The 60,948-nt window shown below is 42.2% G+C and overlaps 4 protein-coding genes across 6 annotated transcripts; 1 reads left to right on the top strand and 3 right to left on the bottom strand.

Annotated features, from left to right (window-relative positions):
- Positions 1-535: 535 nt before the first annotated feature.
- smg9 (SMG9 nonsense mediated mRNA decay factor) lies at positions 536-14,960 on the bottom strand. The gene is made up of 13 exons (XM_069656631.1): positions 14,561-14,960; positions 14,378-14,452; positions 13,468-13,702; positions 13,230-13,327; positions 12,986-13,098; positions 11,590-11,701; positions 11,326-11,421; positions 10,456-10,541; positions 7,415-7,521; positions 7,224-7,331; positions 6,898-7,023; positions 6,663-6,807; positions 536-1,082 (listed from the first exon to the last, which is right to left on the bottom strand). Exons 1-13 carry the CDS (start codon positions 14,705-14,707, stop codon positions 1,004-1,006), a joined length of 1,527 nt encoding a protein of 508 aa, XP_069512732.1. The 5' UTR covers positions 14,708-14,960; the 3' UTR covers positions 536-1,003.
- A 420-nt stretch (positions 14,961-15,380) lies between these two features.
- On the top strand, positions 15,381-19,073 carry LOC138584526 (zinc finger protein 27). Of its 2 annotated transcripts, none has more exons than XM_069656790.1 (2): positions 15,381-15,419; positions 16,520-19,073. In XM_069656790.1, exon 2 carries the CDS (start codon positions 16,551-16,553, stop codon positions 18,360-18,362), a length of 1,812 nt encoding a protein of 603 aa, XP_069512891.1. In that variant the 5' UTR covers positions 15,381-15,419; positions 16,520-16,550; the 3' UTR covers positions 18,363-19,073. The 2 variants fall into 2 exon arrangements, with proteins under 2 accessions (XP_069512891.1, XP_069512890.1); XM_069656789.1 differs by having other exon boundaries at positions 15,390-15,725.
- Positions 18,385-37,065, bottom strand: kcnn4 (potassium intermediate/small conductance calcium-activated channel, subfamily N, member 4). Of its 2 annotated transcripts, XM_069656791.1 has the most exons (9): positions 36,636-37,065; positions 31,442-31,543; positions 29,444-29,880; positions 26,126-26,261; positions 23,876-23,986; positions 21,779-21,900; positions 20,784-20,853; positions 19,887-20,053; positions 18,385-19,772 (listed from the first exon to the last, which is right to left on the bottom strand). In XM_069656791.1, the coding sequence occupies exons 1-9, from the start codon at positions 37,035-37,037 to the stop codon at positions 19,769-19,771; spliced, it is 1,551 nt and encodes a 516-aa protein (XP_069512892.1). In that variant the 5' UTR covers positions 37,038-37,065; the 3' UTR covers positions 18,385-19,768. The 2 variants fall into 2 exon arrangements, with proteins under 2 accessions (XP_069512892.1, XP_069512893.1); XM_069656792.1 differs by lacking the exon at positions 18,385-19,772 and having other exon boundaries at positions 19,883-20,053.
- A 1,030-nt stretch (positions 37,066-38,095) lies between these two features.
- On the bottom strand, positions 38,096-44,277 carry LOC138584812 (maternal B9.15 protein). Its single transcript, XM_069657125.1, has 5 exons — positions 44,151-44,277; positions 40,799-40,976; positions 40,568-40,705; positions 40,025-40,352; positions 38,096-39,336 (listed from the first exon to the last, which is right to left on the bottom strand). Exons 2-5 carry the CDS (start codon positions 40,969-40,971, stop codon positions 39,121-39,123), a joined length of 855 nt encoding a protein of 284 aa, XP_069513226.1. The 5' UTR covers positions 40,972-40,976; positions 44,151-44,277; the 3' UTR covers positions 38,096-39,120.
- Positions 44,278-60,948: the final 16,671 nt, after the last annotated feature.

Here is a 60,948-nt window from a genome sequence, read left to right as displayed (position 1 = left end):
AACAGAACAGAACAGAACAAACTTTGTGAGAAGCACACGATGAAGGATTTGGGTTTACTTTGTGGAGGGGCAGAGGTCACCCTGAGACAGTTCCCAGAGCTAAAGCTGACATTTGAATGTTAAATCCTATTTTCATTGTACTTTAAATATGCAAAATTCTTTAACCCCGTGAATGTCACGTGCACTTGCAAACACTCACTGTACAGGTAGTTGGGTAAGATGTTCGTACCTTATTCAGTCGGTTGGACTATTAAAAAAGCTGCAAATCTGAACATTGTGAATGTTTAACATTATGCAACTTTAATAAGTTAGTAATCTCTGTCCTGTTTTCCAAGTATTTGCTCAAGTATTATCCCATTGGCACCAGCACTTCAGTTTCACTTTTTTCTGCCTCAACAGGAAATAAGCTTCTTGAGAGGTTCCCAAGACACTAAACACATTATGACGCACTCTTGTCAGTCCCTGTATTGATAATGTAAGAACAAAGGTTGATGCAATGGTCTTTCACATCAAGCATCAAACAGAAACTCCTCACATAAGTTTCATTTTTATTGAAATTTTAAAGAAACAGAAACTTACAGAAGACTATAGTTTCATTTCTGTGTAAACCAAAACCTGTTTGAACCGGAACTGCCGTTAACGCCTGCAAATAAAAAACAATTATCACATCCTCCTTAAACATGCAGACACTTGCTTTCACTGTCTCAGCTCTGCTGTAGCGACACAGGGCAGCGTTGCACCCTGAAGGCAGGGATAGTCAACTCTATGACATGGATCACCAACAGTTCACGGGATCAATCCCACCACAGTCTGCAGAAGATGATATCATCTCGCACGATTGTCGACTCTTCACCACTGACCGGGCTTCCAGTTTTACCTGTTCCTCGAGCAGGTTGCATACGACGGTCTCCACTCTCAGAGCCACGATCTTCTTCATGTGACCAGATTATGGGACATCAGAGCTTGCACAGCCATTGTACGTATCAGCGGTTGAACCGAGGTTTTAGCTGAGCAGGCGGCTGTATTCAGAGAGGGCCGATGACTTTTTCACCCCATCCCAGATACGAGCTGCGTAGTGAAACCTGTGAAAACACAAAGGAGAAATTATAATCACCTTAGCAGTGCTTGAGTTGTGGTATTGATCTCTTCTCTGCCACTTTGTCTTTAAAGAAGGCTTCAGGGTGGAATTAAACCAGGGAGGTTGCCGTGTATGTAATGTATGTGTGATCAGCCATAACATTATGACCACCTGCCTATTATTGTGTAGGTCCACCTTTTGCCACCAAAATAGCCCTGACCCATCGAGGCATGGACTCCACTAGACCTCTGAAGTTGTGCTGTGGTATCTGGCAACAAGACGTTAGCAGCAGATCCTTTAAGTCCTGTAAGTTGTGAGGTGGGGCCTCCATGGATCGGACTTGTTTGTCCAGCACATCCCACAGACGCGCGATTGGACTGAGATCTGGGGAAATTGGAGGCCAAGTCAACACCTTGAACTCATTGTTGTGTTCCTCAAACAATTCCTGAAACATTTCTGCAGTGTGGCAGGGCGCATTATCCTGCTGAAAGAGGCCACTGCCATCAGGGAATACTGTTTTCATGAAGGGGTGCACTTGGTCTGCAGCAATGTTTAGGTAGGTGCTACGTGTCAAAGTAACATCGACATGAATGGCAGGACCGAACTATTCCCAGCAGAATGTTGCCTAAAGCGTCACACTGCCTCTGCCAGCTTGCCTTCTTCCCATAGAGCATCCTGGTGCCATGTCTTCCCATGGTAAGCAACACACACACACCTGACCATCCACATGACGATGAATGTGGTTCATCAGACCACCTTTCTACACCTTTCAGTACAGTAGCTCTTCTGTTGGATCGGACCACACGGGCTAGCCTTCACTCCCCATGCACATCAGTGAGCCCTGGCCGCACATGAACCTGTCGCCAGTTCACTGGTTTTCCTTCCTTTGACCACTTTTGGTAGGTCCTGACCGCTGCAGACCGAGGACACCCCACAAGAGCTGCAGTTTTGGAGATGCTCTGACTCATTTTTCCTGCTTCCAAAACATCAACATCGAGGACTTAATGTTCACTTGCAGCCTAACATATCCCACCCACTGACAGGTGCCATTGTAACCAGATAATCAATGTTATTTACTTGACCTGTTAGTGGTCATAATGTTGTGGCTGATGCAGATTTGTTCATTGTTTTAATGGTGTTTCTTCTGTTCTTTTTTTGTTCTTTATTTGTTTTAAAAATGTAAAGTGGGACTTCCGGTTGACAGCCACATGGAGTAGACGCAACAAAGTGGTGCTCCCGTTCACACATTTTAACTCGCCTGTGTAATTTCAACCTATATCCAACTCAATATGACGTCGAAGAGTGGTAAATCTGGAAAAAAAGAGGACTCGGCAGCTAGCTTAACGCTGAATGCCGTGTCTGACCTGCTGGACCAGCATCGAGAGGCGCTGGCAACCGATTTCAGAGCTTCTTTTAGCTCGCTGGAGAGCAAATTTGACCAAATTCAGTCCGTCGTGGAAGACCACGGTCAACGTCTCTCCTCTCTCGAACTCGCCGCTGAAGACCTGAGCCAATGGGTTGGTGAGCTGGAAAACGTCTGCACTGGGCTTAGCGAAAACAACTCCAAGCTAATGGCTAGGGTCGTTGACCTCGAGGGCCGGAGCAGACGGCAGAATCTTCGCATTCTTGGCCTGGTGGAGTCGACGGAAGGGGCACGCCCTACAGAATTTTTCTCCGGTCTGCTTTCCGAGGTGTTTGGCCGAGACACTCTCCCTTCCCCGCCTGAAATCGACCGTGCTCACCGCTCATTAGCAGCTAAGCCGCCCCCAGGACAGAGGCCGCGCCCGGTGATTCTGCGGCTTCACCGCTTCCAAGTGAAGGAGCTTCTGATCCGCGAGGCCAGACGAAGAGGGAAGCTGGAATACCAAGGCCAACAGATCCGCATCGTGGAGGACTACTGCCCGGAGGTTCTGAGCAAACGAGCCGAATACAGGGCGGTAATGACTGAACTCTATAACCGAGGGCTTAAGCCCTCTCTACTATACCCTGCCCGGCTCTGCATCACGCTTCCCACCGGAGACAAGAAGTGGCTACGCTCGCCCGACGAGGCGCGGAGCTATGTCAACAACCTGCCCGCTTCATCCCATCCACCATGATCGACTTAACTGACTGTGGCAGACTCAAACTTTCATGCTAGCGACCCAGGTTGGCGAGCTAGCTGCGTGGCAGCTGTGGCATTACAACCGTAAGTAACTGCTCTGAACTCAACAAGCCACTCTCAAGTGAGATTATTATGGAGTTTCTTTTGCTTACAGACTCTTATAAGAAGTTCTTAAATGGGTTTCTTTGTGCTTTTTCTTTTGACTGTGTTTCAACAGTGCTACACAATAATCCAGGGGTGTGATATGCACATAAAATAGCAGCCAGGGAGCTGAAGTGGATAACGAAGAGACAGTAAGATTTTTTTTTGGACACTGTGTGTTATAAAGAGCTTGCTGCTATGTTCTCTGGCAGCTGTCTTGTTATGGGGGTGGGGGGTGGGGGGTAATATTGTTCTGAGAGCCCTTGCAAACCTTTTACCTGGACCATTCTGCTACCTGTTAGACGTTCATATTTCGGGGCCGAGCCCTGGAGTTCTGACATCATGTTCTGCTATCTGTTTGCATTTACTACTGTTACAAAGAAATGAGTAGTACTTTAAATTTTCTAAGCTGGAATGTTAAGGGTATGAACCACCCAGTTAAAAGGAGAAGAGTGTTCTCTCACATCAAACAATTGAAAGCAGCAATTGCATTCTTGCAAGAGACACATATTCGTAACTCTGATAATAGCCGCCTCATGTCGGGGTGGGCGGGGCAGCATTTTCACTCTGCGTTCCAGGCCAAGGCCAGAGGTGTGTCTATTCTTATAAACTCAAACATAACCTTTGAACATCACAAAGTAATATCAGATCCCCATGGTCGTTACATCATTGTTATTGTCAATGATTATTGTCATTGTGCATTGTCGTTTGCTTCTCTTCTGGCCAGACGAGCAATACTTCTAAGATGGAGGGATGCTGCCCCGCCCACCCATGCTCAATGGCTGGGGGACATTATGTCCTGCTTGAGCCTGGAGAAAATCCGTTACTCAATCCATAATTCATACAAAATGTTTTTGAATGTGTGGGGTCCTTTCCTCAAACACTTTAAAAGTCTTTCTACACAATAGGGTATCATTCTTGCAATCCTATCTGCTCTTATATGCCATGTAAATCTCACTCATCTCGACAACTGATTACAGAAAAATTCTTTACTCTTAATCTATCCCTGCTTTCAACTATTCCCCCTCCTCCACTTTCAGTGTAAACATTACCCATTACTTCCAGCAAAGGTGTGTTAATCGGCTCCAGTGTGCTTGTGTTCTGATCTAATTAAACACATGTGTTTATATGTGTATATGTTTGTATATATGTGTATGTATGTATGTATGTATGTATGTATGTATGTATGTATGTATGTATGTATGTATATATATATGTATATGTGTGTGTATGTGTATATGTATATATATGTATATTCTTTACCTTTGTGTATTCATATACACAAGAATGTATGAGTGTGACAATGTATGTATGGTCTCAGTATGTGGGAAATAAGGGCTTGACAGGGTGGAAGGGGTCCGAGTTCATATTGTGCTTCCACTGTTAATATTGTATACAAATGAAAAGATGTATTATGTTTAAAGGAAAAAAACAATAAAAAGATGAGAAAGAAAAAAAAAAGTAAAGTGTCTTTGAGTATCATGAAAAGCGCTATATAAATAAAATATATTATTATTATTATTATTATTATTATAATAAGAGAGTACGACAGTGATAGAGTCGTCATCCCCTGCTGCTGCAGTCTACATGTCACCTGAAGGCAAAGCCACTGGTGTGTGTGAATGTGCGTGAACGGTTATAGTTCCTGATCTGAGATACTAGGTAATTTTCAGCCACAACTATTTTAATAAGCTTTAAAGAATATACAATTGATATAAATCCTAAGTTTACCTCTGCATGATGGTTATTTAACAAATTCTACTTAAAGTTAAGTTAAATTCTGTGATAAATATAATGATGAAGTTGTTTATTCTAACTAGAAAAGCATGCAAAGGAAGTGGCTGCTAGGGGTTTGAACACCGTTGGTATTTGGTAGATGACATCCCCTTAAAAATAACAGAACTGCAGCCCACAAGTCTGTATGTATTTCATAGGAAAGGTGTTGCTTCACTTGTACTTGCTCTACTTTCTCATGGGAGTGTCAGAGTTGTCATAACAGTCATAATAGTAGGACAGGGTTTTTTTTGTTAGCGGAAAACCAACATAAAAGGAAAATAGACATAAAAGCCCCAAATAATAAAAAGTACATTATGCAAGTATATATGTTCATAAAAACACACTGCATTTACCTGGTATAATAATCATGGTTTACATAAGCAAACCAAAGCTCTGAAAGTGGAGCAGAACGTGTGACACATTCTAAAAGGGAAACTGAGTCTGAATGTCTAAATCTGTGTTAGTGAGCACTTCTCCTGCCGAGATAATCCATCCACCTCACAGGTGTGGCATATCAAGATGCTGATTAGACAGCATGATTATTGCAAAGGTGTGCCTTAGGCTGGCCACAATAAAAGGCCACACTAAAATGTGCAGTTTTATCACACAGCACAATGCCGCAGATGTCGCAAGTTTTGAGGGAGCGTGCAATTGGCATGCTGACTGCAGGAATGTCCACCAGAGCTGTTGCACATGAATTGAATGATCATTTCTCTACCATAAGCCGTCTCCAAAGGCGTTTCAGAGAATTTGGCAGTACATCCAACCGTCCTCACAACCACAGACCACGTGTAACCACACCAGCCCAGGTTTGCATAACCAAAGAATTTCTGCACAAACTGTCAGAAAAAAAGAAGCTCAGGGAAGCTCATCTGCATGCTTGTCGTCCTCATCTGGGTCTCGACCTGACTGCAGTTTGTCGTCGTAACCGACTTGAGTGGGCAAATGCTCACATTCGATGAGAGGTGTTCTCTTCACGGATGAATCCCGGTTTTCACTGTACGTGGCAGATGGCAGACAGCGTGGCGCCGTGTGGGTGAGCGGTTGGCTGATGTCAACGTTGTGAATCGAGTGGCCCATGGTGGCGGTGGGGTTATGGTATGGGCAGGCGTATGTTATGGACAACGAACACAGGTACATTTTATTGATGGCATTTTGAATGCACAGAGATACCGTGACGAGATCCTGAGGCCCATAGTTGTGCCATTCATCCACGACCATCACCTCATGTTGCAGCATGATAATGCACGGCCCCATGTTGCAAGGATCTGTACACAATTCCTGGAAGCTGAAAACAATCATGCTGCCTAATCAGCATCTTGATATGCCACACCTGTGAGGTGGATGGATTATCTTGGCAAAGGAGAAGTGCTCACTAACACAGATTTAGACAAATTTGTGAGCAATATTTGAGAGAAATAGGCCTTTTGTGTTTATAGAAAAAGTCTTAGATCTTTGAGCTCAGCTCATGAAAAATGGGGTGTTTTTATATTTTTGTTCAGTGTATGAACCTCCATTTTCAGCGTGAATGAATGGAGTGATGGCAGAGTACAAAGTGATGTTTACCAGTTCTTCTCAGTGAGGATGGTGTGCGACAGCTGACAGCGTGGCATTGCCAGTATTTGGCTGCGAAGTTTTGAAACCATGGTGGAGAAGGTCGGGTGTCCCCTGTAGCCCGGGAGCAGGGAGAAGAGCGGGTACGTCCCCGACCCTAAACAGGATACAAGGGGTGAATTCCAGTTTACACAATATAGAGAAGGACAGATGAGTTTTGACTTGCGTGAAGACAATTCTCTATAACCTGCTTTAGTCAGATTCTCCTCCCCATCACTCTCCTGCACAGGAAGAAGGAACATGTTGACTTCAGGTGCCAGATAGTCCTGCCTCAAGCCAGGGAAGATATTGCTGTCTAGCATGGACAAAGTACCTAAAAACAAACCACATGTTAAAGGATGATGAAATGGAGCAAACTTGAGCAGTTATTTGGTTAGTCAAATCCCTCAACCAAATACTATATATCTTATGAAAACTACTTCTACTGGTTTTCTCACTCTAGACAAAACAAACCATTTCCCCTTAAAAAGAGCCATTTAATATGTATGAAGAGAATTTTCTTGTTGTTTTAACCTTTGTATTTGAGATGAGAGTGGGCCATTAGTTTGTCCACCACCATATGCATGTTCTTCAGATTCCTGGGGCAGAAATCGTCCCGTCTTGACTTATTCTGGAGAAACACTGGATGAGGGATGAATTAAAAAAAGACACTTCATTACTGATATCATTAAACCCGCTTGGTTTGTGAGATTGCGTGTCCTCACCTATATGAGGATAGTACTCGGCTCCATCGTCATTGCCTGAAGATCCGGTGCTGTCATGGCTTGCAGATGGAGTGGAAGGTTTTAACATCTCAGCAGTCTGAAGGAATCTATGAACAAACACTACATTTAAGTTTCTATGAGATAACAACACCTGCATTCATGAAGCTAAAAAGATAAATATCCTTGTTTTCAGGTGATGCAACTAGGGGACCTTTCAGTCAGTCTGTAGGTAGAACTGAATGTGTTTACGGGCTGTTACATCATTACTGCATACTGTAAATCCTCAGTTTAAAGGAACAAACTGGTAGTGTTATTGTAACATCTTTCAAGTGAGCTGAAAACAGCAAAAGGAACTCATTAGATACTTGTGAGACGATGAAATGAACCCCTGAAGTCCATTTCAATTTTACAGATTAACCTATTATATTTCATTGTTTATCAGATCTCAAAATAATTCAAATGATGTGATTAATGAGACTTAATATTTCTGCACTTATTTTACCTTTGGCTGCAATGATAACAACTAAACGGTAGAAAAAAATCACATTAAAAAGGTAATGAAAATGTGCACTTTATTCATATGATTGGCCAAATTAGTGCCTTGGCTTGTTAGGTGACATCATGTAACATTTTTAAAGGAGTACATTTTTGTCTTTTTATCAGAACCCTCTTTGTTGACCCCCTAATGTATCATAATGTGAGTAACAAAAGCTAGGTTAGCTCATTTTAATGTAACAACAGCTAGGTTAGCTCTTTTTAATGTGAGTACAACAGCTAGGTTAGCTCATTTTAATGTAACAACAGCTAGGTTATCTCATTTTAATGTGAGTACAACAGCTAGGTTAGCTCATTTAATGTGAGAACAGCTAGGTTAGCTAATTTTAATGTGGGTAACAACAGCTAGGTTAGCTTATTTTAATGTGAGAACAACAGCTAGGTTAGCTCATTTAATGTGAGAACAGTTAGGTTAGCTTTTTTTAATGCGAGAACAACAGCTAGGTTAGCTTATTTTAATGTGAGAACAACAGCTAGGTTAGCTTATTTTAATGCGAGAACAACAGCTAGGTTAGCTTATTTTAATGCGAGAACAACAGCTAGGTTAGCTTATTTTAATGCGAGTACAACAGTTAGGTTAGCTTATTTTAATGCGAGAACAACAGCTAGGTTAGCTTATTTTAATGCGAGAACAACAGCTAGGTTAGCTTATTTTAATGCGAGAACAACAGCTAGGTTAGCTTATTTTAATGCGAGAACAACAGCTAGGTTAGCTTATTTTAATGTGAGAACAACAGTTAGGTTAGCTCATTTTCATATGAGTTACAACAGCTAGGTTAGCTCATTTTAATATGACTTACAACAGCTAGCTTAGCTCATTTTAATGTAACAACAGCTAGGTTAGCTCATTTTAATGTGGGTTAAAACAGGGAGGTTAGCTAATTTTAATGTGAGTACAACAGCTAGGTTAGCTCATTTTAATGTGGGTTAAAACAGCGAGGTTAGCTCATTGTAAGAAGGCTACAGAGTTAACCGTTGCCATGGACGCAGCTCTCACTGTGAGTGTAACGTACTATTTTAAAACTGAACAAAGAAATATAATAATTTTTAAATTATTAAAATAATTTCCAAATTAATATTTTGAGTCAAATAATTGATTTCGTAAGTAAAAAGCTGTGTAACAAGCAGGATAATATATAGTGAGCAGATTGTTCTGTGATAACAACCTGCTCAATATATATTATCCCTTACATAGTTTTGTGAAGAAGGAAACACATTAAACTAATTTGTTTGGCATTGCTGTTACTTACCATGAATTTTGGCGTAAAGCAATGAATGTGAACAAGTTTGCTTGTCCTTTTCAAGAGACAGAAAATAAACTACAGGGCACCTTTCTCAAATTTAGCTCCAGCTCAAACTCTTTTCATCAGATATGTGATGTTGGCCAAGTGGGGGATATGAATAAAACCCTCTGTTATGGTGTGTCTAATATTACAGCCCAATATCTATATGTGTCATGATTGTATGTATAAATTATTATTAATATCAATTGAGATATAGTTTATGAAATAAGCAGCTAGATAACCAAAATATATGACCATCTGTGTTTTGTTAATATAGCAAGTTAAATAACAAACAAATCGAGGTACTCCAACACATGGAAGCAAAAATAACACAGAATTCTAATGTGTCCCCATAAAGCAGATCTGCTTACTGGTTTGCAACATAGCAGAGAGAAATTAATTAGATAGATAGCACAGTACAAATAGTGAGCTTATAGTAAAATCTGTAAAAGTTGGTATGTCCAACTAAAATCTGCTCTTTTTCATCATTTGGATCCACATGAGAAATGTATGACATTTTAATTAATAGATTGTCTTTCATATGATATTTACTAATTGTGTTTGGCCAGTTAAATCAAGCAAGGGATCTTCTGAAGTTACAGACTTTGTAGTACACAATTGACCCTATTGCTTCCCCAGACACTGTTCCCATTCTTTATAATGGCACTTATGTACTCCCCAGGCCAGTGTGACTCACCCTATACCTTATTTAATCTACCTGATTGATAGTCTTAATTGTCAAAGTGAAAGTTAAGGAAAAACTAACCTTTGATGATGTTATGTTGTTAGCTTTAGGTATTTGTAATGTTCAACAACATTAAGTGATTATTCTCAAAGAGAGAGTCATGATGCTAGAACTAATTATTTGAATTGGTTTGCCTTGATGTGTGCATCCCGCACAAATACCAGTGAAGATGAATGTGTCCACACATGTCAGGCAAATACACAGCCAGTCACTCTCAACTGGTCTGGCTTTGTCCGCATTTGTTGTCTTGCAAGACCAACTGAAAGAATAGCATTATTGAGCTAATGAAAAAGCAGAAGACAAATATCCTCTCAAGATACAAGATGAAATGCTTAACATTCCTGTGGGAGGAGGGACCTTAGAGTGATTGTCAGACTGACAGGTACACTCTTCATGTATCCTGTGAACATAGGCAGTAACGGTGCACAGAAACCCTTTGCAAGTAAGCAAGTACCTACCTGTAGAGATTTAAGTCAGTGAACCAGTCTTGGACCACTAAGACCACATGACACACGGTAAACAGGAAGGCAGCAATCTGAAGAGACTGTTGACAGATCAAACAAAGCACTGATGTTCTTTCGTGTGATTGTTAAACACTGAATCAATGTATTAAAGGTACGTTTCATACCCATCATAGACTGTATATAGGAAGTGGAGGTAGCCACTTATTATACAGGTACACTAATGGTTTTGGTTTGGTCTTTTAGTACAAGCAAACGCTAACCTATGCTAAAGACATTTTTCGGGTTGCTGTGATAGAGACCTGTCAATCACAAGGCAGCTGCGCCCTAACGCCTTATCCTAACATACAAGAATCTTGTGACCCATCAGCTATCGTCTCATAAACGATATAGCCTCAGAAAGTGATGGCCAATACTTATAGCATTACTGCTTTTGCACTGCAATACTACGAGCATCGCGGTGCAAAAGCAGTTCCGCCCACAACTTCCTTTTCAGTGCGCTGCATTGCACTGCAAAAGCCCCTCAGTGTGCTGCACTGAGGGGCTTTTGCTCTCCACAGACCGTTGCAACCAAAGGCTGCTGGTACGTGATTGGTCGATACTACTCAGACTACAAACTCACTAAGAACAGAAACCAGAAGATCCGATGTTCACTTGCTTACTTATTCGCATTGCTTCCAGTTAGAAATTGATGTAAAGCATAAGCGGTTTTATCCTCTATTTTACTATAATGGGACCATCGTTTTAGAATTTAAGACTAACCATTGCCCCTTGTGTAGTCGCCCCAGGCTACATCCACTTGTGCAGTTTATGCTCCCAAGACAAAATGCACATTTACAGATAATAGCATAGAGGCAAACAACTGACCTGCATCTCCACATATGTGTGAGGGAGGTTGTACTCCGGGGGCAACTTGCGATCATTGTTGATGAGGTGGTCCAGAATCGACGGGCTGAGCATTGGCTAAAGAAACAAATGAGGCAATATGCAGTGAAATCGAGACCTCTTTCTATTCAAAGGTGAAATTAGAATTAAACACACTTCCTGTTACTTACATCCTGAATGCAATTTGAAAATACTACAGAAAAAGATAGAGAAGGTGTCACCGTGTCAACACTACTTCAATCTCACCTGTGTATCCAAGAAGATGACTCTCTCCTGTGTGATGAAGAAATCGATGCCTGTGCTCTGGTTTCCTCCTCGTTCTTTGATTTCTGGAGTCTGGGCTCTGAATACATAACCCCTGTAAAAAAAGGACGAGCATGTTTTTCCAAACAAGGGAGTGAAAGTTATAAATGTTTAGAGAAGCTAAAAGTATTACAACGTAACTGAGCAAGTGCATGGATAGAGTGTACAGTTCTAAACCTGTATTTTAACTGTGGTGCTAATTTTATCTAAACAAACAGCATTTAATTAAATGTTTTTCTAGTGTGTGAGTCCGTTGAGCAGTATCACACGTGTGTAAGAACCTTATCAAAGCAAACTAATGAACTGAAACAATCAGACCTCACAGAGGCAGATGGTTGTACAATACTGCCCCCATGTGTTCAGAAAGAGTTTGCACTCTCTAAATGCAGCTTTCAAATAAAACAGGGATGAGAAACATAAATGTATATATAAGCTAACTTTTGTTTTGTGTTATTTAAATTTGAAATGTGTGAGCACAGATTTGCAACCCTGCTTCTATTTCAACAGAGCAATATAAATACAAAATGTAGATAAAGACCAATTAGTTGATAGAACACCTCAAAGTAACTGTGGAACTTTTATTGTGCGATACGTCTCATCTCTTCGCTGATCCTGTCCTGTACATGCACGCGGAAGAAAAACTTCCTTCTTCCTTCCTTTTAAAAATCTAGCATGCTACACACTGGAAACCTTTGCAGGGGAAAATGTAAACAAAGGCTCATTTGGTCTGCGTGCTGTTATCTGCACACATGAAGTATAAGTTTGGTAGAGGTTTGTAGTTGTTTGTTGTGTATTTTGGTATGATTCTGATATAACAAGTGATTTTTTTTTTAAGATTATTTCATTGTTGTTGTTATATTAGAGGGATTTCTGTGGGGATGTTTTTAAGTCTGCTGAGTATGAAGTTATTTCCAGAACACCTCGGTTGGCTTACTGTTACACCTCTCACCACTACCAGTGTTGTGCCTCATGTGATTCAGCGGTTGCAGTGGTCCATGTTGCAGTTGCCATAATGTTACATGTACTAGTTTAGCCCTAACCCATGGATTTATGTAATTTTCTTATTTATATAATGTCAACGTATTTTCTATTTATTATCACACAGGGGTTGCGCAATATTTTAAATATCCCTTTCTAGCATGAAGTATATGCAGCACTATTGACCAAGTCTAATTCCCCTCTGGGACACTGTGTATCTTATCCTATTTTCCTTAACACTTTCCCAAGTTTAATGTTACATTTTATAAGTTTCATAAATAACTGAAATTAAAATGTCATTAACACATAACTGAGCAGATTACAAGCTTGATTTCATTGATGTTGTTATGACCACCTTTACCTTTGATCTTCCTCTGGAGTGTTTGCAGACAACAGAGACATGACCGTAGATTTCCCAGTTCCCTGCAGACCGATGACTCCAACTACCAACATATCTGTTTGGTCTCGCAGATACTGCAACACATCACAACACAACACATGTAGATATTGATTGAGGTTGATTGAGGAGTAGTACAGTGCAGTGTGTGATAAACATTATTAAATCCATTAATACAATCATCTCAATTCTTTAAACATAAACTCACCTCCATGGCACTGTCACACCAATTCATCTGATCGTCCACTAGCTTGATGCTGTGCTTCATCTTCTCTGGAGGGAGGAGTTTAGACTGGCCAACCATGGCTGAAAGTCATAAAAAAGATTCAAGGGTGACTTTTCTTTTCCCTGCACGTTAATGAAGACATCCAAGTAGAGTATATATCAGCATCACTGCAACTAACATTTACAGTGAAAAAATATTTGTGAAATCTACAGTTACTCACGGTCCACAGCGCTACTCGATGCAGAAGCCCCCATCCCTCTGTTTTGGATCTGGTATACAGGCTGGGTGGGTCGCTGCCCTTCCTTCTCCATCTTGGAGGATCCTGGACCAGAGGGCTGAGCTGCTGCCTCCGGAGGGGTCCCTGGCTTCCCTGCATCATCCCTGGCTTTCATTAGCATGATGGGCTTCTCCAGGACTGGCGCTCCACTGACAGGTGCATTCTGTGATGGCTTGGCCTTGAAAATTCCCAACAACAGTACAAGTCACTAGAAACATTAGCTGAGAGCTACGGGAGCAAACCAGATTTGACCTGTCGTTTCTTTCTCACTTATTAACTGCAACACATTTGTTTTGGCATAGTAAAAGAAATCTTTAATAGCAAGAAATATATTAATAATATGTACCTTCTAAGCTTAATCCAAAAGGCAACTGGACTTTGTTGAAGTTCTTGAAGGCGTTTCACCTCTCATCCGAAAGGCTTCATCAGTTCGTATGTATGCTAATATGCTATATAATAATTTATTAGCACACTAATGACCTACAGAAGCTTATATTTCTGGCTCTGTCCACCAGTCAGTTAGAACTGAAGAAGCCTTTCAGATGAGAGGTGAAACGTCTTCAAGAACTTCAACCAAGTCCAGTTGCCTTTTGGATTAAGCTTAGAAATACCATGACCTGGATGACTGAGAACCTTCACAGAAATATGTACCTTACATCACCTTAAACAAAACGGCTGTTGAATTTGAGACAGTGTTTCACAACTGCAATCACACTTAGGTATGTTCCAACAAGCAAAGTATCACCAAAACGATACAAATGTTCAACAAATGTGTAACAATTTTACTGTTTTATTACTTTTGTTGAATACAGAGAATTACAACACAGCTTAATGTCCGAGACAAGTAACATACCCTTTCCCCAGGGGGTTTTGCAAGAATGATAGGGGTCTTCTGAATGAGGGGGCCTGGTGGATCCTCGCTACCATCCTAAGCAGACAAATTAAAGGTAAGTGACTTGATTGAAAAGTTAAACCACCAGTAAACAGACAAAAACCCCAGAATATGTGTGTGTTAATTAGAGTGTGTTTAGATTACCCTTCGTTCTCTCGGTTGGTATTCTCGATCCCGACTGGGACCGGACAGATTTTGCCCCGGAGGTCCAGCATCTCTGTCTCCCCGGCGCCTTCTCCTTCTGCGTCCCTGCCCGTACATCCCGGGCTGACTGTGGCCGGACTCAGACATGTCGCTTCTTACCCGATTCACTACAACAGCAGTGCAAATGTCAACAGAAAGCTAGCTAACGATGGGGCGCCAATCCAGGGAGAGGCTCGTAAAAAATAATGTAACTCCAACTGGAATATTTTTTTCAACTAGAAATTCGTCTTAAGCGAGAAAGTTTTTCACCACTGTTCTTGTTGACGTTAAACAGTATTTAATTGTAACAGCTTTACATTCAAGCTTAAGAACTTGTCGATGGATAACATTGGCTAACGCTTTTCCCTATGGCGCTTGTTTCGTAACTCGGCGTTAACCGTTATGCCACGACGCTGGTTATGTTCGATATCAACGTACTGGAAAAAGCTCCACCCGTCTAGAATTCCGTTTGATACAAATCTAACATCTCTCGTTCGTCTGGTAAATGAAGCCGTTATGATACACCATTATGAGATAAGTAGTTCCGCCAAAGAATGTTGGAAATCCAAGGCCGGGCTATTTAAAAAAGCAACAACAATGTTATCCCAAAAAATGAATACAATTATAATGGAAACACATATATATATTGGCTAAACCTCTGTAATTTGCGTTGCAGTGTATTAAACAAGAGTTTGGAAAAATGTTAAACTTCCTCTTGAGAGGGGAACTGTGATGTATTCTGGGAGATGTAGGCGATTCTTTTCCGGTGTAAAACGGATATGGAGGAGCTCGGTGTTTGGACGCCATCATCAACATGACGGTATCCTTAATTTTGAAATTTCATGGGTTTTTCTTTTATACATTGTCCTGAATCGTATCCATATGTTCGCCAACTGTGAAGATGTGTGTGCTTTAGACACAGATACAGAAAAGAGGCCTTTATTTCTTCCCAACACCCAAATGATGAACGTTACATACAAGTTAACGTTAACGCTAGCTTTGTATGTTTTCAAGTAACGTACAGTAACTGACTTGAGGAAATTATCAGCTTCTAGTTTGGAGGCAGCAATCTTTTTTAGTCTCTACATCAGGCAGCAGTTCTTTGGCCCTGTATTTGAAGACAGAGGTAAGTACAGTTGTGTAATGGAGTTGAATTGTAATATATTACCGTACTTCTCGTTACATGGCTCAAACACACTGTCTTCTCACACAAAAGAATTACTCGTTGAAATTCGTGCGTTTTCTATAAGCAATTAGATTACTAAAAAAACAATTGACATGTATGTTTAAAGTATCCTCCCACGTTTTGAGTCAAATAAGCGTATTAATGAACCTACTATTTGACCCGACTGTCCCTTTAGTCTTTACAAGAGTAGGACTCTTAATTTTTAATAAATAAGCAACATATTCAGAGAGGAATAATAACCTTACCTTCCTTGATCGTCTGGGAGATACTGAAAGCCTCTCTACCAGGAAGCTGAGAGACAAATAAGTGGGTTTTTTGTTTTAAAAATTGATTGAAAATTATAAACATTTTTCAAAGATACGACAAGGCTAAATAAAATCCCAGTGAAAAGTACTCTTCATAAATGTCTAATTTACATCAACCACATATTTCTTCAAAAAGTAAGTAAGTAAGTTATTTAGAAGTTAACCTTTTTAAGATAAAATATTTGCATCTTCACTCCCTTTGTTAGCATGTATAACAGTTGCTAATAAGCATAAAACACAAAGGTATTTAGTCATAAACCAAAGCATTAGATAAATGATCACATTCGACAGTTCCTGTTCAGACCTCTGTGCCAGCTTGTGAACTAGTTTTCAGGTTTTCATACATTATTGCAATATGTAGCATTCAGTTGTTACAGCTGATTTAATTCCCAAGCTACTTTCTTTAATTGATTCTGTCCATGTTTGCAGATCATCCAGATGTTGGCTTGACAAGTTCCTTATGTCTGAAGATTCAAGCAGCGATGAAGAATGGTGTGTTTCCTCAATAGGGCAGATCAATGATCTAGACCCAAAGGCCAAATGTTGGGAATGTGGCGAAACATTCAGCAAAATAACAACCTTGATGTCACACTATAAAAGCCACAATATTAACGCCACCTGCCACATCTGTGAAGTTACTTTCCGACGCCTGACGTCCCTCTCCACACACCTGGACAATGCACACTCACCCCCGTTCTGCAAAAAGTGCCACCAGTCTTTCAGTAACGTGTGGGACCTGAACAAGCATGCTGAGAAGCATTGCATGGTTTCAGCAGCTCCCTCTTTGATTTCCGCACTCAAATATCAGAGTCAGAACAGTGACAACTTCTCGACTGAGGTGCGGGTTTCCGTGTCAGAGATGAGACGTCGACAAAGAATCGAGATGAAGCCTGAGACATCTGGAAACAGTGTGGAGTACATAGTGGGTGAGGATGATAAAGAGATTGACATGGAAAGTGATTTTGAGATGGCTGAGGATTCAGATAGCTCAGTATCTGACGATGAGGAGAAGACACACTCTAAACCTGCAGATGATCCAGAATCAGATGGTGGCTCAAGTTCCACTGATGATTCTAGTGAGTGTTCTAATAGCCCGCCCTCTAAACCCCCCAATGCAGTCCTTCCTAATACCAATAAAAACTCAATATGTACAACATGTGGTAGAGGGCCTTTCAGGTCACTCAAGCTCCATTTACTGCACTGCAGTGGTGTAAGAGTGAAATATCAGTGTTTTCTGTGCAAGGAGCTCTTTCAGACTGAGACGCTTCTTAATGAACATTACATGTCTTTGTATTCCTGCGACGTCTGTGGACAAGTTTTCTCCAACGAGATCATGTACCGTCAGCACCCGTGTCCCAAAAAGAGCAAATCACCTCTGGCCCTCTTTTGCGCCGAGACGATGCCGCAAGTTTGTAACATATGCAAATCCTTTTTCACCTCTGAGAAAACCCTGTTTAACCATGTCACCAGAGTTCACACATCAGTGGTGAGCACAAAGGTGTGCATTATAACCAATCCATCAGCGCTGACTGATAAAAAGGTTGCATCAGCAGCCCAGGCTGCCACCAGTATTCCAAATGTGCTCAACCAGGTCGTTAATGGGAAGCTCCATGACGGCCAGAGCTATGCATCCTCTCTCTCGACATCGTTATCCACAGCGCCCTCGGCTGCGTCTGCCAGATCGGGGAAAGACAGCGCCCAGGATCAGCCTCCCATAGCACTCCCACCTGACACAACTCCAGCCACCAGCCAGACCTCTGACCCTGACTCCACACAAATGCCCACTATAATGGCCATGTTTGAGAACGACAGTCAGGATGTGGCTTTGATGAAACGTATGAACACAGGCTGGCGCTCAAAGACTCCTTACGTTTGCAGGCAGTGTGGCGCCGTCTTCCGGCAGCCCTCCCTCATCATCAGCCACCGATACCTCCACCGAGGCCCCCGCGTGCACCAGTGCCAGTGCGGCAGAGCATTCAAGCATCGGCTGCACCTCCTGCGACATTGTGTCCAGCACGCGGAAAGCATGAACTACATCTGTGTCAGCTGCGGGGAGACTTTCACAGGAGCCAAAGTGTTAGCTGAGCACATTAAAGGCAAGTCCAGGAAAAAATCCAGTTCTGGACGAACATGGAAACGTAAAGTAAAGAGGAAATGCAGAATGCCCTTTTCATGTGACTGTGGACAACTGTTTTTTAGGCCTTCAGCTTTCATATGGCACCAACTTAAGAACAGGACAAAAACTAAACATTTGAAGAAGCCCTCGAAATAACAAATTACCAACACATCTCTGGTTTATTCATAGTTTTTAGGCTCTGCTCTTCTGCTGTGTGCAACTCACTTTAAAACAAAGTAACAAACTCAAAGCAATCACATACACATTCATTCTTAATGGCTTTTAATTATAAGCATGTCCAGGATGGTTGCTGAAGTATTTTTAACAATGTGCAAATGATACACAGCAAACAAGGTTACAACAAGTTCCTCTTTTGACAACATACCCTGCGTGTAAATTAACCCAATGATTTTTCTTTTAAGTTTTCAGTTATGGATTAAAACACATGAAAAACTCCAGTTTACCCTTAAGAGAAAGCGTTAGTCCAGTTCTCCACTTTGTTTTCTCACAAAGTGCTTTTTTTAACAGTGCCGTTTGTATGGGAGTTTCTGAGTCTGCTTGTTTTTGGTTTTCCAGCTGATTCAAATGTTTTCATCCTGAAACATTGAAGACGCCTTCTGGTTGAAAATAACCTAGGACTTTTGTAGTGGTTGTAATAAAGTCCTTATGTTCTTAATATTATGAAGCCTACTTAACTTATGTCCACCAGATGGGGCTGTTTGGTTGCTTAAAGACAAGTTTACAAGGCATCTTGCACTAAAGTTTATTCTCTAAACAGGTGTAAACTGTTAGCTGTTATAATCACATGTAGACCTGAATCTTGTTGATATGCAATAAAAGAATAAGAACTTGAAATAAAGTTTTCTTCCACAATACTTGAACTGTATTGAACTTTCATTCACGATTTCATTCGTTATTCCATTTGTGGGTTAAAGTGAAAACCGTTCGAAGAGGAATTGTTAAAAAAAGAAAAGGAAAAATTCACAAATCCTGTTTGCAAACTTCAACTTGGTAACCATTAAACTGTCTGATACTGAAAATGAGGATTTGCGAGAGGCTTTTTTAAAACTGCTTTGGCTAACGCTGTAAAATATTTAAAATAAAATTAACATGTAAAAATATGTATCTTATTCCACGGGAATAAGGCAGCGACAGAATCCATCAGAGATACGTTACATAGAGCAAATATAAGAGCGCAAGCCCTGAAGACACTGACAGGAGGCTCTCCACAGTCCCTGTTTGAGATTCATTCAGTTCTTTGTCCATCCTCACAAATATATCAGATTTCCTAAAATGCATTGTGATTCTCCCACAGAGAAAAAGACTGGAAGGCTTATTTTGTCTGTATAGTTTTACAGCTATGAGTCATTGTGCAGTGCAGTCAGCACAGGGCCAGAAGATGAGATCTTTAGTAGGTATGCCAGTCCTCCAAGTGGTTCAGCATGTTAACAGTCTGCAGCAGCGCTGGGTGGAGAGCATGTGCCATCTCCCCTTCATGAAGACCGTATCCGAAAAACACCAAAGAAGAGTATTTGTCCCCGTGATACGTCTCTGAAGCCATGTCACCTGCAAAAAATCAACAAAGAAACAACTAATTTCCCTGAGCAGGCACATTCCGACACCACATCCTGCACTGTGTTGTCAGCAGATCCGTCCCTGGCAGCTGTAGGCGTTGTTTACCTGATTTCTGGGTTTCGGTGACGTAGGACGTGAAACAGCAGCTCAGAGGTTTGCTGGAAGCAGCGACTCAGCTCGTCCAGCTTCTGCTCCATGGAGAGGATTCGCTGCTCCAGCTCCCGATAAGAGTTATTCCAATTGGCACTGAGGTCGCACATGATCATCTGCATCTGTTGGAATCAGTCGCACAATGCACTTGGATAAACAAGGGGAAAATAAAGTGGGGTCCAAATACAGCCATTAACCTGTCTAGTTTAACTGGAATCATTGCAGACACATTTAAATATATGCAGCAGATTTATACGAAAGATGTGGAAAATCTGTGTCTCTTACTGACGGACTGAGTGGGTGAAATACTGCTTTATTGTACATGCGACAGTTTGGAGCTAACTTATTGGGACAGATGGGAAAAGCACCCAATTATTGCCAACTTAGAAATTGAATTACTTCCTGTTTTTGGCCGCTTAGGCAACGTGATCCAACAAAGACAACAAATCAACATTACTTCTAAGCAGTCAGACTGTAACTAACTGAATAGAAAGTGACCTTTGCGTGGTGTTCATTCAACATCTTACCAAGGGTCTACACTTGCAGTCAGGAGGCTCATTTGTATACAAAACAATCAACAAATAGACTAGAAATACCTGAATTACATATTAGTTCCTTTATATTGCAGGTTTATTCCAAATGGCAAACTTGTCAGGGCCTAAGAATTCCTGACACAGATGAATAATGAGACATTTCTAGAGCCTTTCAAGTGTCTGAACACCTTGCACTTAATGGCAGCCTGTAAAGTGCTGTGTAATATTCTTTTTATGATGAAAGTGTGATTAGGGAGCTTTGACATGTTACTTGGCATTCGTAAAATATATTATGGTGACAGCTGTTTTTTATTTTTACCTTCGGGAGGTCGACCATCTCACTGACGTAATCTCTCAGTTTTCTTTGCTTGAGGCGTAAATGTCGAAATCTGTGCAGGGAAAAAAGGTATGATGGGTCTCAGTCATGTGGAAGTACTTTAAATATTATCACATACATTTTAACTACATCCAAAGGTTACTCTGAGACAAAGGAAGGGAAAGAGTTTGAATTATTTCCATGTTGTAGCACAAGATCATTTATTAGTTTTTTTTAAAAAAAGGAAGGAAAAAGTTATTTTTTGTTGCATCCAGTGTTTAAATGGGTCAATAAGCAACGTGTAAACTAGTCTCTAAAGACATTAAAGAGAAGGTCTCTTATGCTGCGGCCCAAAGTGTGGAGGTGCCTCCCGCTCGTACTTTCCGCAGTTTGTTTATTTATAGAAGTTTTGCCCGGTGTAAAACAGGAAGTACAACCCTTCCACCAAGCGTACACACACACACACACATATTCCTGTTGTCAGGATAATGAACCATACAGTCACACTTCTGGACTTCCTGTCTTGTGCAATCCACTTGTTGGACTCAATAACAAGAAGACAAAACTTTACCACCAAAAGAGAAAAATAACTCCTTATTCTAACAGTTTTCTTGTTTTTTTTTAAAGTCTTCTTTTTTAAAGAAATGTGTCCAATATTCAGTGTGCTACTGTCACAGCTGTAACAGTAATAAAAATGTATTTTAATCGGATATTTGCCAGCATGTCTATAAACATCACCTGAATTATATACAAAAGGGTGGACCCTGTCCACACATGCCCGCCGATAATAAGGAAGCTAACAAATCTAATTAGTAATCTAAATTGGCCGTTTAAAACTGTAACTGTGTGGTTAAGTATGTTGACACTGAAGTTAATGACCTGTAAAATACAAATGTAAGGCACACAAACCAACACCCACTTACATCCTTCACCCAAACACACACGCATACACACACACGTCCTGCTTGAAGGTGTCATGCTGCGTTACAGTAACCCACACTCTGATGGCTTCCAGTAGGCCTCTCTGGTGTCTCCGGTGCTCGCCGCGGTTGCCCTTGGTCAGGTTTGTGCGGTGCAGTAGCCAGCATTCCCTTAGCACGTTAGCAGCAGCGTGGCGGATCTGGTGAAGAGACGGACACGTGAAAAATATTGATGATCAAACATGGATTTACCAGGCGCAGAAATGTGGTGTTAAGGCCTTACACGCTTGACTGATGGAAGCATGCATGTTATTTGTCGTAGGATCTGGTTCACGTCAATCTTTTTAACACAGGAAATAAAACTGTGAGTCAACCAAGGCAGCAGATTTAATCAACATAGTCTTCCGTGTTCAATCAGTGGACGATTTCAGATACATAGAACTATTAAGGTCTTTAAATTTAATTTAAAGAACAGAGAACTGATGGTACAAACATCGCAGGTTCTTCTGAATCACCTTTGTGCACTTTTCTCTTTGATCCTATTCATGTCTGTTTGTCTTCCTGCACAAATCACTGTAACAGCCCTGTGATGATGTCACTCTAGCCCTGTTGTGAGGGTTATTAATAGAGGCTGTCAGTGTCTGCATCCAGATGTCTTCCCTTGTTCCCATCAGTGTAAATCTGGACTGAAGAATTCACGCACATGCACACACAACACAACCAGCAAGGCATAGAGATGCACCTTGTGACAGGATGCAGCCACAAGGAGAAAGGAAATGGTTGTATCCTCCAAAGCGATGCACAAACTGCACTCACACGCCGCTGTACAGTTTAGTGAGGAGCTGTATAAAAACTACAAACAGAAACTAAGGCTGTAGGAACATTTCAATCGTTAACATTTAGCTGTAGTCCGAAGAAACTTTTCCAGCTTCTGACAATGTTTCCTTGTAAGTTTTTGATTAGCGAACACCTCCCTCTTGAATCCCGTCCAAGCCTACAAACAGAGTAACTCCTCTGCAAGTCTCTTCCACACACACACACACACACGCACAAACACACACATGCGTAAGCTGAACCAGTTTCCTGCCCTCCGCCGCACCGTCCTGATTTGACACACGTTTTCTTTCCTGACAGAGATCAGATGATTTCCTCGGCTTGACACCTTGAGAATGCTATAAAAAGGTTGGCAGGCCTCAGCTTCCTCCTCGTTTCCCACACTGTCGCGTCCTCTGGTGTCTCTTATTTAAGGAATAAAGGTTTTATATTAAGCCTCAAAAAAAACAAAACACACACGCCACACGGAAAGTAGTGACGCTTCCATCCTGACAGCTCCATCCGCTTCATGTTTCTGGCTACATGGCCGTAACCTCTGATGGAAGTCGATTGTTTATTAAATGTTTATGTGTGGAAGTTTACTTGACTATTGGATAAATATTAGCACAAAAAGCTGCTAAAATAAGAGCCTTTAATTTCAGTTTCTCCCATTTGTGAACTGTCAAATGTCAAAATCCCACATTTGTTGCACCTTTTATATTTGGCATTTGAATTTTAAACAGCCTGTGATAGGTTTCTTTCATTTCATGACACTAAACCTAAGACGCTTTCCAAATTAAAAGTAGGCTACAAGAAGCATATTGTGGTTTTATTGTATAAACTGTTGGATCTTAAGTGTCTAATTTCATCTCTTCATGCTTTGGCCCATTCAATACAAATAACATATTTTACGTAACTGCCGAGCCTTTTCCAAAGCATAACAAAGTGATTCAGTGTTGTTTTCTTTCATGGAGTGATATTATTGTCAGGCAATGCTGTGCAGACTTTTCAAATCATTCTGCACTTACAGCTGAACAACCGCGCGGTATTCCAGTAACTTTGAAAGCCATAAACACAGACCTAACATCCATTGAAATGAATTACCTAATTCAAACAAGTTTCCAGTTTCTGCCAGCTGATGAATGAAAGGGAAAGTACACGCAAAACATGCAAAATAAGTGGTATTGTGTTGAAGTAAAGCCCGTCAGAGTGGTGGAAAGGATAAGAAAGTCGTATTTGTGATGAAGGACAAAGGGTTCAATCAGAAGTGGGCGAGTTGGAATGTTTTTCTTAAGCACATAGTACAGTATTTTCATGATTTAAGCCAAAATCATTTTGCACACTAACATCCTGAGCTCTTACCCTTTTGGAGATCTGGATGTCCAGCATGAAGAAGTGCACATGTTTCTCTCCTTTGTTCAACGCCAGCGTCTTGTTCACCACTGCCACCAGCATGGCAGTGCAGGCTACACCCTAAAACCAGCACGCACACACACACACACACACACACACACAGAGACATGGCATGGTTACTGATGCATCAACCATCTGCGTGCCTTCCCAACAATTTCTCTAAAATCCTGAAGCACTGGCGTTTGAGCGTGACTACTGTAGCAACATCAACAAGGCAGAACTCAAGAGAAACTGATGTGGAACTTTTTCAGCCTAAATTTGTCTAAACCCTCGAGGGAGAGCACATATTCAGAAAACTGAATGTTGATCCTCTTACCTCATATGGTTTTATGCAATAAATCAAAGTTATATTTACACAGAGGGTCCAATGGTTAAATATAAGCCTCTGTGGCACGACTGTAGTGCTGCTTTCCTTTCAGAACAGCTCTGTGCTATTGCTGGACAAGAAACCACCGAATGATGGTGAAGATTGAGATCCGCACAGTTACACAAACAGACACGTCATAGGAAACACAGGCAAAACATTTAATGGCAACACATATAATGATAAAATATTACAAGTCGTTACCTGTTTCCTTCTGTTTTCGCTTGCATTAAAAAGAGAGAGAGGAGAAGAGAGAGGGATCAAGCAGGAGCAGAGGAGAGCACAAACCATATATTTATCCTTCACGCCAACAGCCACAAAATATCTATCATTACAATGTCTCTGAAACCTGGGAGGTTCCAACTCTTTCCTTGGACCCATCCACACACGCTGATGCATACAGTGTTGTCACCCCCTGAACACAGCTGCAAATGCAGTCATGGCTGGATTCAAGCACAAGTGCTGAACAACCGTGCTACAGGTGTGAGAGCCCGTGCGACTGGCTCCCAGGCCAGGACGGCCCTGATGGGAGCAGGGATTCTTTTTTTTTTTCCAAACCACTGGCACAGGTTGGCACACCCTCTTGTAGCAGTGGTGCCAAAGGCAATAAAGCACCTAAAAATGGATATGGTGGAAAGTTCTCCCTTATAAGGGGGAAACTTATAAAAACAAGGCAGACGGAGAAAGAGAGGGAAAAAGATTGTTTTCCACTCTGTCACAGAGGTGTCTGAACCGGACTGGTGCCCACATCCAGAGGCACGGCGGTGACTCTTATCTGCTTGTACCAGAGATTAACCCAGCACAGTTGAGTCAGGGAGGCCTTTCCGAACACACACAGACACTCCTCTTTGTCAGTGACTTATTGTTTATCTATCTGTAACTCTGTGTTTTATCTCAAATATCACTTCCCCATCCACTTAACCTTTCGTCTTTATCTGTGACCCTCCCTTCCACCTTTGTTTTAGTCCTAACCTTACCGATCCTTGGAAAACCAATTAAGGAATATTTAACCTCTAAAGTATCTCATCTAAGTTTAATGGGAAGAGAATCCTGTGAGCACAGCAGAACAGTGTGATCTCTCAGCAGAAACATCACTCCTCATACAGATTGTCTGTCTTTTCATGCGAGTGCCTGGTACCGCCGAGGTCCTGCAGAAGCCTTGTCTGTTAATTTACATCTGTGATCTAAATCACACACACACACAGGGGAAAGGCATTCATGTCTGTCAGCACAGCGAGGGTGTGCAGCCGGGCAAAAAGGGTGTAATGTGTCCAAGGTAACTAGCGGAACAGTGCAGAACAGGCTGGAATGTAACGCAAACCTTCAGTAGAGAAATGAACTGACCCGATATGAAATGGGAAAACCAAATAGGAAAATGGTGGGGAAGAGTTTCTGCAATGGAACAAAACAGACACAGCAGGGAATGAAACAAACCAGAGAGGATGATATGGAACAATTAAGTACAGAATAGAGCAGGATAGGGCTATAAAAGGCAGCAATAAAGAACAATATAGTCGGGAGGGACGGGGTGAAATGGAAATAATTAGAGCAAAATAGATTTAAATGGAACAGAAGACAAGAGAAAAGAGGAGAAGACAACGAGGCAGAAAGTGAAAACTGAAGTCAAAACAGGGGAAAACTGACCTACTGTAAGAACAAAAGCAAATGGAAATGTTTGAGAAGATACAGAAGTGAAACAAAGACATGATGTCTCCGTTGTTTCTGCTTATCAAACTGAGCTTTCGGTGATTACGGTGTTCTAGCCACTCATGCTGTGCTGGTTAGTAATTTGCTTTCGTATTACATTCTCTCAACAGGAAAGCCTGCGTAGTTACCATGACTCCAGTGAAGAGGCACACGGCCTTGCCACAGCTGGTGTTGGGCGCCACATCCCCGTATCCCACTGTGAGGAAGGTGATGGCTATGAGCCACAGTGCCGTGTCCATGTCGCCCGTCGCTGTTCCGGTCCCCCTGCAGGGGCAGAAACAGGGCCGAGACGGTGTTGTGATGAAACATGTAAGATGCATTTCTATGATCCGGCTATATTATTGGGAAAGTCCGCCCAGCTGACCACCAATGTCATTAGACGTTGATATTAAGTAGGATGTAGGATGCACAGTTTGGTGACCCAAAGTTGACCCAAAAAATGTCGACCTAAGTTTGACATAGAAAACTAACGACATCTGATGTTTAAATTTGGATGGTTTTAAGTTGTGTTTTATACGCCAAAAATTCAACGTCTTTCCCATGTTGATGTCAAGTTAATATCATGTCAATCATTTCCAACCAAAATTCAACGTCTCTCATGTTTTGGAGGTTGATGTCCAGACATTGTTAGGTTTTGACGTCAACCCAATTTTTTTATATCTAGATCAAACTTACTTCCAGTGGTGGTGCTTGATTTCAACTTTATTTTCACATTCAAACAAAGCTGAATGTCCGTGCAACATTTGAGTCCTATGTCTTTTGTCTTATGTTGCATTAGTGTCCGGTGCCAGCTGGGGAGAGTGTCGACAACATTCTTCACATAAACAAAATCAAAGTTAAGTTAGAAACCAAACATCCTTATATCCAAACACTTATGAGCATTTTTGACTTCTAAATACAAACCTGTGTTTGCCATTTTAAATCAGATTGCACTAACATTCTAGGGTCGACAATTTCCTCATAAAAACTTTCCTTAAATTACCTTCTTAGTTCAGTATGTAATGTGGTGTTACGGCTGTATGTGTTCCCTACACTGTTTGTCCCTTTTGCATTTCTGTTGTCTTCCCAGCCGTGTCTTCCCAGCTCGTCCCTGCTGATTGCAGAATGAGGTTCACCTGGTCTTGGGTGCTTAAAAACCCCAGACATGGCATCTGAAGAGAGAGGCTTTTGGAGTGGGGACTGCGGTGGTTCTGCCTCTCACACTGGGATTTTGTGTTGTTGTGTTCTAGTTGCTTTTGTTAACCTACAGTTAATAATTTGGTTGTTTAATTGTCATTTAATAAATCCCATGTATTTGAGTGTCTTAAGGTGTTCACATGGTTATATTTGGGTCAATTGTGTATAGTTGTTAGCCCCATAGGGCCGCCTTAGGGTGGGGCGTAACAGTGGAGAAAATAGAGAGACAGTTATTAAAGGCTAGTTAGTTGTGTTGACTTCATATGCAACTGTTGATTTTCAGAGGTATTTCCTTCAAAGATTGGCTGTATACATTTTGATTTAATTTGTTTTTTGGAAAATGAATTGATCGTCCAACATTCATGAGCTGTTTACGGACAAAATAACCAAATGGGAACGGTAAATCCAGCAAAATAAACATCCGAAAAATCTGCACACCAAATCCCATTGATGCAAAAATCTTAAAAATTTTGCCCTGAAGTAATCCTGCGCACTGAAACAAACTATCAGAACTTTAAAATACAGCATTCACCTGATTCTGAAACCCAACCCATTGGACTGTGAATCTACTAAAACTCCCTTTATATTTGTATTCAAGATACAGTCAATGTAACACCCATTTCCTGTCTTGAGTTTGATAAAGGTGTGGCATGTAAATCAAACAGTGTTATCAGTTATGATGCACTTCAGTGCAGCGCAGAAGACAGGAAGTGAGTAGGGGTGCAAACTTGTAAAACTTCAGGAGTTCAATGTACACGCGGCAGAAATGACACACAAAGCTAACACAGTGTGTGAGTGTTCATCTGTCTTCTGGATCTGGAAATCAACTGATGTTTAAAATGTCTGGTGTTACAGATGAGTGTTGAAAGGTCTGCTAGTCTTATCAGCTTTCAATCAGAAGCTTTTTTATTACCTTTGACAAGTAAAAACATACGAGGCCGAGACATGAGAGGGAAAAACCTCATTACCTCATTACATAACCTCTCATTAGAGTTCAAATGAAAAAATGAGCTCACGTTGTTCAAACACATTGCGGAGGATAACACTGACGTTTAGCTGGCTGGCGTTGAAGAGCAATTTGTTAGAGTAACTAAACAAAAAATCATGATTATCACATCAGTTATTTCAAATCTATTGTGAGCAGGAAAGTCAAATTGACCATCAAGATTTATGGAGGAATGTTAAACTATCAAGCATTTGGTGTACTTGCTGTGCATGTGTGTGACGAGGAGTGAAGTTTTTGGGGTAAGATAGTAACAAAGTTGTAGTCTGTCTGTGTGTGTGTGTGTGTGTGTGTGTGTGTATGTGTGTGTGTGTGTAGATAAAAAGAGAGGGTGGTTATAAAACTAATGGCCACGCTAATTTTTAAGGAAAGTTCGCAGTTACTTTTTCCACATGTTGAGTCCAGTCTATATTCGCTTATTGGGAGCAGCTAAAATTAGCCAAAAACTAAAGCAACGTTTATACAAGAATTTCTTTTATAAAATACTAAAAATACTTTAAGAGTTGCTGAGATGTTAAGTTGAGCTTTAACAAAAATGCCCACTTTATTTACGTTTTCTGCTAACAGTTGTGGAGCAAAAAGTTTGACGTTTGGTACGTATTTCTTTCCTGCCAAGCTGCTCTCATGTTTGTAAGCTAACTACGTAATAGCCACCAAATAGTAAGCTTGACTTCGTAAACAGACTAGAAATTGGTGAAAACAGCTAGCCTGAAAATCAAAAACTCTTTGTCTGACTCTGTAAAAGAAAACTCTTTTTACCTTAATACTTTGGACTGAGTCGTGCTAGCTGTTTATGCCTTCTGAGCTAAGCTAGCTTAGATGTTAGTATACAGATATGAGAGTGGTTTTAACCCTTAACCCATCTAACTCTTGTTTGTTTTCTTTCTTACTTCACTGCAAATTATATCAGCTGTATTAATTCATTTTAGTATATATTGATCATTGAAGGCTTTACTATTTAAAACATTTTCTAAGTTTCAATAGATAATGAGAGAAACAGTGAGCTCTAAGGTTACGGCATGTGCTTATTTATCTCTTTTTACCTCCCAAAGGAGGTTATGTTTTCAGTATCTTTTGTTGTCAACAGGATTATAAAAAACTACCAACCCCATGTTCTGGCTATCTGATCATCCTTCTCGTCTACGAAAATATAATGTAGTCATTGTAAAATCCACACAACACCACTATAATAGTTTGAGTTGTAACTTATGACACCACATTTAATGGTCAAACCATTTGTACTAATTAAACTCAGTTGTCTTCGTACCTCTCACAGAGAGTAAGCATCCAGGACGCAGTGACCCAGAAGAAGAGGATGAACACCAGCAGCGTGCGCGCAGGGTATTCGTTCATCAGTACCTTGAGAACAAAGCGGAAGGTGAAGTTGATGTTGTTGAGGGAGCCGATGCTCCTGTAGGAGGCGCTCAGCAGCACTTTGCTGCGCAGCAGGATGGCTCTGTGCACCAGGTACAAGCGCAGGAACATCAGTACTGATGAAAGCAGGTCGATGTCCATCAGGACCCCGCCGGACCGGTTGGAAACACAGAGCAGAGCCTGGGAAGAGGAGTTGAAATAATGTACAATCTCCGAGTATGAGCCAACAGGATGGATGACACAGACCAACAGCTCCAGAGTGATCACAAGAATCCTGTGGCTGGTCATGGCAATATGCCAGTCCACCTGGTTGTGATCAATGACGAACAGCTGGAAGATGGAGGAGGACAGGAAAGACAAGACAAAGCATTAGGGAAGAAAAACGTGAGTACTAATGGAGACAGAAACAAGTGAAAATAAAGAGAAAACTGTTAGAAATGCTATTATCAGGTTAATATTTACTGTTTGGAATCATATACAAACATTTAGACATTGGAATGGATAAGGGATAAATTATCTTTGTTTTTGTGATCTTGAAACTAACTGAAACTTTTTAACCGCAACTTACCACAAAACTTTCAATGATTTGTTACAAAAAGAACAAATCTGCTTGTTTTCATAAATACTATGGTTTTGGTTTCCTTTTTCTGTAGTCTGCGTAGTATTGACCAATGACATATCAGCAGTCCCTGGGAAGAGCAAAAGGGGCGTAATGCATTCTGCCGTAATGCCATCCCGGCTCCCATCAGCAGTCATCTGACGACGATTAGGCTTTTTATTCATCTCTGTAAACAGATATCTGCATGCAAGTGCAGCTAATACTCTGTTCTTAGACGTCATACCTCAACTCCAACTCCATTTTTCCGAGTTTGACTGTAAACAATGCAGCACATGGAAAATGTCTTGGCCGGATGTCCTTTGTCGCTAATCGCTGGCTACGCTGGCAGCCCCAAAAATGTTGGCAATCGCTCTAGGCTATATTGTTGTCAGATGAGAGCCAATGGGTTCCAAGATTGCACAAATACTAATTCCAGGTGTGTTTATGTGAGTTTTGTGTCTCAAGCTAAAAACAGAAAATGCAATGCAATCATGCAGTTATCTACAGAACACAGTTTGTAGGAGGCTGATAAAAGAAAAATGTTTTTGAATGATATAAAACTAAAGATATCCAATTTGAACATCACAGTATTCTCCTCTTTTCTCCTCCGATTGAGCATCTTGAGCTTCTTGATTGTGACCTCTGAAACCAAATATTCAAAAGCTATATCACTGCCTGTGTGTTGGTCTCCACCCTAAACCCCTTATCTCCTCTTCACACATGCATGGACCCCACTTGTATCAGACACACGACTTTCCACTGAACTGAAAACATTGCCGGTGAGATTATGAACCCAGCAGCCCGAAAACAGACAAAAATAGTTTCAGCCCTAAAAAGCAGTTCATTGTATTTGTTGTTCGACTGGCGTTTTATTGAATATGCGTGCTGTGGGTGGGCACATAAAAGAATGTTTACTCTGTTTAATTTCATCCAAATCTCTTTATGTATATTGAATTCCCAAACATCGGCATCGAGCCATGTGGATTGGAAAAATATTGAAGACCAATGTTCATGCTTGTGTGGGCTGAGGTTTTGGTCCAGGGTTTTTCACGCAAACAGCGAATATAACACAGATTATCAGTGTTGAGGCTAACATCAGCAGACCGAGAGCTCCTTCTTAAAAGATTGCCTCGAGTATCTCCAACAAAGTACTATTCTAAACATGCTAAATTAACAATAAGCATTACTGGCATAAAAAGACATGCACAAAATATGGCAAGTCAGGCCTCTAAGATCAACACACAAACTCTCATACTGACACACACCGCAACACAATAAGGGAAACACACTCACCCTGATGTCTTTACAATGGAAAGCTATGATTAGGGCCAGGAGACACCCAGTGGACAGAATGATGGAGGCGTTGATGATGATTATGATGGTGTCTGGCCTGTCCTGGGAAGGGAATGGAGACAAGGGAGATAAGACGAGAAAAGGAAGACTTTCAGCAACAGTTCAGATTTGTTTTCTTCCCATAAATTAGCTGTTTACCTATAAAGAAAAGTACTCAACTATCAGTTCAAATACTGGGTAACATACAGCATGTCCTATGACTCCTTGTATAAACAGACTCTTTGCTTCGATCAGCACATGGATACATAAGTTCAGGCACTTCATGTGTTTCATACATTGTACACTGACTAGTGAAATGAATGCTAAAAATCTACAGGACCTGGCCAACAGTAATCGTCATTTACTGTATATGTGAATAACACACTCAGTCTATGCAAACTGTCAATGCTCAAAATCAATTTCTAATCAATAATAATAATAAATTCCATTTCCTGCTATTTTAATGTTTTAACACATTAACTTTATTGTTCCTTTTTTCTCAATTTGGACTGTTCATTTTCCTAAAGACGGTGTAAATGGGACATTCTCCACAGTGTATGCGACCCAATCAACCCCATCCAGAATTCATTATGTTACTTTATCTTATTACAAACTTTGGTCAAATATTGAAACTACATGGTCGATTACAGTAATGATTAATGACTGTGTAATTCTGCTTTGTCTCAGCAAGTTAAAGAGCACCTCCACGCGTCATCCATCCGTCTCAGTGCAGCTGATGAACAGCAATGGAAGGTTTTAACGGGAAGTGCAGTTTAATGTGGTTTACAGTTAAAAAGATAATTACAAACTTTCTAACTTGAGGAAACTTGAGCGTGTAGGTGGTATGGTGTGACGTCGGTTGGCATGGTGCGCCCTTTTCCATAGTTTCTCACGTAGCATCCACATCATGTCAGTGCTTCCTCCAGAGCTTATTAGAAGACCCCACAACATTTCACCAGATTCCATAACAGAGACTTCAACAACACTTTTCGCCTGGATACTAAAATTGCTTTTGTAACATTTTTTTCAGCTGGAAACAGACATTTCAAGCCCGGTAAACCTAATTTGGGTTAACCTTAACACGGATTGTTACTCATAGTTTTGGAGGAACAACGAGCCACCGTCACCAGGACGGGCCACCCAAGGCAGAGCAGAAAAAAGTAACATTAAAACTCTGAATACAGTGCAAAGGAAGGTGGTCTGGCTTGTGTGTAATGTAATAAATAAATAGTTTCCAAAGAAATTAAACATGCAGCTGACTTTACTTTTCAAATTCGGCTCCTAGTCCGCTGGATTTCATTAGCTTTTATACACACTTGTGCTAATGGTCTCTTTTGGAGCTAAATATATCCTGTAATAAGCTGAGGAAGAGGCTGTAGAGAGACAGTCACCGAAAGGGAGACATCATAGCAGGTACACTTTAAGGTTCAGTTATTATTACCCACAAATCAATTCACTGGTAAGTAACCAGGTGACACATTCTATGATTATAGCTACTAAACAAACACTGCAGGGTAACACAAACACATGCAGTACACGTATTTGGTGAACAGATTACAGTTAGAGTGACACACATGCTAGTTATCACTGTACTGGACTATTTTGGTGACGTCTTGGTTAAACTTGTGCTGATGAGTGAATCAGGGTACTGATGCTTAGAGATGTTAGAGATGAACAAAAACCTGCACATCACGAGCCCGTAGGTGAGCCTCAAAGACTGCGTGTGAGCATCAAAGACCGCAGGTGAGCCTCAAAGACCACAGGTGAGCCTCAAAGACCACAGGTAACCCTCAGAGACCACAGGGGAGCCTCAAAGACCGCAGGTGAGCCTCAAAGACCACAGGGGACTCTCAAAGACCACAGGTGACCCTCAAATACCTAAGGTGAGTCTCAAAGACCACAGTAGACCCTCAAGGACCGCAGGTGACCCTCAAAGACCACAGGTGGTCCTCAGAGAGCACAGGTGACCCTCAAAGACCACAGGTAACCCTCAAAGACCACAGGTGACCCTCAAAGACCGCAGGGGACCCTCAAGGAACGCAGGTGACCCTCAAAGACCACAGGTGGTCCTCAGAGAGCACAGGTGACCCTCAAAGACCACAGGTAACCCTCAAAGACCACAGGTGACCCTCAAAGACCGCAGGGGAGCCTCAAAGACCACAGGTGACCCTCAAAGAATACAGGGGAGCCACAAAGACCTAAGGTGGGCCTCAAAGACCACAGGTGACCCTCAAAGACCGCAGGTGACATTTAAAGATGACAGGTGACCCTCAAAGACCACAGGTAACCCTCAAAGACCACAGGTAACCCTCAAAGACCACAGGTAACCCTCAAAGACCACAGGTGACCCTCAAAGACCACAGGTGAGCTTCAAAAACCACAGGTGAGCTTCAAAGACCGCAGGTGAGCTTCAAAGACCACAGGGGAGCCTTAAAGACCTAAGGTGTGCCTCAAAGATCGTAGGTGAGCCTCAAAGACCACAGGTGACCCTCAAGGACCGCAGGTGACCCTCAAAGAACACAGGTGAGCCTCAAGGACCACAGGTGACCCTCAAATACCACAGGTAACCCCCATAGGCCACAGGTGACCCCCAAAGACCACTTGGGAGCCTCAAAGATCGTAGGTGAGCCTCAAAGATCGTAGGTTAGCCTCAAAGACCACAGGGGAGCCTCAAAGACCGCAGGTGACCCTCAAAGACCGCAGGTGACCGTCAAAGACCACAGGTCAGTAGGACACAACTTTAACTGCAGATGTAGCCCTTTACTTAGTAGCTAGCTAGCTTTTGGTTAGCTGCGGTGTATCACTTACCCCACAGAAACCACTTCTAAGATTTCATAGTTCTTTTCAGGAAAGACAGGGGTTTCCTTTCAACAAAATGAATGCTGTAGTTCATTTTAATAATTCACGCTACCTGTTGTACATGCATTGATCGGTGAAACAAACAAGATAATGTATGAGGGCCAGATCTGGGTCACAGCTTAGTAACAGCAATGGCACCATCTTTTGTGCATGTTGTGTTTTTCTTAATGCATAAACACAGAATGCTGTTTTGGGTTGATGCCTTTAGGTCATCAGTCAGACAGCGCTCAGTGTGTGTGGGTGAGTCTTGATCACATTGCAGCATGCAATCTTTAAAAACAGACAACTCAGGACACTGTTATTCTACAGTTGTGGGCCCTTTACACTTGAAAAAGCTTCATAAAATCAGTAGTATTTGTACCTTTCTGTTTGAATTCACACCATTAATGGGCAGTTGGAGTCAAGATAGCTTAAGCGCTAATGAGCCAAAGAAAAGGAGTGACATTAGCAAGAGGAAAGAAGTAGTTATATATAATAAAAGAGAAAGAAAGAAATATAATGTTATTTTCTGATTGTTTGTTCACAGCGATTATGTTCTGAAGCACAAATTGGCAAACCCACACATTGCACTTAACTTTAATCCTTTTGGTTCAACATCAAGAGATCTTATTTTAAATATCTGTTGTTTTGAATTGTAAAGTCTGTCCAGGAAAGTCAACAAAGAATTGAAATAAAGAGGACAGCTAGCCGCAGCAGGTCAAGGTGCACACTCCTGGCTTCAGCACAACCAAACTCCTAACACAGAGACTTCTAGACTGGCTATGCAAACACTCTAATTATACGCTAAATGATGTGGAAAGATAGCCTGGAGTGCTGCGAGCAATCTTGCTGTAGGGGAAGAGGTGAAATGTGGAAAAACGGTCCATAAATGGACCGTTTTTCGTGCAAATCCATGAAAAGGTACATTTAAAATATAACTGTAGACATGCCTGAGCTTTGATAGCCCTGCAAAGGCGCCGAGTTTTGTTAATACAGCCCCTGTGTGACTAGATGAAGATGTCACAGCTCACATTCCTGACTTTGACATCTCATAAAGTTAAGATGAATGCTGACAGCAATGCAGCCTCTCCAAAATAATATGCTTCAACTGCAGCAGAGAGGACCTTTCCAGTGCATCAGCATTTCCATGGCGCTGATGCCTGTTGTTAGGAATAGACAGACACCTGTTCACGTTTGTAAACTGGAATAGCAATGTCATATTCATGCCAGCACCGTTAATTTCAACATGTTTCTCCCGCTCTAGCTCTCTAGAGACAGACATCAGGCATTATTTCAATAGGTTTCTCAAAAGCTTGTGGCTGATCTGAGTGAGAAAAGTGGAGCTCTCTGACACTGTAATCAATCACTGACTTCACAGCATGGAGGAGGTCTGATGTTTTGCGGCACGCATGAGAACTTTTTTCCACATGCGGAGCTGGCGTGTGCTCGAGGAAGTCAGGGGGAGTTAATAATTTGTTGATTGTGTGGCCTGGCATTGTTATCCACTGAGATCTGCATGTTAATGTCATGAGGCTGTGCTACCAAATAGTGTGTGTCTGGAAGCGGAGGAACTAATCAGTGGGTCAGGGGGGGTCAAAACCCAGGTGTGGGTTCTGCTGGTGTGCTGCATGCATGGGGCCTGGGCTGTGTGCTAATCAAGGAGGTTGTTATGACAGCAAATGGAGCGATTGTGTAAGAGTGTTTTTCAGTTTTGGTCAAATCTTGTCACTAAAATTTGCATGAATAAAAAACATAAACTTACAATGTGGTAAAATATAAAAATATTAATTTGTTAGAAAGTGTTCTAATATACAGTAGTCCTACTACAGTAGTAGTAGTGGGGTGAAAAACTACGAGGAGCACTTGTAACTGCTACAGGATGCTGCCAAACATTAGCAGAGCATCAGTCAGCGAGCTTCCACTGCATGGTGCTGAAAGGAAGAACGATGATGATGATTTTTTAATCTGTGATTTAATAATGAGTTTAATCACTAAAATGTCTTGACAAGCTGGGAAGGTAAAGTGAATATTTGACTTCTTTACGCAGCATGCAATGTTGTGTGAATGTTGTATGTCTATGTGAGTGCAATGGCTCAATTTAGACAAGTTTTGATTTAATTGTGAGATTAACATTTATAACCAGAACTTATCATATTGAGAATTGCAGAGGAGACGGAGGCAGGGAGCGTGCCTTCAGGCTACAATTTGTCAACAAAGCATTTCTCATCTAGTTATTTGATTTGCAGTTCAGTTTTATACGCTTACTCTTATTCGTTCAACCCTTTCACCATAAGTGGAGTTAATTCATCAAACCTACCTGGTTTTTACAGTAGCGACATATCTCTGCGTGGACGATCATGAGCAGTATCCCCAGCAGAGCAGCGCCCAGAGACATCGCGCAGAGCCGCTTTTTATCCTCAAGCAGCAACTTTCTGTCTCGCAGTCTGTGGAGGTCGTCTCCCTCCATGAGAGCTGTCCGCTTCCCCGAAAGAGTCAAGGATACTTCTGCTGAATCGCCACTTTTTCGACCGATCAAGCCATCGCAGTTCACACAATCCACTTTGGAGTCGCCGTGTAGATTTCGGTTTGTCATCTCCATCTCCAAAGCGCACATGAAAGCACCGCCGGCTGTGCCTCCCTCGCTGTGGTCCCCCTCCGCTGCTCCGTCCTCTGCCTGTCCGCTCTCCCTGCTGCTTCCCCCCACAGTCGGGGAAGGCATAGTCCGATGGGCGCACAGTGAAGCAGGCCCTTCTCTCGTGTGTCGCTCATTGAAGTAGCGGGTTCACAAAAGCACTTAGCCTCTAATACACCTTCACCTTACCACCCCTACCAACCTGCGCGGCATGCTTACGCGCACTGATGTCACGTGCACACTACAGGAGGCTGTGTACTCCTATTTGCGTGGCCTATATTTTAAGAGTGCGAATTATTTGTGTGCTGAATTTGCGAGAACTCTGCTTGAGTGTAGTATCTCAGAAAAACATGGCCACGAAAAGTGAAACTTATTTTAAGGCTACTAAATTTGGACACTTCTGCTCGGAAAAATTGAGTTTGGTGGAAATCGTTTTTCTATCAAGATAAGAAAAATGTTTGTGCGGTTAATTAGCAGTGTACATACTAAAAATATTGTACCACGAACGAAGACAAGGAATGTTTTATATATTGGTAACACGCTGCAACAGTGGAAAGTCTCACGATAGCTTTAGAGTGACACCTTGTGGTGGAAAACTTTAATCCTCTGGCTTGTTGCTGACGCTTCAAAACATGATTCAAGGTCTGTTTACCTTGTACTGGCCTTCACTATTCAGTCACTTTATTTAAAATGTTCAGGTATTTTTCTCTAGGTGTTGTCTACCAGTAGCCTTTTAAGGACGTTTATGTACATATTCGTACTTTCTTTACTAGCCAATTCATGTCCAAGCTGTTAAACTGATGCTAATGTTCTCTCTGGTTAAATCTAATAAGTTGAGTTGCCAAGATTTCCTTCATTTCCTGCAAATCCTCTACAGGCCAAACAAGAAGTGGGACACAAACTCTATCCTCGCGCCCTTCAGAAGGACTATTTAACGAGGAACAACGTCATGACCTTGGGCTGGTGACGCACCAAGAATACAGGAGTCCTTCCGCTGCAGCATCCTGAGGGTTCAGCCGAAGGTATGACGATCCTCACAGCTCTGAATGATTATTAAAGTAGAGTGGTCAGCCTGAAAGTGTTTTGCTGAAGTCAATCTACTTTCATGAGAGGATATTGTGTACAAAAAAACAGAACACAGATGCTAGTTTCAGGGATGTGTTGATTTATTAAGCAGCATTAAGAAGGCCGATGCGAAAGGTGAACGCAAAGCAATGTTGCAGCACAAAGACCAGCTTCAAAAGTTGCACTGACATGAAATAAATAGCCTTTAGACCAATATCATCAAAAACAAATCATAGAAAATAAGTGGGGGATGAAACACGCATTGGGGATTTATAATGCTGGAGCAAGAAAAGCTGTTTACAATAAAGCCTTAAAAAGACAGCTTTGAGCAGCCCATAAAACAGACACATCATAGGGAGTTTAAGCTTTTTAAAACAATGTTTCTGTGAAGTTAGTTGTGAATTTACAGCAGCCACTGTTCATAACAAAAATATACAATTTCATAAAAATTTCATGTCTTAGCTGTGAGTTGAGTGCCATCCAGTGGTGGCCGAATAAATTACAACAATAAAACATCAGAAAGTGTGCATCAGTGTGTGGCACCTCAGTTCTGTATTATTTACAGGCAGTTCAGTAAAAAATATTCTTCTCAATATACAGATATTGTCACTCTAGCTACATTAGATTAAAACCCTGAATCACATTTTACATTGATTAGCTGCGATGTTTACATCGTGACCATGTTAGGTAAGAGAACAAACAGAGAGATTGCCATAATAAGGAGTATAACGCCTGAAGAGGCGCTTATTTGGCATGAGGATATTGCTGAGAGTTCCTGAGTTAGTCCAAGCACCCAGTGACAGAAGTCGTCCTTAACATGTACAGCATGTAAAAAAGATTAGCAGTGCGGACGTGACAGATTTAAAAACTGTTTTAACTCAGTGGTATGTCTGTGCGGAGTACAAGCCATAAATTACAAGTCACCAGAAATGAAACAAAAAAAGAGAAATTATTAGAGGTTGTGCATGGAACAACTTTCAGCTTTACAGTAAAAAAGTTCATTTTTTGGCCAAAGTTTAGCTGAACTCTGACACAGCAGAGACCTGACACGGCATGGCTCAGTTGAAGGAGCTTGTAAGGCTCTATCCACATCCTCCTGGACGGTCTAACCCTTCACAGCCCCCCACGGCTGCAAAGCGGCATGAGGCAGAATGAACTGTGGAGTCGGCTGGGGCAAGATGTAGTAGCCAAATACCTGCTGGGGTGGAGGAGGCGGCGGTGCTGGAGGCATGCACACCGTGTTCAGAAACACTGGGGCGCCCTTCTTGTACTGCGGCCAGACTTGTGCAGGGTGGTAGAAGTACTGGAGGCTAGCAGGGAGCTGAACAGAGAGAGATTGGAAGGAGTACAAGAGATTAGAAGGGGGTGCAGAATGTGTGTTAAAACACTTTGTCCACACAGGAATCAGTGGGACTTTCCTTTCTAGAACATGCCATACTGAGACGTTATCACACTCTGTCAACACATCCAATAAAAAGACCGAAGTCAACACTCCACACGTGTGTTTCTCAGAGCTTTCACACTGCAGCCCATGTGTGCCTATTTAACATAAATCTCTAAAAGCTGGTCACAAATATTAACTTTTATTGTTTTCAAAAGCCTCAGATTAATCCAAAAAACAGCTGGGAACTGTAGTTTTTAGCAAACTATTAAAATTAAATAGTTATATTAAAATTAATCAATCATTTTTTGTGTCCTATTTCAGCTGCAGATTAATACACATTTGGTTTATAGCTAATATTAAAGCAGCAGGATGGTGTATGTGGGAGTGACTCATGTGCCCATGTTCATGGTCATTCACTGCATCAGTGTGACTCACAATTTTTTTTAATAGTTTTTGGATAATAATGAAGCTCTATGGCACAAAAGAATAAACTTTATCAGGCTGTTGCTACACAAACACTGCACGTTTTGTTTTGGCAGTTAGAGAAATGAAGAATATTATTGGCCTTGTCCTCAAATTATGAGATAATAACAGAAGGTCTTTAAGGAGGAGAGAAAATAATTACCATATTTCTGACGTATTTGACCTTATTTGGTCCTTCTCCTTGACGCTTGCGAATCCTGGGCACCATTGCGATGGTGTAAGTCTCTCCTTCTGCTGCCTCCTTCTTGACGACTTCCTTCACGTCTTTTTCTTGCTCTCCCTCTGTCTCGCCTTCTTTCGCCTCCTCCTCTGTGTCGCTTGACGCAGTGGAGCCACAATCTGAAGAGGTAGCTGAGTGGTAATCTGAGGTGTCAAGGTTTATTGAGGCCACCGAGGAGTCATCCCGCTCTGCCGTCACACCCTCCTCGTCGAACGAGGCTATTTTGAAGGGCCTGCCGTTCTCTCCAGATCTGTGAAGACGGGGCGGATTACTTGTCAACCAAACAATGACACAATTTATTTCTAATTTTACTGTCACTCATATTCCTGCTTTATATTTCCCACGTTGTCATTCATTATGACTCTATTCACAGTCCTCGGCTGAACTGAGACAACTTATCTTTGTTGTTAAAGTGTGAGTGTATCATTCTTTGTCTCTACCTCAGCAGGCCAGACAGTGACTCACCTCGCACACACCTCCAGCGGGTCGATCCACAGTGTGATCTCAGGCGGAAAGCCAAGCTCACCCGGTTTGAGCTCACTCTCCTCACATGCCTTCAGGACCTCTTCATCACACGGTACTCCGTTACTTATCCGGATACACCTGTGAAGGGGTGCACGTTAAAGATTCTGTTCTTTTCAGCCACAATTAAGATAACAATTCTATAATCTTTGCAGTGAGGTGAGATTTGTGTACCTGTACGCCTGGCCTTTGCTGGGGCAGTCAGGGTACCAGTGGTCATCGTATCTGTCATATAAAAGTTTCTCTAGCTTCTCTGCAAACAATTCTGCTTTGGCTTCACCGAGCTTGCCACGTGCCACAGCCAGGCGTTTGAGGAAGTCGACTCCAGCCTTCACCTCTCTTTTCATGGTGTCTGTAGGAAAAGAAGAGGTTTTAAAATTACTTGAGGCCGTCAGCAATTTCATCTTGGTGTTTCTGTGTCATCACAAACCACTTTCGCTACTTAAACAGAGTACAGAGAAGTAGTGTGATTTGAGATTCTCTGGTAACAGACTGACTTCCCTTCAGTGAGCAGTGGAGGAGCAGGAACTTCAGTTGCAGCGATAACAGCACTTCCCTGTGCAGATGCCCCTGAGCCTTCTATTTTTATAACCTTTAAGGGAGCGGTGTATAAGAAGTGCCTGACATTTTACAGCTACGGGCACGGCTCAGTGTGGACAAAAGGCTAGAGTTTGTATTCAGGCAAACAAGATGCAAAAGAGCGCTGCCGTGGTAATATATGCGAGTATTTTGAAATGCAAATCTGATGAGCTCGCTGCGCTGTTTATCCTCTGATAGCGTGTCTGTTTGGGTTGGGCGCCAATGTCAGCCTGACCAGAGAGAACGGCGTGTTCAGTAAAGGCCAAGGCAAATCAAACTTTGCGGCTGTACTTGCTAACATCCTGCTGATGTCCCTGACGGCAGAGTCATGCCTTGAACTTTGAGGTTTGTCAGTCATTTGTTATTATGGATGTAAACACACCACTGCAGCTTCAGCCTGTGTGATGTGTTGGGAGGGAAAATTGCTATTTGCCCGAGCAGACGTAGCCGCAGCCTCCACTTAAGAGAAGTGACACAACATGTAAAAGTAGAAGTAACTTTTAATCACTAACAAGCTGTTTGCCATGACCGAAACTATGAGAGGATCCGCGTTTTATCAACCTAATGATCACACAGCAGCTTTGATATGCTGGCCAGTTATTAGTTTCTCAGGTAAACAGGGTCAAACATGTACTCTTCATGTTGTTGTTGTTGGGTCATTAGTCCTGTGTCATGCTGATCTGCAGCGTGTCACTTTGTCTGACACACAAACATGAACACAGGTTTTTCGGGTCAGTTTTCCATTTTTCAGATTTCTACTACAACTGTGAGGAATGTTAAAGCTGAATTCCTCCGAAATATCGTGTTAAAGAGGCCACAGGATTTCAAAACAGACAAGGTGTTATTAGGTGACTGACAGAGTTGTTCGGCCACAATGTTTTGGTTTTGGAGGACGTTGAACTCAAACAATCCTATCGCCCTTTTTTCTCTTGTTCTGTAGTGTTTACGTAAACATAAACGTTTTGTAATGGAGTAGTTATAATGATTGTGAATTAATTTGCCAACAAATGTTTCAGAAAACAGGAATTGAGATGATAATAGAAATTCACTTAAGGTTATTTAATACTCAAGTATCCTGCAACACTGTGATAAAATCAATTTACTTATCTATTAATAGTTTAAACCATCCAACTTTGTGATTCGGAGTATCTTAGATAAACTGAACGAGGGCTGCAACTACTGACGAGTTCAATTTACTACCTTTGAGAACTGACGAACACAGTAAATATACAGTATTTATACTTAAAGCTGCTGTGAGGAACGTTCGGTTTGTGTTGACTTAGGCGCCCCCTGTGGACAAAGCCATTTTATCTCTGCTGATTTTGTCCTGTACATGATTAAGAGGTGTTTTTTAGTTAAACAGTCATCATCTATCACTCACTTTAAATTTTTGCCCTGAAAAATGTAAACAAAGGCAGTGTGCAGTCGCTTCGTCTGACACCTACCCCCCGCCAGCAGCTTCAGGCATTGAAAATAACTATAGAAGTAATCAATCTTGTCGCCGATGGTCTGGTTTACTTCTGTAGCTCATAGAGAGTAATCAGAATTTATTTTAGTCTGTTTCATAACCAGAGAAAAACTCGTCACAGGAGCTTTAAGAAGCTGAAGCTGGTGTTTATACTTAAAAAAACGTATTATTATTATTATTATTATCTTCACCTGATTTCAGGCCCTGTTCACTGACAACATGTAACATACCACGTATTATCACTCCTGATTCAGTATAATGAATCTATTGAAGACAGCCAGGATGAGTCATGTTTACAACCGGCTTGCATCATAATGAGAAATGTTTGTAGACACTAATGTTGTCGCTGATTACTTCACCTTTAAGTGTGTGTTCTTTAATCTAATCAGGGGATGAGTGCACACCATGTTTACTGAACAATGATTTAGTGCCATTATCACATGGACTCTGATGATAATGTTTTGATTTTACATGTGCAGACAGACAACAACTTGCCCTGTTTGCAGACTAGGAATAGCTTCAGCTGCTTAAACTACAAACTGTGACGGTGTGTATTTAAGCGTATTGAGGAAGGACAGACCGGGTCATTTTTCTTGTGTGTCATTTAACAGCTTGTTGTTGTGCATAACATACCTTCACATTAGTATCCCAAACTAGGCCAAACAGCCTGAAACATCATAAGCAGTGCTATAGGGTCTAAACGGGCTGGAAAATGTGATTGACAGACAATCACAGGTGAAGCTGTTGGACCTATTTGAACTCTTGGTGTCGTCGATAGGGACTTTGAGTGACATTGTAACCTGTTTTCGCGTGTGCGTTTAACAAAGGAGAGGCAACAAAGTAGTAAAGACTCAACTTGTGTGACCTAAGGAGATGACACGTGTTGGTGTGCGGCTGCTCATGAATACCCAAACAATTCAAGTCAGAAAAAACGGCAAGATCAAAGAAAAGCTGAATTTAACCATATTTTTAGAGTCTCTTTCTTTGTCTGCTGTGACATAGGAAACTTCATGCATGCTGGAAATTACCCTTTCGGGTTTTCTGACAGCGCGGAAACCCCCCAGTAGAGATAAGCAGAAACAAGCCTACGGGGTCATTTCGATAAAGGATGATACATTTCGAGTTTCCCCAAACTTAACAAGGTAATTTGGCGTAATTATGTCATCTATATGTTTAAAAAGGCATAGTTTTAAAAGTTTGTAGGAATATTGGCAAGAAAAAGTTTTCGTAGAGGGTCAAACACCAACTTAATTAACTCGTGAATAACAAATAACAATTAAAAATAAACCGAATGAGACATAAAAGCCTCTGACGCATTTCAATTGATTACCGACAACAAAACTATAACAATGTAACGAACACGAAAGCGACAAATTCACCAATCAGTGTGCGCGCGAACAATACTCATTTAGCCTACAACAAAATACAATTAAAGGCGGAACACGAAACTAAGAAGCTAAACAACAAAACGTTACTCACGATTTAAATAAAAAGTGTCCCGTCGATGATTGTCCTCGGCTCGTTGTGTCTCGTCTCGTGGCTGCGTGCCTGCCTGTCTGCGCTGGTGTGTTGGAGTTATTATGGTCAGCACATGTTGCTTCCTTGTTCTCTGTTCTGCTCTCTCGATGCTGCTGCAACGGAGACGTAACATTACCGTCAGCGTGACTCACTTCCTTTACTCAGCTCCATGAGCAAGAGCTGACTGGATCCCCGCGCGAGCGACAACCCCGCCCGGACCAAATATGGTCAGTCAAGGTAAACAGCTGAGTGGAGGATTTCACTCTCTTACTACTACTACAAATTTGTCGTAAATACAAATGCTAATTTTACATCCCTATGATGCCATTTGATGTAATAACCGTGTTTATGTCTAACTATAACTCTTTGAAAGGCTATTTTTTTCCAAGGCTCGACAGTGATGTTATGGTGACCTCGTTAGCTATAGCCAAGGAACCAAATAGCAAATATGTATAGACCCATGCTGTAACTAATTAATAGTGAATACGATTTTAAAAATTGCCTGATGATAGTTGAAAGTTAATAAAGTTTTTTTTGGTGCCAGAAAGCAAAAAAAAAGTATCGAAAAATGAATTTACATGATAGTAGACACTAGTGTATATGTATAACTATTATTCATGCATCAACATACAGAACTATGAAGCAGTCTATGATCAATCATTTATCATAATAAAATAGGATCTGTTTTGTCCTAATCTGCACAATACCAATTTATACAGCATGTCAAATAAATGTAGTGGAGTAAAAAAGTGCAACATTTCACTCCTAAATATAGGGAAGCAGAAGTATAAAGTGACAGAAAAGGAAAATACATCAATATATCCTGTATTACTCAATGATAATATGTTAATATATTATATATGGGAATAAATAGAATATTATAATTATTATTACGCCCTTGTCTCTTATATTGTGGAGGAGAAGCATACACTGGAATACAAATGTAACCTACAAGTACATTAAAAACATTTGAGTACATGTACTGAGACACTATCCATCATAAATATTGGTAATCCAAACTCATGGCCCTCTAATAAAAAAGACCCAGATTTTTTTTTTTTCACAACCTGGCAACCCTGGTGATGTGTTGTTTTTAATCTTAAAACTGACAAATCAGTAGTCAATTAATTTTTAACACCTTAGTGGTAAAAGTAAAAGTAAAGGTTTCAATATGACAACAGTAAAACATTAAGTGAATGTCCTGACATTTTCACTTTCACTTTAAGCAATCTTAAATAATCAATAACTAAACCTGTCATATAAATGTGTTGGACTAAAAAGTGCAATATTTCTCTGTAAAACACAAGGGGTTGAGATATTGAGTCCATAGTAAGGTTAAGGTACCTCAACACTTGACTGAAGTGCAGTACTTAAGTGACTGTATTTATTCACAACCCACTACTAGTTTTTTAAATCTCTCACGGTCGGCTGTCAGGTCCCTTTACAGTTTGTGTTTTTGCTGTTAAAGTGAACCCTGCATGCACTGACATGTTAAAGTAATAATACGTGGTTCAACAGTTCTTCTAATGTCTTAAGTTCATTTAAGGATCAATGCCACTGTTTGACACATAGCCTACCCACCCACCTATCAATCTATCTATCTGACTTTGACATGTTTGGTATGCAAACTTGGAATTTACTGAGTGACTTAACCTTAACAGTTGCTCTTAAATAAAGAGAAACGCAAGTATAAAGTATGCCCAAATGCTTTTATTGAAATAACACACAAGAACCCCTCAAAACTGTAGTTTAGTACAATAACGAGTTTTAGTTTTTTAGCTGTGTGTGATGCGTTACCCCCTTGACCAGAGAGCGTCTGTTTCTCTCTGTGACCACTAGAGGGCAGGCTGGTTTCTTTTCTCAAATTCCATCCTGTTAAAACTGCTGGTTACTTGTTCTTTAGCACATTGCACTCAAACAAAGCCGAAAAAATCAGTGTCTTCTCGGTCAGTAAACTGCCCTTTTAAGCCACAATTCCTGCACCTGTCAGATATCATCACATAAAAGAATTATCTCACCACTGAGGTCTGTATTTTAGTCATAAATGGGCTCAAATCTGATTAGAAATGTTGTGTTTTTGCAGGACTCTTGTTGGAGCTTGCAGCTGTAATGGTTGCCATGTAAGAATTAATACAACAATTAGATCAGCATTAAATGTTTAAGAGACGAGTCATTCTTTTCATCTGTATTATGTTAATTTCCTCCTCCAGCTCTCCTCTTCCTCTTTCTTGCTGCGTACACTGTTATGCTTCTTTCCCTCCTTACACTTATTTATTTAACAGTGGTGTGTGTATGTGTCGGTGCAGGTACGCTGAGGACAGTGTGTCAGATCTGTGTGGATTTTTTTCCTTCTCTACTGGATCACTCCCTCTGTCCCAGATGCCAAGTCAAGAGTGAATTATTGCTGCGAGTGTGTATATGAGGGAGATAGAAATAGATAGATGAAGAGAAACAAAGGCACGAGTGGGATGAAAGAGTTGGAAAGTTTTAAAGAGTGGGTGTCCTTGGTATTGATTAGCAGCGTTTTGACGACTGATGGATATTAATTTGTTAATCTTTGTTTCCCTTTTGTCCGTCTTTCTTTTTGCTGTTGTTGACCTCCTTCCCACTCCATCTCCTTGTGGTGAACCTCTGCAGGCAATTCCTGTCGGTAACTATAAGACTGATTGCGTTGCAACGTCTTTAAACAAGCAATTCATTTTCTCAAAGAGTCACAGGTCGTTCTGCTTCTTTCTTTTTTTCCTTTCTTTCTTTCTCCTCAGAGCTCGCAGCTTCAGCACAACTTTCCCCCTCTGAAAACCATTGATTTTTTGTCATTTGTTTGTCATTCTTGCTCCTCAAATACAAGCCTACGTTCTGCTGTGAATAAGAGGAGCTCAAACTTGGACACACCATACAAACACAAACACACACTTTCTCTGTACATATTTCTCACAAGTGTCATGATTTTGTAGATACGCATTGAAAATGAAACCACTTGACCTCGAAATGTGATCGTCCTTTTTCAGGAGCAGCTTCTCTCTGAACACGTCTGGCGGTATCAATGAAGCCCACACGCATACACCACATGCAGCCTGCTTCGCCTTTAAAAACATATTGATTTCTCTCTTTCGCAGGGAGCTTAATGCCATCGATCGGCCAGGCCCTTTCAAGATCAGCGCCAGTATAAGCATCTCTTCCCCTAACACACATGCTGCCTCTCTCCCCTCAGGTAATGGCTGTCCTTGGGCTGGGGGAACGCTTTGTCTGCATTAGGAGAGAGGAGTGTGTCTAGTGGCATCCAGTCCCTCTCCGTCCTCTCTGCTTCACACGATGTGGTTAATATGGAGCGTGTGTTTGACTCTTTGACAAAAGGTATGAACGAATGCAGCACACACCTCTTTTGACCTTTATCATCCACCCATCCCCCCTCCCTCCCCCTCCCTCCTCCTCTCCAACTCTCAGTGGGTCGATACCTATTTGTATTTGCGATGCATTAGACCAGTGCCCTCTTTTTAGATTGAAAAAGTTGGCTTTTCCCAGATTGGCGCCTTGCAGGCAAATCACACCAACAAGACAGAAGCCTTTTATGAACATACTCCAGCTTTTTGAGGCCTTTAAGATCAGTGTTATCACATTCATCTTTCTTTGTAAGCTCTTATAAAAGCGTCAATTAATACTAAGTCTAACGCTCAATTAAAGATGCTGAGAACGTATGAGACGCCTTCACTTGCAGCTACTGATTAATGGTCTACATGTTTGTTAGAGGGCGATAAAAACCCTTCACCTGCCGCTGAGCTTTGACCGTAGCTTCAACCTCCAGGACTTAATATGACAAGAATAAAAGACATTTCTACGCCTTAAATGATGCTTTGGTGACAAAACTGGTCTTTGAGGTCAACATTGGACAAAATGTCCCTAAATTTCCCCCAAAACGGGAAGCAAAGTGCTATTTGGTTTCACATGTTTATGTTTCCTGTAAAAACAAAGTAATTGCCAAATATCTTGAGGAAGCACAAAGGGAAAAGCAACATCACAAAAGTAGTGATACAATGTCGAATAAGTAGATGGGTAGATATTGAACTTTAATCAAGTCAGAGAAGTAATTGAGAGAACTGAACAAACGGGGAGAGTGGCAAGAATATCTAAAGCGTTAGCAAGCATCGGATGCTAATCAGCTAGCTAGCTAGTAGATCTTCTGCTCTGGCCTCTTTGTTTAGAAATGTATCGTCATGTGAGAGTAACTGTAGCTCAAAGTGAGTATTTCTTTGGAAGCAAAATTGGTATATAACCTTGAGTGCAGGATAACCATCAATATTTCTTAATACTTTTGAAGAATAAATACATCAAACAAGACCTGCATTACTTATTTGTCATTAGCATAAAGGCTAGTCACGATCAAGCCAAGACATAGCCTGCTATATGTTTAAAACAAGACAAGTCAAAACCTAGTATGTGGCTGACCGCATCAGGTTATTGAGCGCGTTTGTGGGCGATGTGTTACAAGGACTGTCCTTATGAGGCCGAGGACAACGTGTTTGAAAGCAGGTGCGCGCTGCGGACGTAGGTGAGGAAAGCGGAGGAGCAGCCCTGCCTACTCCCCGAGCAAAGTATCCAGAGCCGTATAGACAGAGAGTCGCGTCAGTGGAGGTCCAATATGCTCCATGATCCGCCATTCAATGTCACAACTCTCTCTCTCTACAGCTGGGAAAGTACCGTCAGTCACACACCCCCGTCCTTCAGTCACATACAGACCCGTGTGTCGGGCTGACCCCGACGGTCAGCCAAAAATGTAAACATACATTTTTTTGGCGGGCAACAGAAACAAGCTGTAAACACTGATGTACGTTTTTAAGTTGCTGAACAGTTGCAGTTACAGACCGACACTGTATCGTCAAAAGTTATTTTTCTAAACAGCTAATGTTAGTCCAATATTCACTCCTCTTTTAGCTCTGTTTCGGTCTCCACCCACCGTTCATTTGCTCTTTCACAGCTAAGTGCTTCAGTATGTTCACTAGCTAGTTATTAACTTTATCTGCCTTTTATTACTAATACAGTAATGTGCATCAAGCTTTATAAACTATATCTCTGAATAAAGCCTCCTTCTGTGACCAAACATGTGCTACAAGTTGCTGCCACCTTAATTCTTTTCAATCATTGTTAAAAAAAAGTCTTCATCCTTTCTGGGGTTTGCAGACGGCCCCTCTCTGTTAGGGTTCAAGTGCTGTATGTGCCATGTTGACATTTCCCCTCCGCTCTTGTTTTCTCTGTAGATAAGACAGCCTTACATCCACCCTTATATCTTGTTGATCTAAGCCGTGTTCAGGATTAAGTCAGCAACAGAGTCATTTCTCACTAGCTTTAATTTGGTGTGTGACTTTTTAATTGCCCATATTTCAGTCCCTGTCGCTGGTTCTCAGGGTTACAGTCTAAACACGGCAGACATTAAAGCTCGAACCATACTCTGAGTGCATTAGAGTAAACAGTACAGAAAACTATAAAGAAGAGAGTGAGTAATGAATAAATCAGTAATTCTGGGATAAATATTAATTCAACAGACTTCAGGTGCATTATCTTTCATGTGGTTTCCTGCTTGTACCAAAACGGCCTTCTTTTCAAAAAGCAAACAGCACTTCCTGGTTTTAAAACAGACTTTCAAACTCTCTCTCTGAATCTCCCACATCACTGCTGATGTTTTAAAATCACATGTGAACGTGAAACCAGCCTGCTTTTGAGCCTGCTGGGGAACTCGGGGAACTGCCATCACACATCATGTCTGTAATTGGAGAAGAATGTAATCATACACACAAATTAGAAACATCTAGAAATGTCTTTAACTTTATTGAAAACTCAAAAATGTCTTATTTACAATATTAAAGAATCAAACACAGTCACTATTTCTGTTTGTTCAAGGAAACAAAGAAATCATCATCTATGACCTGTTTCCTCTTCTGTGTCCCCCTTTGTCCCCCTTTGTCTGCCCTCTGTCTCCTCCTCGTCCCCCATCTGTCCGTCCACGTCTCCCTCTCTGAGTCCTCCTCTGTCTTCTCCTCTGTCTACCTTTCTTTCTCCCCTCTGCCTCATCCACTATCTCCCTTCTGTCCCCTTCCTCTATCCCTTCCTCTGTATCCTCTTCTGTGTCCCCTATGTTGTGCACTCTGTCTCCTTCTCTTTCTCCCTTCCTGTTTCCAGTATTTCACCCCATGTCTCCTCCTCTGTATCCTACTCTGTCTCCCACTCTGGCATCCCCCTGTCTCCCCCTATGCCTCCCCTTCTGTCTCCCCCATGTCTACCCCCTGCCTCCCCTTCTTTCTCCTTCTCTGTCTCCCGATGTCTCCTCCTCTGCCCCCCCCCCCCCCTTTGTCTCCATTTCTGTCTCTCCCTTTGCCTCCCCCTCTCTCTCTCATTGTCTATCTCCCCTCTGTCTCCTCCTTTGTCTCCCATCTGTCTCCCCTCTGACTCCCCCTCTGTCTTCATCTCTGTCTCCCCTCTTTCTCTCCTACATCTCATCTTGTCTGCCACTCTGTCTTCTTCTCTACCTCCCCTCTGTCTCCTCTTGTGTCCCCCCTGTCTCCTCCTCTGTCTTCCCCTCTATGTCCCCCTCTGTCTCACCTCTGTCTTCCCCTCTATGTCCCCCTCTGTCTCACCTCTGTCTTCCCCTCTATGTCCCCCCCTGTCTCCTCCTCTGTCTTCCCCTCTATGTCCCCCTCTGTCTCACCTCTGTCTTCCCCTCTATGTCCCCCTCTGTCTCACCTCTGTCTTCCCCTCTATGTCCCCCTCTGTCTCACCTCTGTCTTCCCCTCTATGTCTCCCTCTGTCTCACCTCTGTCTCACCTCTGTCACCCCCTCTCTCTCCCCCTTGTCTCAACAATCACATCAGCCGAGGTGAGCGTCCTGCCCACTCTCTTTCTCTTGTACGAAAAATAATCGGACAAATAAAAGCATTGGCTCGTGTAATGGTCCACTTTGTGACCCACGACGCAAATGAGTCGTCTTATTTTGAAACATTTCACCTGTGTGTCAGCGGTTGCCATGGAGATTTTGTGCAGATATGTGAGGCTCTTCTTAATGGTCCGACCTTAACCTTGCACTCTCTCGGCTGCACGCTTTCATGATGTTACAGACACACGGGCATAATTTATACCGCAAATCAATATTTCAGCAGGAGCTCATTCTCTCACCTTTCTGCTAACACTCTAAACGCTTGTGTAAGATCGACTCGGCCGTCGATCACGACGGGGAAACTTGTGCTGTGATGAAGATATTTGCACGTCAAATATCTTGTGCATTTCTTGAACTGATTTCGAAGTCTTCTAAAGCCTTGAAGCACCATTTACAAACATTTCCCCTCCCCCATCTGCATTTCTCTCTCTGCCCCTTTTTGCCCCTCTGTCCTGCTCTCTCTCTCTCTCTCTCTCTTTCCTGTGTGCTGGGGGGCCAGCGGAGGGGAAGTACACAGAGAAGGAAAAGCACTCTCGGAGTTCAAGTGCACGGGCTTAAAGACACAGCTGGCTTCAACAAAGGGGAATCTGACAAGGGGAAAACAGTCGTGGAAAGGCAGAATAATGACCTATTGACAAGGCGGTTGTGTACATGGAGACAGTGCGGGGATCATTTCACAAAAAGAGTGGGGGGAGTATAAAAAATGTGAACAGGAAAACGAAGAAAAAATGTCTCCTCCCCTTTTCCTCTCTCCCTCCCACCTTCTTTTCAATCTCTGTCCCTCCCTCTATCCTCTCCTACCCCGCATGCATGCACACTTACACACACACACACACACACACACAGACGCACACACGATGACTGATGCCTTCTCTTGCATTCTCCGTTTTCTCAGCTCTCCATGTAGCGTAAGGTGGAACCGGTTCAGCGCAGCTCCGGCACAGCGCCGTAAGGAAACAAAAAAAAAAAGTACTGATCCTGTACTTCCCCCCCACCTCTCCACGCCGCAGATATCCTTTGTCCATAAGGCATGTTTCCCTTCAAAGTCCCGAGCGTGGAGGGGTGAAGGAGAGAGAAATGGTGTCTGAGGAAGCGGAGAATGAGGCAACAGCGGATAGAAATGTGACGAGACTGGAGTGAAATAGAGATGCAAGGCTGCGAGTCAAGAGGGGAGGCACTAACTGGAGAGTGAGGAAGAGGGGACAGAGAGGAGGAATCAAGTTGGAATCGAGGAAGAAACGCGGGAAAAGGTAAAAAAAAAAGGGGCTGACCTATGAAACATAAGCTTTAACACTCTTGTTACTTCCAACTTGAACTATTATTGAGACAGAAACATTATCATGTACATCTCTCTGTGTGTTCTTGATGTCAGTGTTCGGCTCTGCTATGCTCTCTGTTGGTTTGTGTACCTAAAGTCATTTTCCTTCCTCCCACTCCCGCTGGAACATTTTTTCTCATGTCTCCATTCTTCTCCTATAATCCAGCTTGTATCTGCTGCATTTCTCGTTTTGTTTGCTGGAAGAGCTGCCGCCTGAAATCCAGAGTAACTCAAAGACTGGTTTTGGGGCCCAGTTGTGAGGGCGAAGGGGAAGGAAGAGCGGGGTCGGGGCGCTCACTTTTGAGCCGTTTTTGGTCTTTGGATCTCTGCGTTTGATTCGGCCGAGTGTTCAGCCAGAGAGCGGAGGTTTGCGTTCTCGTTTCGGCTGCTCTGAAAGTGTTAAAAAAGATGACACAAAGTATTTGAAATATTTGCCCATCATCCTCCCTGCTATGGAATTGACACGTCCCACCCTCCTCTTCCCCTCACTGTTTGTTTGTGCTCTCAATGTGCGTCCCTGTTACGCTGTGCATGCACAAACCTCTCGTGTTTGTCTCTCTGCACCCACTTACACCTAACTCATGGCTGTGAATACCTTCATGCTTTGTGCCTCATCCTCGCTGCCTTGTTTGCTCTCAGCCTCGCCTCCATTGTTTGATATCGACAACTTACTGTTGTCCCACGCATGTGCGCTCGAGGATGATATATCCTCATTCTGTCCGCGCTCTTAATAAGCCTGTCCATCTCCGTGCAGACCTGGTGCCAGCTCGCAGTCTCTGACATGCAAACAAACTCACAAAGATTCCCCAGTTTCCTCTCTGCAAGGCCGCAGCATTTAACACGGAGCAGAAATAGTCGGTCGTCTTGATAGTCGTGTCTGACTGCAGGTTTAACTCGAGGATTTATACCAGAACCGAAGTCTCAAACAGCCGACCTTGATGATGGGCCGGCTGCTTTAGGCCCAGTGACAGCGTTTAGCAGAGGCCTGCAGGCACAGGAGGTTAAAGTTAAACCGTTTTTTTTTTTGGTAGAAATACTTAAACACTTCCAAATACAAATGTTGTGACGGTACCTGTTTCAAAGACAGAGATGCTTGGTTGCGATGTGGGCCTCGATCTCTTGAAGCTCAGAGAAGCTAAGCTAAGCTCAGTTGAAGCTCAATTCAAGTAAACGCCATTCACTCTATAATTTCAGCTATTCAAGAGGAGCTTTTCCTCCTCAGTCACGGTGAAGAGAGATATAAAATGTGTACAAAGTACTTAAAATGCAAAATGTATCTGCTGTAATTTTAAGACGGTTCAGTAGAAAGCTCATAGTGCACAAATGAGTAATATGCACTGACTTTTTCATGATAGAAAGTGTGCACATTGTGTTGTATGTCAGAACAGAGGAAGGCCGCAGTAACAATTCTCCAAAGACAAAGATATTTAGTTTATTATCACAGAGAGTAAACCGGGAAGTGTTCACATTTAGGAAGTTTGATGCCTGATGTGAATCCGAGATGTTATCCAGCAGTTGGAGCTCGATGTGGTGCTTTAGTTCGCGTCCACGGTGTCGTTAAATTCAGCAGCGAAGAAGCTTTTCTTTCTCCTGTGGCTCAAATACTCCTGACAGATATCAGACTTTATGTTGGTATGAAAACCACTTTTTAAAACTTCTTTAAAGTACAGTAGCAATTCCCTTCGAGAAACTTGTGTAAGTGTAAGATGCAGTCAATATAAGTCTCACACTTCACCTCTTAAATAGATTTTTTGGCAAACAAATAAAATTAGAATATAAGACACCTTTAATGAATGAAGGCTGTTTGCTGCTGTTGTGACACAGCTTAAAGCATGAGAGCAGTCGAGGCCTTCAGTTCACCTCCAGCGCTGCGTCTTGATAACTATAGTGAATACTTCAGCAGAAATAATGGATGACCCTGGCTTACTGTCGTGACAATGAACCTATCAGTTATTGAAAACATCTTTAACATGAGGCCGCCACTTTCTGATCCCGGCACGCTAAGCTTTACGGACGCAGCGGAAGCCATTAATGTGATTCACTTTATAAAACATAACTCGGCCTTCGCTATCAATTATCCAGCTCCGGCGTGAAAGAGACGGCCAAAAGGGCCACACACAACAGGCGGCGGGGCCCGGCGTGGAGAGAAGTGGCTGCACCATGTGACCGCTGTGTGATGTACTGACGCTCTCTCAAGGCCTGAGCGAGAGCGATTCCCCCGGCGGACTCTCTGCTCCAGTTGCATCAGTGTTTGTCTGCCCGGTCGGGGACGGGGGGGGCTGAAACGGGGCTGATACCCACAGGGCTCTGCTGCTTTACAGGCTCAGTGCTGAGGAAGTCTTACCTGTTCGGGAGATGTTGTGTTTTGGTCCACGTGCAGGAGGTGCAGGCCTCGATGCTGTTGAGTTTGAGAGCTGACGACTGAAGATGCTTTTGTCTCTGTTTGTTTTACTTCACTGAATTAATCTCTTGTTCCTAATTACTCACTAAAATATGAATATATTGTAAAACATGATGCATTGTTATAGATTAAACAACCCAATGATTAAACAATATGTTTAAAATTCAGTTTTAACACTGATAAAATTGGGATATTTTATAACTAATACTTCTTAATAGGTAAATCTTAAATGCAGGACTTTTTAAGTGGAGTATTGCAACTTTTACTCTTCGCAAAAAAGAATCTTTTTTGCAACTCAGTACATAAAATGTGCAGTATTTGGAGAACAGATAAAAGAAGAGATCTTTTGACGGGAAGATGAACAGACAAATCGACCTGGCAAACATATTGGCAGATAGGGGTGGGACAAAATATCGATACCAATATACCATCGTGTCTGTGAAGGTTCTCAGTTGTCCAGGGGAATGGTAATTCTAAGTCTAATCCAAAAGGCAGCTGGACTTCTCATCTGAAAGGCTTCTTCGGTTCTAAACTGAGTGGTGGACGGAGCCAGAAATATAAGCCTCTGTAGGTCACTATTTCACTGTGTCACTATTTCATGACTCCTCGCGGCGGCGCGTTAACATGAACGGATATTAACTAGCTGAAGCAGAAGTTGACAGCAGGATAGAAGAAGAAAAAGACAGCAGGATATAACGGACAGCGGTGAAAGAAGTCCTAATTTGTTCTATAGTTCTGTAAACTTAATTTACAGACTGAAAACATTGTTTCATCTCAGTTTGTGTCAAAATCTGTGAACTGACACCAAACTGCAGAGAATGAAACATTCATCCTGCACTTTATCTTTTTAGGGGGCTTTTGTATTCTTCAGTTAATCAGACATCGTGAAGAATCGTTACATGATTGTCTTGCTATCAATTATCACAGAATCGCTGTATCGTGATATTATCACTATCATGAGTTCCCCAGCGCTATTGGCTGACATTACAGAGACATAAATGTCTACGTTTATGTTAGCCACCAAGTTTATTCTCGTTTCATTTCATCATGTCCTCTTCAGATATACTGGTATTGGTACTTTGACAAAGAAGGCATTTGACTGGTAATTTACAATTCTTTTATTAAAGATTTTGTTGGACAGAACAGCTGAAGAGTGTCAGCGAATGGGGAAGAGAGAGCGGGGGTGACATGCACCAAAGGGCCGCAAGTTGGAGTCGAACCTACGACGGCTGCATCGAGGACTTTGCCAAAAATGACCAGACGCTCTAATATCCTATTTTTTTAACTCAGCAGAAAACGTTCTGTACGAGGACATCATGGTGGACTACAGGGGGGAAATCAGCTCCCACATAAACTGTAATGTGGTCAAGAACAATCGCAGCATGTCTTCCCCATTCACTGCATTCACACTGATCTTCTTCCTCTCACTCCCCACATTTTCTACCAATCATGTGGCCAAATACCGATTATTAGAGAGAAGAGGAGACATTCAATTCATTCAGTTTGTCTTCATAACCTTTTAACCTGTACTTTAAGTGTAAAGAAACTGTCGGGCTCCTTGTTGTCAAATCCCAGTGGGCATATTTCCGACATTAGTTGCAGGACTTCTGCGTGCTGGAGTACAAATAACCACAGGTAGGCTTTAGGTTAAGACCAGGTGTGTGTTTAAGCTTCTCCAGGCTGAACACAATAATGATTTTCTTCTCTCACAGTACCCGAGCTGATATCAATGACTAGTTTCCTGGTGCAGGGGCCGGGTGCAGGCTTTGTGCATTCAGATGGAGGCCGAGGTGGTGAGGTGGGGGTTAATATTTGCAGGCTTTAGGAATGTGTTTGGAGTCAGCAGTGAGAATTCCTCAGTTCTGCTTTAGTAGGTCTCAGCGTTGCCTCTTACCTCGACAAACTATCCCGATCCCGTCTCCACGTTTGTCTGTCTCTTCTCGCATTTGATCTCTCGTCTTTGTCGCCTCTTCTCCTTCTACATGGCGTCTCAAGTTTTCTTCCTCACTGGCTCCCCTCTCCTCTCAGGCTCTTTAGAAGTCTCACAGACATCTTTGGAGCCTCAGGAGTTGGGGGTTGGGTAAAGAGAGTGATAGTGAAACTGTGCGTGAGTGTGATAACTCAAACACAGTGCCCCTCTATCCCCGTGTCCTCGTCACTGCGTCAGTCATTCATGATTTATGGAGCAGGTTCCTGAGGAATGGGCTTTGTTGATGTCATCAGGCTTTGTCTATTCATATCGTCTCATGAGTTAGGTCAAGTGTGGACCAGGAGATAGTCAGCACCTGCCCACACAATCACTGTTTCAGAATAGCCATCCTCTTGTAGTCTGCACACACACATTTTAAATGCAAATTTTGATGACGAGCTCCAAAAGAATTGAACATCTGAATTTAAGGGGATCAACTGGTCTTAAATGACTGGTGTGTTTCTACACACCATCATGTTTCTACAGTAGCCCAGAAAGGACAAACCAAACACAAGCTCTAGAGAGGGCTTTTGGATTTTGAGTTTTGCAGCAGAAGGGGAGTGTCGGAGCCATAACGTGTATTTTACCTTGGTTGATGATTTGTTACATTGCACTCTTTTTATGGGTTTACTATCATGTCTATCTTTTTACTTTGTCTTTTGTATTGGAATATTTTTTCAGTCTTTTGTTTTAAGGAGCAAGTCGCCCATTCTACATTCCTACAACACCCAGCATGCATTGCGTCCCTCCCTCTGAAAGGAACGGCCCAGCAAAAGACACTGGAGTGAAATACTACCGTTTTCGCTGCAGGCAACAGCTCAGAGCGGTACAGAATCTGAAATACAACGAGAACATACCGGTGGATCGTCTAAAAAAAGTTCAGGTCTGCAGTGTACATTTCAAACCTGACCATTTTGAACGAGACAGGTATTCCTTCCTAGATTGAGGAAGTGCAGTTTAGCAAGCTCTCTGGCCTCCGCCAGATGACACGTTTTTACGTAGACTAGAGGTTTTCCACGGCCCATTGGAAAACAAAAAAACAGGAGGACCCTATCCGAATCTTTTTCCTACCATAATGGCATTAGCTCCCCATAATAGCATGAAAGGACTGAGGTTGAAAATCGGCGAACTGGCCCTTTAATAAACGGTTAAATCGTACCTGGACGTTGATATGATTTTCTACGATACTCGTCGCAGTAACGAGCCTACTCTTAGCGGCCTTCTTGATCGCTATATGGAGGATGCAACTAGATGCCACCTAATCCTACACACTGATACTGTAAAAGAATATTTTTAAATTTAAAGAAACACGCTTTTTTGTTTTTTTCTCCAGATTTTGCTGAAAAGATCCACATCGCTCTCATATATGTTGGTAAAACATAATCTTCAAGCCACTATCTGGTGAGCTTAGCTTATCACAAAGACTGGAAACAGCTAGCCTAGCGCTCACTAAGACCAACAAAATATGTCTACCAGTACATGTTGTTTGTGTTAATGTTTAAGTTGAACAAGTGTGTGTTAATAAATGAGCTTCAGGCGCACTGGTAGGTGCATTTTGTTACTTTCGAACAGTTTGAACTTTTAAACAGCAAAGTGTAGCGTCGTGTTTGGCATCCAGACATGAGAATGTTTCTGCTCATCTGATCTGATTCTGACATTAGCCTCTTTTTTATAATCAAATCAAATGTTGTAGCCCTAAAATGTGCATAAGTTTGTAAACTAATTGGTTTGAAGCGCCACTGCGTCTCCTCTGGCAACATATTGATGTCATTCACAAGTCTCTTCATTACGCTTTGCGGTGATACACGCGCTCCGCAAAGGCGTCGGAGGTGTCGGCTGAACTGCGTCACACAGCGACACCCCGGAGTGTGCCAAATCTCTGGTGCCAGACAGAAAAGGAGGGGAGGAGGGTACGGTGTGAAGACGGAGGGGAAAAGGAAGATGAAGGCGTAAAGAAAGGGAATGAGGTAGAGACAGGTGTTTGAAAAACTAAAGAGAGATCAAATCTGAAGGAGGAAAAAAAGGGAGGAGGAAGTATTTGTGTTTCTGTCAGCTCCTCATGGTTTAAGGCTCCAGCGGCAACCTCAACAGCGATAAAAATTAGCGACAAAGAAGCTATAAACACTACAAAACAGGGTATAAAATGTGATAGCAAACAAACTTTTCTGAGTCAAAGATTCAGGAGTCGGTGGTGGAAATAGAGCCCGCGGTCGCCGGCTGTTCTCCGGTCAGTGTGAGCCGAGTCGTCGGGGTCACATCTGTAAGATGAAAGGAGAGGCTGCGGTTGGTTGCTTCCACAGAGGGATGGAAGGGTCAGGAAGTGGCCCCAGCACAAACACCAGACTCATTGTTCAAGTTCAAGGTAACACTGAATGGGGGGTTTCATTCAGTTAGCTCAGCCGGCCGTCCTCTGACAAGTTGCTGTTTTTAAAAGGGTCGTAATTAGAGGAAAACGCTGCCGACGGCAACGTCTGACATTGGTGTCATGCTCTTATAATTGTTAACTAATTATGTCACTTTTATTTATTTAATTAGGCGTTTGGTGTGGATCGGGGTTGTGGATTGCTCGTTGTTTTGTTTACTGTAAAAGCTGCGGAGTCTTTTAAAATATCGGGTGCAAGTGTGTCCGTTCTCTGCCCTCTCAGACAATGAACAAGGTCACAGCCAGCGGGTCAGATGTCAGGGCAGCGTTTCCCCTCCTCCACCACCAGCCGCCTCCCTCCCATCTCCCTCCCTCCTTTTCTGTTGTGTCTGTTCGGTCGTCAGCTCCTCATTAACTCCTCACAGGGGATTTCCTGTTCGCCTCCTTTGCTTCCCTGTTCCTGTTCCAAAATGGAGCAGCATATTAGCTCTTTTTACGAAACATTAATAATTCAATCTTTTTGTGCTGAATATGCAAACCGACACACCGAAAAGTTGTACTTACACACTCCGGGATGAGAAGGGTAGTCAGAGCACGGCTGAAGCTGCAGCAGTGGCGAACCTTTGGGAAGCGTAATTGATGACTTTGTGCACCGTACAACACACAAACACACACACACACGTACGCACAAACACATAATTCAGAGTGTGACTCACCCCCTTTAACAGAAAGTCAATAACAATACAGGAATGATTAATCAGTCCCTCTGTGGCCCCTCCCTCTCTACTCACCACCTTCCCCTCTCTCTCTCCCTCTCTCTCTCTCTCTCTTCTCTTCCCCGCTCTCCCTCTCTCAGCTTAGTATTGATCTGAATGCATTTGCTTCCCATTTATCCGTTAGCCCCCCTCCCCCCCTCCTCCTCCATCACGTAAACACTGCCACTGCATCGAGCGGTCACAAAGAACCTTTTGCAGAAGAGTGTCTCCCGTGCGCGCAAATAAACACGCACTCACAAGCATGCGCACACGCGCACACAGCAACAGCATGCACACCATCTGATCCTCTGATAGGTACGACACTTTACTGCATTGCACGCAGGGATTTGGTTTAATTATTCTGGAGTGCAAATTAGGAGTGTGCTTTTATTTTGTAGTGCAGGTGCATTATGTGTGTTTGTACATTGCACACAGTTCAAACACAAGCTAGCGGCCTTAAAGGTTTAACTGACAGCTCATTTCACCCCTCCTCCTTTCACTCTTACCCATTCTGGTTGGTGGCACACAGGTTGCCATGACACCAGACTGTTTTGTCTGCCCTTTGACCTCTTTAAGGGGTGCTGTGGTCAATCAGGCATTACATGTGAGGGGCAAATAGGAGGGAGGAGAGAGAGGGGGGGGGCTGCATTTCCTCTGTAAAAATGAGGTCCAAGAGGTTCCCGCATACATCCGCTGTGTGCAGAGCCTCCGAGCGGCTCTCAGTGAAACAAAGACACATGTGCACATGCAGACATGGCAGCGCTTTGCAGGGGTAAATGAACTAGGCTGGAGCTCCCAGGGGGTGGGGAGTTATTATGCTCATTGTGCAGTCGGCCAGCTAAAGCTGTTTGGCTGCTTCTTTTGAAGTTATATTTATCAAACCGGAGCAGGAGGCTTAGCACTCGGAGCTGGTGCACCGCTTTGTCCACACTGCAGAACGCGTATGTGCACTGAGATGGCTTTTAGATATCAAGATTTAAACAGCAACTCAAATGTTTGTCTAGACAGAAGAAAATAAGCATGCAGCAGGGTT

The sequence above is a fragment of the Semicossyphus pulcher genome, unplaced genomic scaffold, assembly GCF_022749685.1.
Source record: "Semicossyphus pulcher isolate SPU_LCO1_2020_fin unplaced genomic scaffold, fSemPul1.0.p SCAF_9, whole genome shotgun sequence".
Classification (NCBI taxonomy): domain Eukaryota; kingdom Metazoa; phylum Chordata; class Actinopteri; order Labriformes; family Labridae; genus Semicossyphus; species Semicossyphus pulcher.
Note: the sequence above shows the minus strand (reverse complement) of the source record. Positions and strands in the feature narration are given on the sequence as shown.

What these genes read in the sequence shown, in the direction of transcription:
- kcnn4 (XM_069656791.1), bottom strand. Translation starts at nt 37,037, where the DNA reads ATGCCTTCCCCGACTGTGGGGGGAAGCAGCAGGGAGAGCGGACAGGCA. An exon ending in ATGCTTACTCTCTGTGAGAG is followed by an intron (nt 26,262 to 29,443) that starts GTACGAAGACAA and finishes CTGCCCCTGCAG; the next exon opens with GGGGACCGGAACAGCGACGG. An exon ending in ACATCCAGATCTCCAAAAGG is followed by an intron (nt 21,901 to 23,875) that starts GTAAGAGCTCAG and finishes TCTCTTCACCAG; the next exon opens with ATCCGCCACGCTGCTGCTAA.
- smg9 (XM_069656631.1), bottom strand. Translation starts at nt 14,707, where the DNA reads ATGTCTGAGTCCGGCCACAGTCAGCCCGGGATGTACGGGCAGGGACGC. An exon ending in ACCAACCGAGAGAACGAAGG is followed by an intron (nt 14,453 to 14,560) that starts GTAATCTAAACA and finishes TTGTCTGCTTAG; the next exon opens with GATGGTAGCGAGGATCCACC. An exon ending in CTCTCATCTCAAATACAAAG is followed by an intron (nt 7,024 to 7,223) that starts GTTAAAACAACA and finishes GTTTGTTTTTAG; the next exon opens with GTACTTTGTCCATGCTAGAC.
- LOC138584812 (XM_069657125.1), bottom strand. Translation starts at nt 40,971, where the DNA reads ATGAAAAGAGAGGTGAAGGCTGGAGTCGACTTCCTCAAACGCCTGGCT. An exon ending in CCGCTGGAGGTGTGTGCGAG is followed by an intron (nt 40,353 to 40,567) that starts GTGAGTCACTGT and finishes CCGTCTTCACAG; the next exon opens with ATCTGGAGAGAACGGCAGGC. An exon ending in TCAAATACGTCAGAAATATG is followed by an intron (nt 39,337 to 40,024) that starts GTAATTATTTTC and finishes CTCTCTGTTCAG; the next exon opens with CTCCCTGCTAGCCTCCAGTA.
- LOC138584526 (XM_069656790.1), top strand. Translation starts at nt 16,551, where the DNA reads ATGTCTGAAGATTCAAGCAGCGATGAAGAATGGTGTGTTTCCTCAATA.